The 71,431-nt window shown below is 49.7% G+C and overlaps 1 protein-coding gene, 4 long non-coding RNA genes and 1 pseudogene across 9 annotated transcripts; 2 read left to right on the forward strand and 4 right to left on the reverse strand.

Moving 5' to 3' along the window:
• Nucleotides 1-7,277: 7,277 nt before the first annotated feature.
• Nucleotides 7,278-10,050, reverse strand: LOC127334220 (uncharacterized). Of its 5 annotated transcripts, none has more exons than XR_011752231.1 (4): nt 9,473-10,050; nt 9,359-9,395; nt 8,267-8,968; nt 7,278-8,114 (listed from the first exon to the last, which is right to left on the reverse strand). It is a non-coding gene; the product is annotated as an uncharacterized lncRNA (long non-coding RNA). The 5 variants fall into 5 exon arrangements; XR_011752230.1 differs by having other exon boundaries at nt 7,279-8,114; nt 8,267-8,920; XR_007872014.2 differs by having other exon boundaries at nt 7,279-8,114; nt 8,267-8,403; nt 8,824-8,920; nt 9,359-10,050.
• An 80-nt stretch (nt 10,051-10,130) lies between these two features.
• Nucleotides 10,131-12,684, reverse strand: LOC127330332 (uncharacterized). Its single transcript, XR_007869234.2, has 4 exons — nt 12,573-12,684; nt 12,391-12,439; nt 11,967-12,043; nt 10,131-11,771 (listed from the first exon to the last, which is right to left on the reverse strand). It is a non-coding gene; the product is annotated as an uncharacterized lncRNA (long non-coding RNA).
• A 168-nt stretch (nt 12,685-12,852) lies between these two features.
• LOC139835250 (uncharacterized) lies at nt 12,853-13,348 on the reverse strand. Its single transcript, XR_011751032.1, has 3 exons — nt 13,236-13,348; nt 13,060-13,132; nt 12,853-12,957 (listed from the first exon to the last, which is right to left on the reverse strand). It is a non-coding gene; the product is annotated as an uncharacterized lncRNA (long non-coding RNA).
• A 1,271-nt stretch (nt 13,349-14,619) lies between these two features.
• On the reverse strand, nt 14,620-15,477 carry LOC127330333 (uncharacterized). The gene is made up of 3 exons (XR_007869235.2): nt 15,203-15,477; nt 14,984-15,109; nt 14,620-14,687 (listed from the first exon to the last, which is right to left on the reverse strand). It is a non-coding gene; the product is annotated as an uncharacterized lncRNA (long non-coding RNA).
• A 23,531-nt stretch (nt 15,478-39,008) lies between these two features.
• On the forward strand, nt 39,009-44,097 carry LOC127328992 (7-deoxyloganetin glucosyltransferase-like). Its single transcript, XM_051355543.1, has 2 exons — nt 39,009-39,513; nt 43,130-44,097. Exons 1-2 carry the CDS (start codon nt 39,009-39,011, stop codon nt 44,095-44,097), a joined length of 1,473 nt encoding a protein of 490 aa, XP_051211503.1.
• Nucleotides 44,098-69,381: 25,284 nt separating this feature from the next.
• LOC127328994 (UDP-glycosyltransferase 85A5-like) lies at nt 69,382-70,343 on the forward strand (annotated as a pseudogene).
• The last annotated feature ends 1,088 nt before the right edge of the window (nt 70,344-71,431 follow it).

Below are 71,431 nucleotides of genomic sequence, written 5' to 3' on the forward strand. Positions count from 1 at the left end.
AGACAAAGATTACTTGAAAGCCTTAACAGCGGAGTTGTCAATTCAGCTGCACCTGGAAACAGACTTGCTCGCAAGAGTTTATCAGTAGTAACAGTTTTATAGCAGTAGCAGTAGTGAAATAACAGTAGCAGAGTAACAGAGACAGCAGTAGTTATTATAGTAAACAACAGGATTAAAATACTGTAGGCACGGGGACGGATAACTGGCGTTGCATGGATGAGAGAAACTCATGTAACAATCATAGCAGGGCATTTGCAGATAATAATAAAACGGTGTCCAAGTACAAAGCAATCAATAGGCATGTGTTCCAATTATAGTCGTACGTGCTCGCAATGAGAAACTTGCACAACATCTTTTGTCCTACCAGCCGGTGGCAGCCGGGCCTCAAGGGAATCTACTGGATATTAAGGTACTCCTTTTAATAGAGTACCGGAGCAAAGCATTAACACTCCGTGAACACATGTGATCCTCACATCACTACCATCCCCTCCGGTTGTCCCGATTTCTGTCACTTCGGGGCCATCGGTTCCGGACAGCGACATGTGTATACAACTTGCAGGTAAGATCATAAACAATTAATATCATGATGAAACAATAACATGTTCAGATCTGAGATCATGGCACTCGGGCCCTAGTGACAAGCATTAAGCATAACAAGTTGCAACAATATCATCAAAGTACCAATTACGGACACTAGGCACTATGCCCTAACAATCTTATGCTATTACATGACCAATCTCATCCAATCCCTACCATCCCCTTCGGCCTACAACGAGGGAATTACTCACACATGGATGGGGGAAACATTGCTGGTTGATGGAGAGGCGTCGGTGGTGATGATGGCGATGATCTCCTCCAATTCCCCGTCCCGGCGGAGTGCCAGAACGGAGACTTCTGGCTCCCGAGACGGAGTTTCGCGATGTGGCGGCGTTCTGGAGGCTTTCTGGCGACTTCCACTTCTCTCCGTGCGTTTTTAGGTCGAAGGCAATAAATAGTCCGAAGGAGGGCGTCGGGGGCTGACCGAGGCCGCCAGACCATAGGGCCGCGCGGGCCCCTCCTGGGCCGCGCCGGCCTATGGTGTGGGGCCCTCGGGCCCCCACCTGGCTTGCCCTTCTGGCTCCGCCAATATTCTGGGAAAATAGGACCTTCTGCATAAATTCCGAGGATTTTCCTGAAAGTTGGATTTCTGCACAAAAACGAGACACCAGAACAGTTCTGCTGAAAACAGCGTAGTCCGTGTTAGTTGCATCCAAAATACACAAATTAGAGGCAAAACAATAGCAAAAGTGTTCGGGAAAGTAGATACGTTTTGGACGTATCAAACATGTATATCAGATATACCTTCTTTCTTCTTCTTGACAAGGCCGCTCTTCAGATCAGCCAGATACTTGGAGCAATTACGCTTCCAGTGTCCCTTCTCCTTGCAGTAATAGCACTCAGCATCAGGCTTAGGGCCGTTCTTAGGTTTCATAGGAGGCGTGGCAGCTTTCTTGCCACCCTTCTTGAATTTTCCCTTAAACTTGCCCTGTTTCTTGAAACTGGTGGTCTTGTTGACCATCAACACTTGGTGCTCTTTCTTGATCTCAATCTCAGCAGACTTTAACATGGTGAAGAGTTCAGGTAACTCTTTGTTCATGTTCTGCATATTGTAGTTCATCACAAAGTTCTTGTAACTTGGTGGCAGTGATTGAAGGACACGATTAATCCGCAGTCTGTTAGGAATCACTATTCCCAAGTCACTGAGTTTCTTCGCATGCCCGGTCATGGCGAGCATGTGCTCACTAACGGAGCTGCCTTCTTCCATCATGCAGCTGAAGAAGTGTTTCGATGCTTCATAGCATTCCACGGCCGCATGAGTTTCAAATATAGCTTTCAGCTCATTGACCAACTCATGAGGATCGTGGTGCTCAAAACGTTTTTGAAGATCGGCTTCCAGACTGCACAGGATGGCACACTGAACTTGAGAGTACCGAGTTTTCCGAGTAGCGTAAACATTCTTTACTTCATCGGTTTCAGTTTCTGCAGGAGGGTCACCTAGCGGTGCATCAAGCACATATTGCAGATTTCCGCCAGCGAGGAAGATCCCCACATGACGGAACCAGTCGGTGAAGTTGCTACCGTTGCTCTTAAGCTTTTCTTTCTCTAGGAACTGGTTAAAATTGATTGGGGATGCCATATCTACAACATATATTTGCAATAGTTTAGACTAAGTTTATGACAAATTGAGTTCAAATTTTAATTCAACATAATTAAAAATCTAGGTGAACTCCCACTCAAAACAATATCCCTCGCATTGTCTTAGTGATCACACGAACCAAATCCACCACACCTAAGTCCGATCATCATGAGACAAGATGTAATTTCAATGGCGAACACTCAAAGTGTTCATCATATCAATCATATGATTCATGCTCTACCTTTCGGTATCACGTGTTCCGAGACCATGTCTGTACATGCTAGGCTCGTCAAGGCCACCTTAGTATCCGCATGTGCAAATCGCTTGCACCCGTTGTATGCACTTGTTGATTCTATCACACCCGATCATCACGAGATGCTTCGAAACGACAAGTCTTGGCAACGGTGCTACTAAGGATGAACACTTTATTATCTTGATATTTTAGTGAGGGATCATCTTATAATGCTACCGTCGCGATCTAAGCAAAATAAGATGCATAAAAAGATTAACATCACATGCAGTTCATATGTGATATGATATGGCCCTTTTGTCTTTGCGCCTTTGATCTTCATCTCCAAAGCACGGATATGATCTCCATCATCTTCGGGCATGATCTCCATTATCGTCGGCGTAGCGTCAAGGTCCATGGCGCCGTCTTCATGGTTGTTCACCTCATGTAGCAACTATTACAACTACTTTGAAATACTACTCAACATGAAATTTAAAGACAACCATAAGGCTCCTGCCGGTTGCCACAATACAATAATGATCATCTCATACATATGCATCATCACATTATGGCCATATCACATCACCAAACCCTGCAAAAACAAGTTAGACGTCTCTAATTTGGTTTGCATATTTTACGTGGTTTAGGGTTTTCGAGAGAGATCTAATCTACCTACGAACATGAACCACAACGGTGATACTAGTGTTGTCAATAGAAGAGTAAATTGAATCTTCACTATAGTAGGAGAGACAGACACCCGCAAAGCCTCTTATGCAATACAAGTTGCATGTCGAACGAGGAACAAGTCTCATGAACGCGGTCATGTAAAGTTAGTCCGAGCCGCTTCATCCCACTATGCCACAAAGATGCAAAGTACTCAAACTAAAGACAACAAGAGCATCAACGCCCACAAAACCATTGTGTTCTACTCGTGCAACCATCTATGCATAGACACGGCTCTGATACCACTATAGGGATTCGTTGCATAGAAAACAAAAAATTTCCTACCGCGAGAACACAATCCAAGCCAAGATGCAATCTAGAAGACGGAAGCAACGAGGAGATGATCGAGACTCACCCTTGAAGATTTCCAAAGCCTACAAGATGAGGCTCTTGTTGCTGCGGTAGACGATCACTTGCCGCTTGCAAAAGCGCGTAGAAGATCTTGATCACGGTGCCACGATCGGGCAGCACCTCCTTACTCGGTCACACGTTCGGTGTTGATGAAGACGACGTCCTTCTCCCCATTCCAGCGGGCAGCAGAAGTAGTAGCTCCTCCTTGAATCTGGCAGCACGATGGCATGGTGGCGGTGGCGGTGGCGGTGGAGATCTCCGGCGGAGCTTCGCTAAGCGTGCGGGGGAGGTGGAGGAGAGAGGGGGTGGCCGGCCTCCTTGGGTGCGGCCAAGGTGGGGTGGTTGTGGTCGCCGGCCCCCTCCCCTATGCCCTCATTATATAGGTGGATCCCCAAGTGTTGGACTACAAGTCTTCGAATAAGACCCCAACACAAGAACCTTCCATGTAGTAGGGAAACCTACCCAAGGTGGGACTCCCACCTCAAGTGGGATTCCCCCCTTCCATGTGGGGGGGGGTGGCCGGCCCCCTTAGGTGGAGTCCACCTTGGACTCCCCTACTAGGGTTGGCCGGCCATGGGGAGGTGGAGTCCCTCCGGGACTCCTCCTTCCTTAGTGATTCCTTCCGGACTTTTCTAGAACCTTCTAGAACCTTCCGTAAAATCATCGGATCATTTTCAAACTTATAAAATGACTTCCTATATATGAATCTTATTCTCCGGACCATTCCGGAACTCCTCGTGATGTCCGGGATCCCATCCGAGACTTCGAACAATACTTCGAACTCCATTCCATATTCAAGTTCTACCATTTCAACATCAAACCTTAAGTGTGTCACCCTATGGTTCACGAACTATGTGGACATGGGTGAGAACTCTCTCCGACCAATAACCAATAGCGGGATCTGGAGATCCATAATGGCTCCCACATATTCAACGATGACTTTAGTGATCGAATGAACCATTCACACACGATACCGATTCCCTTTGTCACGCGATATTTTACTTGTCCGAGGTTTGATCATCGGTATCACTCTATACCTTGTTCAACCTCGTCTCCTGACAAGTACTCTTTACTCATACCGTGGTATGTGGTCTCTTATGAACTTATTCATATGCTTGCAAGACATTAGACGACATTCCACCGAGAGGGCCCAGAGTATATCTATCCGTCATCGGGATGGACAAATCCCACTGTTGATCCATATGCCTCAACTCATACTTTCCGGATACTTAATCCCACCTTTATAACCACCCATTTACGTAGTGGCGTTTGATGTAATCAAAGTACCTTTCCGGTATAAGTGATTTACATGATCTCATGGTCATAAGGACTAGGTAACTATGTATCGAAAGCTTATAACAAATAACTTAATGACATGATCTTATGCTACGCTTAATTGGGTGTGTCCATTACATCATTCATACAATGATATAACCTTGTTATTAATAACATCCAATGTTCATGATTATGAAACTAATCATCCATTAATCAACAAGCTAGTTAAGAGGCATACTAGGGACTCTTTGTTGTTTACATATCACACATGTATCAAAGTTTCGGTTAATACAATTATAGCATGGTATATAAACATTTATCATAAACATAAAGATATATAATAACCACTTTTATTATTGCCTCTTGGGCATATCTCCAACACCACCATCCCACCATTATCATCACCAGGTGTTCACCAGAGTGCAGTGACGCACGGCATCACACCGGCGACCGAGCCAGGCCAAGCTAGGGTTAGCCGCAGGGGCGCCAGCAGGTGCGGGAGGCGGCGCCGTGAAGGAGATCCAGTGGAGGCACCAGACAGGGTTGGCGACGGCTGGAGCAGCAGCGGAGGCGGCCGCAACATCACAGGCGAGCGGAAGGGAACACGAGAGGCAGAGTCGGAGGGGAACGGTTGCTCCTCCATCATTGGTGTCCGTGCTCAGCGGAGAAGAGGAGGCCGCGCGAGGGAGGGGGCAGGGGGAGGGCGGTTGCGTGGAGGCAGGCGGCGGCGTGGATGGGGCAGGGGAAGGAGAGCGGATGGAGGGGAGCCTAGGTCAAGGAAGCCATGTACGGGCAAGAGATATAAGGACGGGCCAACAGAGGACCAATAATTGGGACAATTTTTGTGGCGCACCAAGCAAGGTACGCCACAGAATGTCTTATTTCTGTGGCGCACCAAGCAAGGTGCTCCACAGAATATCTTAATTCTGTGGCGCACGTGGTCATGTGCGTCACAAAATAGTGAAACCAATGATTGGGGCTAGCGGGGTGTGGGGCCCACCTTATTTATGTGGTGCATGCGTGGCGGGTGCGCCACACAAATATGCTATTTCAGTGGCGTCACAGAATAGCATCCCACCTATACCTAGTTTCCTACTAGTCACTTCTCCAACAAGATCTGAACGGAAAGGCAAAAAGAAATTGGGCACACCAAATTATATATAAGTGTTGGTGTAACACTATGGTCTAGCTTGACCTAAGATGTATAGCCGGAAAAGAGCACAAGTTTTACTTAGTTAGTTGCAGGAGAATGGTAATCCACACTACAATCACTATTACATTGTGTGTATTGTAACATTTCTTTATTTAGTTGTTAATACGTCGTCCAGGGATTGACCTACGGTTCTCTATAGTGAACATAACATTTGGGTCTGCCTAGTAACATTTAATCCTATTGAATACCCATGCTCCTAAGCCCTCAACCATCGCCAGTGTTTTCTACCACTAGATGACCCGGTGCGCCCCGGCGCACAGGCAAATGCAAGACACTACTATAACCATATGTTTTATGTTGCTGATGTTTCTTTAGTTGTCCAAGAATTTGGTAGGTCTTTGAGAGCCCTTAAACCTATATAGGCAATCTTTTTTGAAGAAAATAAAAACATAAGTTTTAGTCGGCTGATGTCTGTTTAGTTTTCCAAGAATTCATGTATTTGAGGGCTCTTAAGCCTATATAGGCAATCCTTTTAAAAGAAAATAAAAACTTTTAAGCAATTGTCTAACACATGTACAACACAGGAGCAACATTTGTTGCATCCAACCATTTGTTCATAGCAAAGAGAAATAAATGTGTATAAATATCATATTTTTTAGGGTGCCATCAACACATACATTAAGTACAATTGAAGTAGTGTCATTTCCTTCAATAAGAATCAAAGAACAAATGGGCACAGGCCAGACCAAGTGGTCTTGATCATACTTGCATACCAAGATCACTATACATCATCATGCCATGTCTATTAAAATATAGAGACTCTTAGTATATACTATGTTAAATGAACATAGGAGTAATTTATATTTTCCAATGAATGTTGATAACTTGTGAAACATGCTGCTATGTGTCTGCTTTGAATTGCCTGCATATTTACATATGTGCATTCTTTGGTGGCACCGTGTTTCCTTTGATTTATCTAATGCATCAAGAATTCCGGTAACCTCACTGAAAGTCCAGCACATCTAAGAAAGGATCACCTAAGAGAATTCGCCCCGGCGCCGAGGCAAAAGCGAAACAGGTCAGTAATCATAAATTTTAATAGTCTGATGTTTATTTAATTGTCTAAGAATTTAGTCGGCCTCTGCAAGCCCTTAGTGCCGTATAACCATCATTTTTTAAGGAAAAGTCAACATTTCAAGTAATAATATATAAAGATAATATAAAAATAATACATGTATAATGCAACAATTATTTTTTGTGCATCCAACCATTTGTTCATAGCAATTAGAAATAAATTGTATAATAAAGCATCCTGATTTTTTTCTAGGTCAACACACTAAATAAGTACATATGTAGTGCTATTTATTTCAATGAAAATACACGAGGATCATCACTAAGAAGCAGAGAACAAATTGTACAATCGATTCTCTAGGTTAGTCCATGATGCTTCTTTTCCATCTCATCTTTCTTGGAAGAATCATTCAGCCGAATTACAACAAAAAAATAGACCGATGAATTTTTCTTATGCATAATCACATATTAAAAAAAATGGGGAAGCCCCATCCTCTACACCAATGACCCTTTATTAAATACATATTTAACTTGTAGATTATTGAAAAGTCTTATTATCACCTACTACCCTAATATCAATTCTTTGAACCGCCAAATGGCAAGAAAATGCTGGCAATATCTAATAGTCTGATTGTACTACTACACAACAATTACATTACTCATCAAGTAATTACTGTACACAACATGGATCACTGAAACCATGTGTTGAATCCCTTATAGATTGTAACTCTGCAAAACTCTTTGACAACAAAACTCAGTTATTTGCCCCAATTTCAGGGCATAAACAGGTACTGACATATTTTTGATAGGTTACTAACAAATCTTTATACTATCAGGAGACCACTTAATCACCTCTGCCTCAATGATGCAGTCAACCACCATATCCAACAGAAGTTCAGAACACCACCCAAAAAATATACGATCTAGCCTAGCACACAACTTATAGCAGAGTGGACAATGGATATGCTCAAGTTCTGTTGTAACATACTTGATGGCGTAATGATGAAATTTAGTATCATCAAGGTCTATTGCCTTCCCTTCAGAGCCTCCTAAAGAAGCTAGTCAACCAAACTGAAATGCGAATGTTCTTTTTGTCAAGACATAACAAGTGCTCTACAAAGTATTTTGATTGATTCCTACACAAAGTAAAAAAATAATAATAATAAAAGAGTACACATTTCTGGTGATGAAAGCTTCAGTTCTGCTAAAGAGATAGAAAACAGGTAATGCCTTAGCGAAAGTATCGAAGTGTAGACTTTAGACGGTAGTGCAGATTTGCTATAAGTACCTGAAACAGAACATGTGCAACCTCTTCAAATCCTTGTTCGAAATGTACATAACCAGATCAGCTAAATCTTCTACAACACAGATTCATTGTAATGCAGTGGATTATCATCAATAGCACAAAATGATACCTTCAAAGCCCTACACGGTAGGAAATTAGAAGTATCATTCTAATTTCAGACATTAGCAAAAGAAGCTTTCTTAGATGGGTAATTTGCTGATACGCCAGAACAGCATTGAATCCAGAAAGAGTTCCATAAAAAGTGGTGGATTATATTAGGACATGCATGAAAGGATGTTGTTACACAAATTTGTATAATAGGACAAAATAAAGAGCAGTTGCGGAGCAAATTAAAATAGGAGGACAGTAATAGCGGAAAGTTAATACAATTGTAAGAAGAATCCTATATCACCTTATAAGTAGCTCATGGGTGCACAAAAGAATTAGTTTTTGACTTCAGAACTAACTCACATAGACATGGGTACTACAAATTCAAGAACACATATCTCTGTAAGAGGGGAGGGGCACAAAGAAAGCAGACAATGACAATCAAGCCATACCTATCCTCTTGAATCTGGAGATGCTTAATCAGTAGTTGTAGAGCTAATGAGCTGGAACAGTAGTTTTCTTTTCATTAATTCTCGCTGCCTTCAGATCCTATATACAGAGAGCAGTTGCAGAATTGCATGTGAAATGCATTAAATCCTATGATCCAATGAGTTGGTTATAGTAATAACACAAACCATTTTTGAGATCAAATACTCAAACCAGAGATGACTCGAACCAGAACACGTATACTGCTTTATTTTTGTTATCAAATACTGCAACTTTATTTAAACACTGACACCCTCATGAACACATATTACTGCTACATCAGGAGAAATACAGGGCTGAACTAAATTATGTTATATATAAAAGCTAAAAAGCATTCTTCTGCAATTCCATTTCCAAAACAAATGATTAGTCATACCTAATATTACATCTTTTTTACTTTGGTACGACCACACTTTATATATCAGCAGTATAAAACACAACACTATCTGAAGGACAGCAGTATAAAACACGGGAGTATAAAACATGGATGATTAATATTACCTTGGTGTCTTGATACTTCTTCTCTTCTTCCTCAGACCTGCACACATCATGTTCAAAAATCACATCAGGTAGCTAGCAGAGAGAATAGGAGCAATGTTTGGGGAAAAGATTCACCTGGCACCGCGGCCAGGGCCAGCCGCTCTCCGCGCCGTAGAGCGTGTGCACGAAATTTGCGTCTCGTGCGCCGCGAATGGTGGCGGCGCTCACGGCGGCTGCAGTGGGCGGCGTCGGGCCGCCCCCGGGCCGCATTGGCGGCGGGTGGCTGGCGCTGACCATCTGCTCTCCTTCTGCTGCGGCGCCCATGCCGGGCCACCTCGCCAAGGTGTCTCGCTTCTCCAAGATGACCGGCCGCAGCTTCCTGCCGCGCCACTGCAGGGGCAACCTGTTGTACGTGTCCGACACGCCGCCGCCGGTGTGCTAGGTCGAGAAGGAGAGGCGCGACGACGCGGCGGCTCTCCGTCCGGCGGCACCAGTTCCGAGGCTGCGACCAAGCTGCAGCCTACTGCCGAGGGATCGGCGGAGGCTGGCCACGACGGCGACTTCTCCCCGGCCGCGGCCGGACATTTCTTCTCTATGGCGGACGACTGCCGTTTCTTCTCCACGGCGGACAGCGGCCCTTTTTTCTCCTTGAACGGCAGGTTTCTTCTCCTCGGCGGCGGCCGGCCGTCTCTTCTCCACAGCAGACCATTCTTCTCCTCGAACGGTTCTTCCTCGGTACGGCCGGCCGTTTCTTCTCCGTGGCGGACGATGGCTGTTTCTTCTCCACGGCGGATGACGACCGTTTCTTCTCCTCGAACGACAACTTTCTTCTCCGTGGCAGATGATAGCCGTTTCTTCTCCATGACGGACGACGGTGTGAGGAGAAGCGGGGCTTCATGTTCCTGGTGGTGTGGCCGCGGATCGCCAATTTTGTCCCTTTCTACAGCAATTATGTACTTGAGCGCTCAAACAGTGCGAAACAGACTACACCGTCGGACCAGCCCGCACCAGACCGGCCAATCATCTCCTATCTAAACGGTCTAAACCAGACCAATCCAAAGTAAACTGTGGCATACGGTTTGGTTTAAGGAACCAGCAGAACCCAGATCAAACCGGGAATGCACAGGCTGAGATATTGAGCACTTCAAAAGACATCCCAGCTCAACAAAAAAGCTAGAGCCTACATGTTTCCTCAACATGTCGATTACCATAGTGGCCCATATTCACCGATGACAGCTAAATGACTATTTGAAGATCAGGTAACTAATATCAAATCTTAAGTTACATTAAAATGACGAATCCTGCTGCCAAACAAAGCATGCTGGACAAAGAACATCAGGTAACTAATATCAAATCTGAAGTTCCTTTAAAATTAACCACTGCTTATTATCTGCAAAATGAAATAACAGCAGGGAAGATAAAGTGGGTTTTATCACCTCAACTTTACGCCCATGAGTACATAAGAGGAACTGTTCCCTAAATTAGTTTATTTAAGTGAATAGATACATGAAAAATAACACAAGATTGTATGCCCTTTTCAATGTGTGAACCATAATGCTGACTTGTTTAATCAACCACAAATAAATCATACACCATGCTATAAAAAACAATGAACCCTACAGAAGAACAATTTGGGTAAAACATTTATGTTAATCTCTAGCAAATTGTTACATGCATGATCGAGCAAGGTATCTGGTTCCCTTTTGAGCAGTTTATGCAACCGTCTGGCACTGGTGCTTTACTTAGCAAGGACCAAGCAACATCATCGAACAAAAAATGGAAAAACATGGTGACAATATTCAGTAAGAAATACAAAATCTAGAAACACTTCAATATCAAAAAGCAAATCGGTAGCAAATAACTGGATGCAATGAAATTGATACACCATTCTTCTATCGGATCGGAACACAACGAAAACAAAGAACCTTATAACTGCATTACCATTGATGCAATAAAAGTACAGACCGCAGACCATTTTCTACTGCTGTCTAGCTTCTTCAACGATTGATAGCTAGAAGGTGTAAACCTTGTAATGAACTTTTTTATCATAGAATATTAGATTAGATGTTAAGTGTGAACACATGATGGGCTAATGACTATAGAAATAGTCATCGATCATTATCTTAATCCAGTCACTGCAAGGCATGATCTCGGGAAAATAAAAAAATATCCGCAACTTTCTCAAGTAATCTCCTATTTTCTTATAATGATTGCATTAATTTAGACAACAACAAAGAATGAAATTTACACCAGTTGACTCAAAATAGGAAAACAAAGGCATTACCTAGAGGATCGAGATACCAATTGTTATCTTACATGTATCTTCAAAATAGGAAAACAAAGGCATTACCAGGTGTCTCGCTTCTCCAAGATGACAGGCCGCAGCTTCCTCAAAATAGGAAAACAAAGGCCTTTCACCAATCCGGAATAGGAGCTTCAAAAAACAGGGCAAAAAATAAGGAATGCTATGCACGGGCTCATAGCCTTCTCCCCAATCCTTGCTTCTCACAAAGAGACAGTAAGGAAGAAACGAGCAACAGCTAGTAGCACAACAGAACCAACAACACAAGAAAACTGCACAGTACCAGCAAATCGACGAGAGACGGAAAGAGAGGAAGTAGGAGCTCACCTGCCTAACGGAGACGAGAATGCTCCGAGGAGGAGGGGCGTTGGCAGGCATCTCTCACCATTTTATGAGCCCATCATCTACACAAAAATTGCCAGAAAAGTAATGAAAGAAAGGACCAGACCTAGAAAATAAAAGAGGCACCAATAAGTCAACATATAATAATTTGTTTTTCTAAACAAAAAATGCAGTCCTAAAAATTTTCGGGCCAGCCAAAAGACAGTGCAATGCCTATCAATATTACAAAGCCATAAAAAATGGTCAACATGGCAAGACTGTCCAGCGCTCAAGCAGGCCTAGAATGGCACACTCAGGAATAGTATAAAGATAAGAAATGAGAGGTTATAAAAACTTATATAATGCTAACGTAACTATAAAGATAATGCCTGCATTCTGTAGGTAGACAAGAGCAACAAGTTTGAGGTACCTTCTCCCCCTCCTGCTTCGTGACACTCATTCTTTGCAAAGAGCTGGTCCTAAAAAAGATCAGTTGATAACAGAGCCTCATTAGCAAAAAAAAAAAAACACGACATTCGATGAATCAGTGCCATATGTAACAGAAAAAGACCAGTTTGAATGGATTTAGACAAAGGAAGATTCAAATCCTACCAAAAAAGGAGCGAGACCAGGACAGGAGTGATGCCTTGTCTTATCACATGATTCATCAGACACCAGTCACCGACAACAGAACTCCATGGCCCTGGATCAAATTGATATTTAGTTAGTGCACTGGATCATGAGAAAGGAATCGCAAAGATTCAGTGAGTATAGCTAATGAAATGAAATTTAGTTCAAACAAATGGAACTATTATAGAACAATCATATTTTTCCTATTAGCTAGCTACAAATAGAATCCATCATTATTATTTAGCTATTATACCAATATTACCTGTTGTTTTGAGGTACAGTCTTGAAGGAGATATCAACAAGTTGTCACCTAATTCTGTCAACATGAGCTGAAGTTGCCCTCCATTCAGGAGTTATCATGTCTCAGCTGCGGAGTGCAGAAATTTTATTTTAATGCTAACACAACATCGTTATGGAAAATGGGGCACGCATGGAAGTGCACGTATGAAATGCAGAACTCGGTACGAACCTTCTCTGTGGACCTCATAGCTGATGAATGCACGATGTTAGTGTATATCAAGGGCCTAAGCAGAAAACCAAGCCTGTTTCCAACCCACCCACATGGCCACATCAGCAAAAACCTGAAAAATTGAAAATGGGGCACGCATGGAAGTGCACTTATGAAATGCAGAACTCGGTACGAACCTTCTCTGTGGACCTCATAGCTGATGAATGCACGATGTTAGTCTATATCAAGGGCCTAAGCAGAAAACCAAGCCTGTCCGAACCCACCCACATGGCCACATCAGCAAAAACCTGAAAAATTGAATATTATCAGACAAGGTACTTATCTTGTGACAGATCAAAATGTCATCTTGTAGCAGATTGGATCATATAATATACAGTAAGGGCGACAAACAAACATACTGTCCCATTACAGCCATTTCAATGTGTGTAATTAAACTTGCCAAGCTCAAGCTTTAGCTACACAAAATTGAAAATATTGGTCCCACCTTTCTCGCATTTATTAATGCCAGAAGGCACCTCCAATTCTTCTGTTACCACATTATCAATGGTCTTTCCAGCCTTTTTATTCTTCACTCTATCAGACTTCCAGTGACCATCATGACCCGCTTCTACCTAGAGTAAAAGGGAGAGGTTCACCCATTAAATCAAACAGTTCCATTCCCAAATCAACTAAATAATGCTATTAGCAAAGAAAGTATGGAGCAAATTCTTTTGCAATGTAACATCTCGAATAACCAACCCTCTTTAAGTAAGCTAGGCGGAAGAAAATGCCAACCCATTTTGGGCTGAATCATGTCAGCTTAACCTCCTTGGTAAGCAGGGATCAGAGGACCACCATCAAAGATGAATTCCGCGATCTGCAGATCGATCTTCACCTTGCACAACAACTTTGAGTGCTGCACATAGTTGAATCCATCTAAATGGAATATATCCAAGAACTTGCAATGGTTGAATATAATTCCATGCAAAGGAACATCTTGCTTTGGAGATCCTCCTCGCTACCTTGAGAGCAATGATCTTTACCAAAAATGATGCCACCTCGCAGCAACATAGCAAGACCAATTGAGAAATATTGAACCGGACGAAGTAAGAAATATTAGCAGGAAGGAGCTAACTGAAATCGAGGGATGGGTGATGATCTCACAAGAAGGTTGAGCCTGTCGATAGGGGGCGACATGCCTGGAAGGAAAGAAGCGGGATACCAAATAACACACCCTTGGTGGACACCGACGATGCTTGTGCAACAAGGCTTTAAGTCACCATCCAGCCTTGCCTCTCTTCTCAAATCCCATCCAGCCGCCGTCGTACCTAAAACCATGTGCACCATTTTCAATAGCCTTGTGATACATATACTGAGAGTTTCAGCCACGCTAAATACTGCCACCGCACATGGATATAAAAAGTAGATGGATATAAAAAGTAGCTAATTCAATATTCCCCGAAACTATTTTTAGACAACAATCACAAACAATGTGTGTGATTAACAACTAAATGGTACAATATAATGTTAATCTACTAATAGCAGTAGAGAATGCAACCTGCATGCCCTTGTCAAGCACTGAGCATTGGCTCATGTCTCAAGATCCATCAACGCACTAATGATGATGTCAGTTCTCAGCTCAAAACATCCTACGCAGCAAGGCAAATGCCGTAGAACCAAAAGATATTAGCAAAGAAGAAATAAAAATTACAAACCGAATGCATATCTACAGAAGTTATATTTTTTCGTAGAATAAATGGAGCTAGTTTCCTAGGACAAAGTTATTCTTCATGTACTTTTTATTTTCAATCTTCAAAATATGAACTTGTAAAACCAAAGTTATTCCAAACTGTAGCACCTTTAACTGTTTATTCGACTTTTTTAGATTCATCAATTTAGATATTTCCTTCTAGCAAGTAATGCATCATTGACCCCAAACTTGTACCTCTCATTTTGCATCTGCCACGTCGAAGCAGCCAAAGAACATAGAGAAGCAACAGGATTGCATACAGTGACATTCCTCCAAATCAGCTTCCAATGATTCTTTTGTTTGATCAAATCCATGTCAAAGCTGCAAAAGGAGCAGCAAATTATCATGAACAAGAGATGGGCAAATCAATTCAGAATCCAAAGATATACTTAGATCTAGAGCAGACAATCTCACCGTGCCTGCTCTGGCCATGTCCATGTCTGCCAATCCACTCCGGTTGGGGAAGGGGAGACCAGCATGACGGCGAGCGAGGGCATTGTCGAGGGAGTGCGGCCAGCACAGGTCGGCCTGCCCCCACCACCTCCTCCACCTGGCCGTGGCTGCTCCTCCACCTCCGTCCCATCGCCGCCCCTCACTGTCCTCCATCTCTAGTGCTGGGTAGGCCAAGGGAGAGAGGATTGACAGCAGACGCGAAGAGCTGAGGGCATGGCCAAGGGAGTGCGGCCGGCACCAGTTGAAAGTGCATGGAGCCCCCATGTGTGGTTTTGGTAATTAATGACAATCCCTATGGACTAATGTTTGCATTGAGTTATATTTGTAGGAGTTGTCCATAGGCAATGCTTGAACCATATGTTGGCTTCAAGGTTGTAATAAGAAGAAATTGATGAAGGATATCAAGTGTCAAGTATGTCTTGAAGATGAAGATGAAGTGAGCCCTCAAGTTATCTCAAGACATCAACATGATGAAGAATGAAGAAATGATGTGCAAGTTCAAGATGAGCCAACTCGAAGAGATCATATGCTTGAAGCTTGCCATCCATATGGTGTTCATGGATTTGAGAAGATGCGCCGAAGAAGAAGCTCTCCCATGGTGGATTATGGGGGAGCAATCTACAAGACTTCGTCAAGCAAGCACAATCAAGAAAGGCGTTCCATCTTGTTGCGGTCAAGACCATCATCATCAAGCTCAAGTGGAATGCGCAAGGTTAAGGTTTGCTCTTGATAGGGTTTCTTTCTCACCGGTCTCATGGTGTAGTTGGAGACCGGTTCTTAGTTTAGTTGCCGTACTATCAAGAGGGCTCTCGGGTGAGTAACTCGATCGTATCTTTCGGAGAGAGCTCAAACCTTTGCATCCTTGCATCATCTTTCTTGGTTGTTATTTGGATCTTATCCATGTGATGTTTTAGAGCTTGTGCTTATTCTCATGACAAGCTCTAGTTCTTCGAAAACGGATTTCGCATAGACCACTTGTTGCGTTTTCGAGTTAGGTGATTTTCTCGGTTTCTCATGTTGAGGTGTTGCACCTCTAAAAATAATAGAAAATCACCCCCAGCTAGTTTCCATATTTTCACTTTTTGTTGGGTAGCTCTGGTCGTCCTCTTTCGAGGAACACCACTAACATAATTTGCAAAATAAAAAAGAGCACCCATATTTTTAGTTCAATATAAACACTAATATCATATAACACTACTCTTATATTTAAGACCTTAGAAAAACTGTAATAGCATATAACATGTTCAACAAAGTACACATAACATAGTATGACTAGTAGCATATAACATGTTCAACTATTAGAGTCGTCCTCTGAAAATACAGGGTCACGGTAATCGTAAGAAGAGTCAGAGTTAGGGTCTTGGTACTTGTACTACACCATGATATCGTCGTTGCCATGATCCAGATATACGTGCACCTCGGTCCCCTTCCATTCCATAGGCTTCTGCAAGGTCTCTCCAACGAGGGAATTGTTGGGTAGCTCTTGTCGTCCTCTTTCCAACAAAATTGGTTTCGTCTTAATCCGAGTTTCCAAACTCTAGATATTGTCTTTTGAAGTTTGTCTTCAATTTGATTTAAAGAAAAAAGGAAAAGGAGAGGAGGGGCAGCCGCCGGAGGCACGGGCGGTACCACCGGCCTCACCATGGCCGGAGCCTCCGGGCTCGGTACCGCCCGCGGTACCGCTAAGGCGCCGAGTGCCCCCGTAAAGCTCCAGGGCTATGGGGAGGATCGGCGGTACCCCGGCCGGTACCATGGCCGGAGGCTCCGGCCTCCCCCTCCCTGCCCGCAGCTCGCCTCCCCCGCCGCCTCCTGCCTTCTCTGGCCGGTAGTACCGGCCACCAAGGGCCGGTACTACCGGTCCCCTTCTTCCCCGCGCGCAGCACTTCAACGGGCAGAAATTGGGGCATCCTTTTAAGCCCCCTCTCTCTCTCGTTTTATCACTGCTTGCTCCTTCTTCTTCCTCCTCTCTCTCAAGCCTCTCACCTCCATTGTTGATTGACTTTTTGTGAGCTTGAGATCTCTCTCCCCTTCCCATGATTCTTGCATCTATTTGAGAGAAAGATTGAGGGGATCTAGATCCACACTTTGACCAAACCAAATCATCTCTTTGTGAGTGAATCTTTGGGATCTAGATCTTGGGGAACTTTGTGTTCTTCTTTTGTTCTTCCTCTCTTATTCCCCCAATAGCTTTTGTAGCTTTGTTGGAATTTGAGAGAGAAGGACTTGAGCATCTTTGTGGTGTTCTTGCCATTGCATTTGGTGCATCGGTTTGAGTTCTCCACGGTGATTTGTGGTGGTGAAAGCAAGAAGGTTGTTACTCTTGGGTTCTTGGAACCCTAGACGGATTCTAGACCTTTGTGGTGATTTGTTGGGAGCCTCCGATTAAGTTGTGGATGTGTGCCCCAACCTTTGTGTAAGGCCCGGTTTCCGCCTCGAAGGAAATCCCTTAGTGGAACCGTGACCTAGGCCTTTGTGGCGAGGGTCACCGGAGATTTAGGTGAGGCGCCTTCGTGGCGTTCGGTGTGTGGTGTGAGTACCGCATCTTGGGGTGAGGCCTTTGTGGCGTTGGTGTGCATCGAGCAACCACACCTCAAGGTGAGCCTCTTGTGGCGTTCGGGAGCACTAAGCAACCGCACCTCTCCACCGGAGATTAGCACTCGCAAGAGTGTGAACTCCGGGATAAATCATCGTCTCCCGCGTGCCTCGGTTATCTCTATACCCGAGCTCTTTACTTATGCACTTTACCTTGTGATAGCCATCGTGCTTGAAGTTATATATATCTTGCTATCACATAATTGCTTGTATTGCTTAGCATAAGTTGTTGTTGCACATAGGTGAACCATTGCTTAGAATAAGTTGTTGGTGCACATAGGTGAACAATAGTATATAGGCTTTGGGCTTGACAAAGTAAACGCTAGTTTTATTCCGCATTTGTTAAGCCCATCTCGTAAAAGTTTTAAATCGCCTATTCACCCCCCCCCCCTCTAGGCGACATCCGTGTCCTTTCAGTCGGCCTACCCCCAGCGCAACCCCAAGAGCCGCTCGTCGCTGCTCCTCCACCTCCGTCCCAGCGCCGCCCCTCGCTGCTCCTCCACGCCCGGATGTGTAGGTCGCGGGAGAAGGGCGCGAAGACGACGATTTGGGGCCGCGGAGGAGGAGACGCGAGGGGGTGAGGCAACACGCCACAACCTGCAATGGTTAGGTCGATTTATGCACTCACCGCGCCTCCCCGTCTCCATCGACGCCGCAGTTCGCCTCCAGCAGTGGGCCGCCGCGGATGCCTCCCACCAGTTCTTCACTTGAGGCGGCCGCCCCGCGCCGATCCGTCTCTGGCCGCGACCGTCGCCTCCGGTCGTCGCCGCCGTGGATCCGCCCAGCGCCGGCCCGTCTCGGCCGCGCCCCGGCGCCACCGGTCGCCGCCGCCACCGCCGCCTCCGGTCGTCGCGGATCCGCCCTGCGTCGGCCCGTCTCTGGCCGCACTCGGCGCCTCCGGTCGCTGCCGCCATCCTTCTTGATCTCGCCGCACGCCGGTGCAGCGGAGTGACGGACGGCGCTTCTTCCGAGGAGGAGAGGCGGCGGCACGGGTTGGGAGAGGAGGTGGGGATTGGGGGACGGGAGAGGAGGTGGGGATTGGGGGAGGAGAGACTGGCCCGTCTAGGTTTTCACTGCCCCAAACGAGAAGGGTGACATGAACGAGCCTGTGTGGCTGCCTATGACCGGCGGCCCCCGCACATATAAGGTCCCGTTTGTCATGGACTCGACGGGACAAGCAAAAAGTGATTAAAAAATTACAACATCCGATGGCCGTGGTGAAAAGCGGGATTGGAATTTACTGTAGCTAGCGAAACGGACGGATCAGATCGATTTGCCCCTCTCAGACCCCCTGGATGGCTGGGTAGTCTTTCAACATTTATAGAAAGAATTGGATGTTAGACAGAAGCCATCCGGATCGTTTAATCAGCAAGTAAAACCTGATTTTTTGTTGCCGATTCGAACACCCGCTCCATTGACGCGTTATGGCCCCATCCCTGACTACGGTCCACAACACAACGACCAATATTCTACCGTCTAGGAAAAAAGATGCAGGGAACACCCGAACACCCCGAGCCGACCGTGGTCTCTATCCTTCCGGGCCAAACCGCCAAACCCTAATTATATATAAGCGTTGGTGTAACACTATGGTCTAGCTTGAGCTAAGATGTATAGCCGGAAAAGAACACAGGTTTTACTTAGTTAGTCGCAGGAGAATGGTAATCCACACTACAATCACTATTACATTGTCTGTATTGTAACATTTCTTTCTTTCGTTGTTATTACGTCATCGAGGGATTGACCTAGGGTCCTCTGGAGTGAACATAACATTTGCGTCTGCCCACAATGGCCCGTCAATTGCCACAGCTGTCCCGGCCCGCGCGAGCAAGCTTCATTGAATGGACAGACTTCCAGCTAAAGGAAATTCAGTAAAATCACAGCCCCGTTGAAACTGTGCATGCATCCAAGATAGACAAAAAGTATGGATGAAGTATGCGAAAAGTGCTTTTGACTCCCGAGCTCCAGTGCTCTCGTTATTTAAAAAAATTAAAAAATATTTATTAGCGATCAAAAAATCCGAAAAATAATTCTGTAGATTGTTAGTGATACATCTCACAATCATGAAAAATCTCAACCCAAAATTCTTTTTCCTTTGAGTCAGACAAAAATAACAAATCTGACATATTTTTATAGATTTGAAAATGACTACTCAGATCTGTATTTTTATCTTTTTTGTGTAGCTTAAAATATAAAGTATTTAAAATTGATATTTTACACGTTTATGGGATACATTATTGGCTATATGCAGATATTTTTTTTCAGAATTTTTTGAAACTCAAAAATAAGATTTTTAATTTATTTTATAAGCGAGATCACTGGTGCCCATGCATGTGCACCAAATCTCTATCGTGAAGTATGAGTCATATACTTGGTAGAAAGTTACGTGGTTCTAGACACCTCCCATTTCTAGGTCCTAAGCTATATCGTGTTTAAGAACATGTTGAAGACAAAAAGTAGTATGAATATGTGATTCCGATACTAGAATCACCGGCATGGATTGCTGATGTTTTATATATTGCCTGCTCCAGTATAAATAGATGTATTTATGTTAAAACTAACATGTGGCCCTAGCAATTGCACAGGCAATATCTTTGATATTTATGATATACATTTAAATACATTACTATTAAACATACCATGTTTTGTTGGAAACCAAAAATGTTTAACCACTAAATAACTCATGAAATCACAAAATATAAAATTTTATTTTAATACTTACTATAGTAGTGTTCCAGACCCACGCTACTATTGCCGGAAATACTAGTGGCATGCCTGTCCCACACAACTAGTAATAGAAATACCGGTTATGTGCCACTATCGAGGAACACCACTAACATAATTTGCAAAATAAAAAAGAGCACCCATATTTTTAGTTCAATATAAACACTAATATCATATAACACTACTCTTATATTTAAGACCTTAGAAAAACTGTAATAGCATATAACATGTTCAACAAAGTACACATAACATAGTATGACTAGTAGCATATAACATGTTCAACTATTAGAGTCGTCCTCTGAAAATACAGGGTCACGGTAATCGTAAGAAGAGTCAGAGTTAGGGTCTTGGTACTTGTACTACACCATGATATCGTCGTTGCCATGATCAAGATATACGTGCACCTCGGTCCCCTTCCATTCCATAGGCTTCTGCAAGGTCTCTCCAACGAGGGAATTGTTGGGTAGCTCTTGTCGTCCTCTTTCCAACAAAATTGGTTTCGTCTTAATCCGAGTTTCCAAACTCTAGATATTGTCTTTTGAAGTTTGTCTTCAATTTGATTTAAAGAAAAAAGGAAAAGGAGAGGAGGGGCAGCCGCCGGAGGCACGGGCGGTACCACCGGCCTCACCATGGCCGGAGCCTCCGGGCTCGGTACCGCCCGCGGTACCGCTAAGGCGCCGAGTGCCCCAGTAAAGCTCCAGGGCTATGGGGAGGTTCGGCGGTACCCCGGCCGGTACCATGGCCGGAGGCTCCGGCCTCCCCCTCCCTGCCCGCAGCTCGCCTCCCCCGCCGCCTCCTGCCTTCTCTGGCCGGTAGTACCGGCCACCAAGGGACGGTACTACCGGTCCCCTTCTTCCCCGCGCGCAGCACTCCAACGGGCAGAAATTGGGGCATCCTTTTAAGCCCCCTCTCTCTCTCGTTTTATCACTGCTTGCTCCTTCTTCTTCCTCCTCTCTCTCAAGCCTCTCACCTCCATTGTTGATTGACTTTTTGTGAGCTTGAGATCTCTCTCCCCTTCCCATGATTCTTGCATCTATTTGAGAGAAAGATTGAGGGGATCTAGATCCACACTTTGACCAAACCAAATCATCTCTTTGTGAGTGAATCTTTGGGATCTAGATCTTGGGGAACTTTGTGTTCTTCTTTTGTTCTTCCTCTCTTATTCCCCCAATAGCTTTTGTAGCTTTGTTGGAATTTGAGAGAGAAGGACTTGAGCATCTTTGTGGTGTTCTTGCCATTGCATTTGGTGCATCGGTTTGAGTTCTCCACGGTGATTTGTGGTGGTGAAAGCAAGAAGGTTGTTACTCTTGGGTTCTTGGAACCCTAGACGGATTCTAGACCTTTGTGGTGATTTGTTGGGAGCCTCCGATTAAGTTGTGGATGTGTGCCCCAACCTTTGTGTAAGGCCCGGTTTCCGCCTCGAAGGAAATCCCTTAGTGGAACCGTGACCTAGGCCTTTGTGGCGAGGGTCACCGGAGATTTAGGTGAGGCGCCTTCGTGGCGTTCGGTGTGTGGTGTGAGTACCGCATCTTGGGGTGAGGCCTTTGTGGCGTTGGTGTGCATCGAGCAACCACACCTCAAGGTGAGCCTCTTGTGGCGTTCGGGAGCACTAAGCAACCGCACCTCTCCACCGGAGATTAGCACTCGCAAGAGTGTGAACTCCGGGATAAATCATCGTCTCCCGCGTGCCTCGGTTATCTCTATACCCGAGCTCTTTACTTATGCACTTTACCTTGTGATAGCCATCGTGCTTGAAGTTATATATATCTTGCTATCACATAATTGCTTGTATTGCTTAGCATAAGTTGTTGTTGCACATAGGTGAACCATTGCTTAGAATAAGTTGTTGGTGCACATAGGTGAACAATAGTATATAGGCTTTGGGCTTGACAAAGTAAACGCTAGTTTTATTCCGCATTTGTTAAGCCCATCTCGTAAAAGTTTTAAATCGCCTATTCACCCCCCCCCCCCCTCTAGGCGACATCCGTGTCCTTTCACCAGTCGGCCTACCCCCAGCGCAACCCCAAGAGCCGCTCGTCGCTGCTCCTCCACCTCCGTCCCAGCGCCGCCCCTCGCTGCTCCTCCACGCCCGGATGTGTAGGTCGTGGGAGAAGGGCGCGAAGACGACGATTTGGGGCCGCGGAGGAGGAGACGCGAGGGGGTGAGGCAACACGCCACAACCTGCAATGGTTAGGTCGATTTATGCACTCACCGCGCCTCCCCATCTCCATCGACGCCAGCCGCCTCCAGAAGGCCGCCGCGGATGCCTCCCACCGCTTCTTCACTTGAGGCGGCCGCCCCGCGCCGATCCGTCTCTCGGCCGCGACCGTCGCCTCCGGTCGTCGCCGCCGTGGATCCGCCCGCCGCCGCCCGTCTCGGCCGCGCCCGGCGCCACCGGTCGCCGCCGCCACCGCCGCCTCCGGTCGTCGCGGATCCGCCTGCGTCGGCCCGTCTCGGCCGCACTCGGCGCTCCGGTCGCTGCCGCCATCCTTCTTGATCTCGCCGCACGCCGGTGCAGCGGAGTGACGGACGGCGCTTCTTCCGAGGAGGAGAGGCGACGGCACGGGTTGGGAGAGGAGGTGGGGATTGGGGGACGGGAGAGGAGGTGGGGATTGGGGGAGGAGAGACTGGCCCGTCTAGGTTTTCACTGCCCCAAACGAGAAGGGTGACATGAACGAGCCTGTGTGGCTGCCTATGACCGGCGGCCCCCGCACATATAAGGTCCCGTTTGTCATGGACTCGACGGGACAAGCAAAAAGTGATTAAAAAATTACAACATCCGACGGCCGTGGTGAAAAGCGGGATTGGAATTTACTGTAGCTAGCGAAACGGACGGATCAGATCGATTTGCCCCTCTCAGACCCCCTGGATGGCTGGGTAGTCTTTCAACATTTATAGAAAGAATTGGATGTTAGACAGAAGCCATCCGGATCGTTTAATCAGCAAGTAAAACCTGATTTTTTGTTGCCGATTCGAACACCCGCTCCATTGACGCGTTATGGCCCCATCCCTGACTACGGTCCACAACACAACGACCAATATTCTACCGTCTAGGAAAAAAGATGCAGGGAACACCCGAACACCCCGAGCCGACCGTGGTCTCTATCCTTCCGGGCCAAACCGCCAAACCCTAATTATATATAAGCGTTGGTGTAACACTATGGTCTAGCTTGAGCTAAGATGTATAGCCGGAAAAGAACACAGGTTTTACTTAGTTAGTCGCAGGAGAATGGTAATCCACACTACAATCACTATTACATTGTCTGTATTGTAACATTTCTTTCTTTCGTTGTTATTACGTCATCGAGGGATTGACCTAGGGTCCTCTGGAGTGAACATAACATTTGCGTCTGCCCACAATGGCCCGTCAATTGCCACAGCTGTCCCGGCCCGCGCGAGCAAGCTTCATTGAATGGACAGACTTCCAGCTAAAGGAAATTCAGTAAAATCACAGCCCCGTTGAAACTGTGCATGCATCCAAGATAGACAAAAAGTATGGATGAAGTATGCGAAAAGTGCTTTTGACTCCCGAGCTCCAGTGCTCTCGTTATTTAAAAAAATTAAAAAATATTTATTAGCGATCAAAAAATCCGAAAAATAATTCTGTAGATTGTTAGTGATACATCTCACAATCATGAAAAATCTCAACCCAAAATTCTTTTTCCTTTGAGTCAGACAAAAATAACAAATCTGACATATTTTTATAGATTTGAAAATGACTACTCAGATCTGTATTTTTATCTTTTTTGTGTAGCTTAAAATATAAAGTATTTAAAATTGATATTTTACACGTTTATGGGATACATTATTGGCTATATGCAGATTTTTTTTTCAGAATTTTTTGAAACTCAAAAATAAGATTTTTAATTTATTTTATAAGCGAGATCACTGGTGCCCATGCATGTGCACCAAATCTCTATCGTGAAGTATGAGTCATATACTTGGTAGAAAGTTACGTGGTTCTAGACACCTCCCATTTCTAGGTCCTAAGCTATATCGTGTTTAAGAACATGTTGAAGACAAAAAGTAGTATGAATATGTGATTCCGATACTAGAATCACCGGCATGGATTGCTGATGTTTTATATATTGCCTGCTCCAGTATAAATAGATGTATTTATGTTAAAACTAACATGTGGCCCTAGCAATTGCACAGACAATATCTTTGATATTTATGATATACATTTAAATACATTACTATTAAACATACCATGTTTTGTTGGAAACCAAAAATGTTTAACCACTAAATAACTCATGAAATCACAAAATATAAAATTTTATTTTAATACTTACTATAGTAGTGTTCCAGACCCACGCTACTATTGCCGGAAATACTAGTGGCATGCCTGTCCCACACAACTAGTAATAGAAATACCGGTTATGTGCCACTATCGAGGAACACCACTAACATAATTTGCAAAATAAAAAAGAGCACCCATATTTTTAGTTCAATATAAACACTAATATCATATAACACTACTCTTATATTTAAGACCTTAGAAAAACTGTAATAGCATATAACATGTTCAACAAAGTACACATAACATAGTATGACTAGTAGCATATAACATGTTCAACTATTAGAGTCGTCCTCTGAAAATACAGGGTCACGGTAATCGTAAGAAGAGTCAGAGTTAGGGTCTTGGTACTTGTACTACACCATGATATCGTCGTTGCCATGATCAAGATATACGTGCACCTCGGTCCCCTTCCATTCCATAGGCTTCTGCAAGGTCTCTCCAACGAGGGAATTGTTGGGTAGCTCTTGTCGTCCTCTTTCCAACAAAATTGGTTTCGTCTTAATCCGAGTTTCCAAACTCTAGATATTGTCTTTTGAAGTTTGTCTTCAATTTGATTTAAAGAAAAAAGGAAAAGGAGAGGAGGGGCAGCCGCCGGAGGCACGGGCGGTACCACCGGCCTCACCATGGCCGGAGCCTCCGGGCTCGGTACCGCCCGCGGTACCGCTAAGGCGCCGAGTGCCCCAGTAAAGCTCCAGGGCTATGGGGAGGTTCGGCGGTACCCCGGCCGGTACCATGGCCGGAGGCTCCGGCCTCCCCCTCCCTGCCCGCAGCTCGCCTCCCCCGCCGCCTCCTGCCTTCTCTGGCCGGTAGTACCGGCCACCAAGGGCCGGTACTACCGGTCCCCTTCTTCCCCGCGCGCAGCACTCCAACGGGCAGAAATTGGGGCATCCTTTTAAGCCCCCTCTCTCTCTCGTTTTATCACTGCTTGCTCCTTCTTCTTCCTCCTCTCTCTCAAGCCTCTCACCTCCATTGTTGATTGACTTTTTGTGAGCTTGAGATCTCTCTCCCCTTCCCATGATTCTTGCATCTATTTGAGAGAAAGATTGAGGGGATCTAGATCCACACTTTGACCAAACCAAATCATCTCTTTGTGAGTGAATCTTTGGGATCTAGATCTTGGGGAACTTTGTGTTCTTCTTTTGTTCTTCCTCTCTTATTCCCCCAATAGCTTTTGTAGCTTTGTTGGAATTTGAGAGAGAAGGACTTGAGCATCTGTGTGGTGTTCTTGCCATTGCATTTGGTGCATCGGTTTGAGTTCTCCACGGTGATTTGTGGTGGTGAAAGCAAGAAGGTTGTTACTCTTGGGTTCTTGGAACCCTAGACGGATTCTAGACCTTTGTGGTGATTTGTTGGGAGCCTCCGATTAAGTTGTGGATGTGTGCCCCAACCTTTGTGTAAGGCCCGGTTTCCGCCTCGAAGAAAATCCCTTAGTGGAACCGTGACCTAGGCCTTTGTGGCGAGGGTCACCGGAGATTTAGGTGAGGCGCCTTCGTGGCGTTCGGTGTGTGGTGTGAGTACCGCATCTTGGGGTGAGGCCTTTGTGGCGTTGGTGTGCATCGAGCAACCACACCTCAAGGTGAGCCTCTTGTGGCGTTCGGGAGCACTAAGCAACCGCACCTCTCCACCGGAGATTAGCACTCGCAAGAGTGTGAACTCCGGGATAAATCATCGTCTCCCGCGTGCCTCGGTTATCTCTATACCCGAGCTCTTTACTTATGCACTTTACCTTGTGATAGCCATCGTGCTTGAAGTTATATATATCTTGCTATCACATAATTGCTTGTATTGCTTAGCATAAGTTGTTGTTGCACATAGGTGAACCATTGCTTAGAATAAGTTGTTGGTGCACATAGGTGAACAATAGTATATAGGCTTTGGGCTTGACAAAGTAAACGCTAGTTTTATTCCGCATTTGTTAAGCCCATCTCGTAAAAGTTTTAAATCGCCTATTCACCCCTCCCCCCTCTAGGCGACATCCGTGTCCTTTCACCAGTCGGCCTACCCCCAGCGCAACCCCAAGAGCCGCTCGTCGCTGCTCCTCCACCTCCGTCCCAGCGCCGCCCCTCGCTGCTCCTCCACGCCCGGATGTGTAGGTCGTGGGAGAAGGGCGCGAAGACGACGATTTGGGGCCGCGGAGGAGGAGACGCGAGGGGGTGAGGCAACACGCCACAACCTGCAATGGTTAGGTCGATTTATGCACTCACCGCGCCTCCCCGTCTCCATCGACGCCGCAGTTCGCCTCCAGCAGTGGGCCGCCGCGGATGCCTCCCACCAGTTCTTCACTTGAGGCGGCCGCCCCGCGCCGATCCGTCTCTGGCCGCGACCGTCGCCTCCGGTCGTCGCCGCCGCGGATCCGCCCAGCGCCGGCCCGTCTCTGGCCGCGCCCGGCGCCACCGGTCGCCGCCGCCACCGCCGCCTCCGGTCGTCGCGGATCCGCCCTGCGTCGGCCCCTCTCTGGCCGCACTCGGCGCCTCCGGTCGCTGCCGCCATCCTTCTTGATCTCGCCGCACGCCGGTGCAGCGGAGTGACGGACGGCGCTTCTTCCGAGGAGGAGAGGCGACGGCACGGGTTGGGAGAGGAGGTGGGGATTGGGGGACGGGAGAGGAGGTGGGGATTGGGGGAGGAGAGACTGGCCCGTCTAGGTTTTCACTGCCCCAAACGAGAAGGGTGACATGAATGAGCCTGTGTGGCTGCCTATGACCGGCGGCCCCCGCACATATAAGGTCCCGTTTGTCATGGACTCGACGGGACAAGCAAAAAGTGATTAAAAAATTACAACATCCGACGGCTGTGGTGAAAAGCGGGATTGGAATTTACTGTAGCTAGCGAAACGGACGGATCAGATCGATTTGCCCCTCTCAGACCCCCTGGATGGCTGGGTAGTCTTTCAACATTTATAGAAAGAATTGGATGTTAGACAGAAGCCATCCGGATCGTTTAATCAGCAAGTAAAACCTGATTTTTTGTTGCCGATTCGAACACCCGCTCCATTGACGCGTTATGGCCCCATCCCTGACTACGGTCCACAACACAACGACCAATATTCTACCGTCTAGGAAAAAAGATGCAGGGAACACCCGAACACCCCGAGCCGACCGTGGTCTCTATCCTTCCGGGCCAAACCGCCAAACCCTAATTATATATAAGCGTTGGTGTAACACTATGGTCTAGCTTGAGCTAAGATGTATAGCCGGAAAAGAACACAGGTTTTACTTAGTTAGTCGCAGGAGAATGGTAATCCACACTACAATCACTATTACATTGTCTGTATTGTAACATTTCTTTCTTTCGTTGTTATTACGTCATCGAGGGATTGACCTAGGGTCCTCTGGAGTGAACATAACATTTGCGTCTGCCCACAATGGCCCGTCAATTGCCACAGCTGTCCCGGCCCGCGCGAGCAAGCTTCATTGAATGGACAGACTTCCAGCTAAAGGAAATTCAGTAAAATCACAGCCCCGTTGAAACTGTGCATGCATCCAAGATAGACAAAAAGTATGGATGAAGTATGCGAAAAGTGCTTTTGACTCCCGAGCTCCAGTGCTCTCGTTATTTAAAAAAATTAAAAAATATTTATTAGCGATCAAAAAATCCGAAAAATAATTCTGTAGATTGTTAGTGATACATCTCACAATCATGAAAAATCTCAACCCAAAATTCTTTTTCCTTTGAGTCAGACAAAAATAACAAATCTGACATATTTTTATAGATTTGAAAATGACTACTCAGATCTGTATTTTTATCTTTTTTGTGTAGCTTAAAATATAAAGTATTTAAAATTGATATTTTACACGTTTATGGGATACATTATTGGCTATATGCAGATATTTTTTTTCAGAATTTTTTGAAACTCAAAAATAAGATTTTTAATTTATTTTATAAGCGAGATCACTGGTGCCCATGTGCACCAAATCTCTATCGTGAAGTATGAGTCATATACTTGGTAGAAAGTTACGTGGTTCTAGACACCTCCCATTTCTAGGTCCTAAGCTATATCGTGTTTAAGAACATGTTGAAGACAAAAAATAGTATGAATATGTGATTCCGATACTAGAATCACCGGCATGGATTGCTGATGTTTTATATATTGCCTGCTCCAGTATAAATAGATGTATTTATGTTAAAACTAACATGTGGCCCTAGCAATTGCACAGGCAATATCTTTGATATTTATGATATACATTTAAATACATTACTATTAAACATACCATGTTTTGTTGGAAACCAAAAATGTTTAACCACTAAATAACTCATGAAATCACAAAATATAAAATTTTATTTTAATACTTACTATAGTAGTGTTCCAGACCCACGCTACTATTGCCGGAAATACTAGTGGCATGCCTGTCCCACACAACTAGTAATAGAAATACCGGTTATGTGCCACTATCGAGGAACACCACTAACATAATTTGCAAAATAAAAAAGAGCACCCATATTTTTAGTTCAATATAAACACTAATATCATATAACACTACTCTTATATTTAAGACCTTAGAAAAACTGTAATAGCATATAACATGTTCAACAAAGTACACATAACATAGTATGACTAGTAGCATATAACATGTTCAACTATTAGAGTCGTCCTCTGAAAATACAGGGTCACGGTAATCGTAAGAAGAGTCAGAGTTAGGGTCTTGGTACTTGTACTACACCATGATATCGTCGTTGCCATGATCAAGATATACGTGCACCTCGGTCCCCTTCCATTCCATAGGCTTCTGCAAGGTCTCTCCAACGAGGGAATTGTTGGGTAGCTCTTGTCGTCCTCTTTCCAACAAAATTGGTTTCGTCTTAATCCGAGTTTCCAAACTCTAGATATTGTCTTTTGAAGTTTGTCTTCAATTTGATTTAAAGAAAAAAGGAAAAGGAGAGGAGGGGCAGCCGCCGGAGGCACGGGCGGTACCACCGGCCTCACCATGGCCGGAGCCTCCGGGCTCGGTACCGCCCGCGGTACCGCTAAGGCGCCGAGTGCCCCAAAGAAAGCTCCGTGGCTATGGGGAGGTTCGGCGGTACCGGCCGGTACCATGGCCGGAGGCTCCGGCCTCCCCTCCTCGCCCGCAGCTCGCCTCCCCCGCCGCCTCCTGCCTTCTCTGGCCGGTAGTACCGGCCACCAAGGGCCGGTACTACCGGTCCCCTTCTTCCCCGCGCGCAGCACTCCAACGGGCAGAAATTGGGGCATCCTTTTAAGCCCCCTCTCTCTCTCGTTTTATCACTGCTTGCTCCTTCTTCTTCCTCCTCTCTCTCAAGCCTCTCACCTCCATTGTTGATTGACTTTTTGTGAGCTTGAGATCTCTCTCCCCTTCCCATGATTCTTGCATCTATTTGAGAGAAAGATTGAGGGGATCTAGATCCACACTTTGACCAAACCAAATCATCTCTTTGTGAGTGAATCTTTGGGATCTAGATCTTGGGAACTTTGTGTTCTTCTTTTGTTCTTCCTCTCTTATTCCCCCAATAGCTTTTGTAGCTTTGTTGGAATTTGAGAGAGAAGGACTTGAGCATCTTTGTGGTGTTCTTGCCATTGCATTTGGTGCATCGGTTTGAGTTCTCCACGGTGATTTTTGGTGGTGAAAGCAAGAAGGTTGTTACTCTTGGATTCTTGGAACCCTAGACGGATTCTAGACCTTTGTGGTGATTTGTTGGGAGCCTCCGATTAAGTTGTGGATGTGTGCCCCAACCTTTGTGTAAGGCCCGGTTTCCGCCTCGAAGGAAATCCCTTAGTGGAACCGTGACCTAGGCCTTTGTGGCGAGGGTCACCGGAGATTTAGGTGAGGCGCCTTCATGGCGTTCGGTGTGTGGTGTGAGTACCGCATCTTGGGGTGAGGCCTTTGTGGCGTTGGTGTGCATCGAGCAACCACACCTCAAGGTGAGCCTCTTGTGGCGTTCGGGAGCACTAAGCAACCGCACCTCTCCACCGGAGATTATCTTTTTTTTGTAGCTTAAAATATAAAGTATTTAAAATTGATATTTTACACGTTTATGGGATACATTATTGGCTATATGTAGATATTTTTTTTCAGAATTTTTTGAAACTCAAAAATAAGATTTTTAATTTATTTTATAAGCGAGATCACTGGTGCCCATGTGCACCAAATCTCTATCGTGAAGTATGAGTCATATACTTGGTAGAAAGTTACGTGGTTCTAGACACCTCCCATTTCTAGGTCCTAAGCTATATCGTGTTTAAGAACATGTTGAAGACAAAAAGTAGTATGAATATGTGATTCCGATACTAGAATCACCGGCATGGATTGCTGATGTTTTATATATTGCCTGCTCCAGTATAAATAGATGTATTTATGTTAAAACTAACATGTGGCCCTAGCAATTGCACAGGCAATATCTTTGATATTTATGATATACATTTAAATACATTACTATTAAACATACCATGTTTTGTTGGAAACCAAAAATGTTTAACCACTAAATAACTCATGAAATCACAAAATATAAAATTTTATTTTAATACTTACTATAGTAGTGTTCCAGACCCACGCTACTATTGCCGGAAATACTAGTGGCATGCCTGTCCCACACAACTAGTAATAGAAATACCGGTTATGTGCCACTATCGAGGAACACCACTAACATAATTTGCAAAATAAAAAAGAGCACCCATATTTTTAGTTCAATATAAACACTAATATCATATAACACTACTCTTATATTTAAGACCTTAGAAAAACTGTAATAGCATATAACATGTTCAACAAAGTACACATAACATAGTATGACTAGTAGCATATAACATGTTCAACTATTAGAGTCGTCCTCTGAAAATACAGGGTCACGGTAATCGTAAGAAGAGTCAGAGTTAGGGTCTTGGTACTTGTACTACACCATGATATCGTCGTTGCCATGATCAAGATATACGTGCACCTCGGTCCCCTTCCATTCCATAGGCTTCTGCAAGGTCTCTCCAACGAGGGAAACCAAAATAGGTTTTGTCTGCCTTGTTGGTGACTAAAACACTGAAGTCTATGACCTTTGTCATCATTCCATATCGTCAATGCCTTACCCAGCAGGGGATGGTCAAAGAAAAACTACAGGAAACAAAGAATTAGACATTTCTTTGGCACCTCTATGAATAATTCAGATACACCATGTTGAATAAACAATATTGTTCTGGTTAAATGGTCATCAAGAAGATCTAAGAAATACTTATTATTCTGCTACCTGGCGCATGTGTTGACAACTTAACCGTGATGATCAAAAATAAAGAAAACACATTATCAAATAAAAATGAAGTACGATCATTGCATAATTTAAACACTCACGTATGATCATTGCATAATGGAAACACTCTAGTACTTCATTGCATAATCTAGACACTCTAGTAGTTCATTTCATAATTTAGACACTCTAGTAGTTCATTGTAGTATTTAGAAACTCTACAATGATCAGTTGCATATTAAATATAAAACATTCTAAATTGAATTCTAATATAATAGCTTAACCATCTATAGATAACTCTAGTACACGCGAACGAGTTTATCCCATTCTATGTTGCTGCTATCAAATCCTCGGGTCCTCCTCCTGGTACACCTCATGTCGCACATCTCGGCGCACTAATGGGCCCACTTTGTGGGACACTAACATATCACGGTTGTGCTCCAATAGACCAGGGTTACCTTTGAGCCAACACATAGGGGTCGAAGATACCGAATCCCCTCCTTGGCAATCGATTGCTCAAGCGATCAGTTTTGGTCGGCGCGGAGCGCTCGCCCGGAAGCGCGAGTCAATTCCCTTTTTTGTCTCGTAGTGTTTAATTACGTTCACATGCGTGTGTTCACACTAACAGCTCATGTGTTTAATTACGTTCACATGCAGATGTGTGTTCACACTAACAGCTCATGTTTCCCACTTGCATGTTGCATACAACCAAGAGCGTTCACACTACATGCATGCATGAACTATCTCATGGGTTTGCATTTAATGAGTCAACTTTTCAGCACGAGGCTAGGTCTCACAAGTTTCTGCATGCATGCACGCTCTTTTTTTCAGCACGAGGTAGACTCTCAATTCTCTTTATTTGCAATTCCCTTTTGACAATTCTCTTTTTTTGCAATTCTCTTTATGTTGTTATTTTGTACGGTAATTCATGTTTTTTCGATTAATTTTTATAATTCCCTTTTTCGGGCTAGTGGTTTTTAAGGGGGGAAATAACGGGTGGGAAGATCCACTTGCAACTCAAATAAACTACCACTTGCTACTCAAATTAAGTACTATTTTTTAAGTTGTAAGCTAACAAAAGTTGTTAAAATATTCTAAATTAAATTTACCGTTGATTAATAACGGGGCACCGGGTTGATAACTCGTAAACAAAAAAAAGAGTCCCTACATATTTTAAATTAAATTCAATTTTTAGGGTTGATATTTATTTATATTTATCATTGATAAATAGCGGGTCACCGGGTTGATAGCTTGTAAATTAAAAGAGACTCGCTAAAATATTCTAAATGAAATATTTTTTAGAGTTATTATTTATTTATATTTATCGTTGATAAATAACGAGGCGCTAGGTTGATAGCTTGTAAAATAAAAAAATATTCGCTAAAATATTCTAAATGAAATATTTTTTATGGTTGGTAGTTATTTATAATTACCATTGATAAATAACGGGGCACCGGGTTGATAACTTATAAACTAAAAAGAGTCGCCAAATATTCGAAATAAAATTAGATTTTTAGGGTTGGTAGTTATTTATATTTACTGTTGATAAATAACAGGACACCGGGTTGATAGCTTCTAAACTAAAAAAGATTCGCTGAAATGTTTCAAATAAAAATAACTTTGAGGTTGATAATTTTTTACATTTACCGTTGATCACTCAAGTACGGAGGGTTGATTATTCAAACAAACAGGATTGATAACTTTTAGCCCGAAAAAAATTTCTCGAAACATATCAACATGGGTGCTAGTTTTGAAGATCTCGTCGAGACGGATTTATTGGTGAAAGAAAATCTTAATTTTGAGTTATCTTTTGAAAGTTAAAACATCTTGAATTTTCAAATTTAGAAATGATTTCGCTGACATCAGCAGATTCGTCTATTTGTGCATGCATGCAGAACTTTTCCCTCAATAGCCGTTGATAATTTTATACATTTACCGTTGATCAGTCAAGTACGGAGGGGTTGATTATTCAGATAGAGAGGGTTGATAACTTTTAGCTCGAAAAAAAGTTTCTCGAAACATATCAACATGGGTGCTAGTTTTGAAGATCTCGTCGAGACGGATTTATTGGTGAAAGCGAATCTTAATTTGGAGTTATCGTTTGAAAGTTAAAATGTTTTGAATTTACAAATTTGAAAAAGATTCCGCTGACATCATCAGATTCGTCTATTTGTGCATGCATGCAGAATTTTCCCTCAATAGCCTGCACCAGGTTGATAATTTTATACATTTACCGTTGATCACTCAAGTACGGAGGGGTTGATTATTCAGATAGAGAGGGTTGATAACTTTTAGCCCGAAAAAAGTTTCTCGAAACATATCAACATGGGTGCTAGTTTTGAAGATCTCGTCGAGACGGATTTATTGGTGAAAACAGATCTTAAATCAGAGTTGTCGTTTGTGAGATAAAACATTTTGAATTTTCAAATATGGATTTAGAGTTGCTAACACGGCTTTCCCTAATTGGACTGCCGGAAACTGATCGCTCTCTTTAAACCTGGCGATCGAGCGCCAGCTAGGGCCGCCCCAAAGATACACGCCTTGGCCCGGCTGCGCTCCTTCTCCTCAGCATTTGGCCATCCTTATATTCTCTAGCACGGGGAATCTCAGATGAGCCGAACTCCTGGAGCTCCACGGTACGGTGGCCCCATGTCCAATATTGGGGGAGCTCGCTTGAGGAGCTAACAAATAAGTAAAGAACCATTTATTGGAATTGACGAAAAAATCACCATCATGTTTACTAAATATTAAGCATATTGAGTGCAAAAAATTTGACCATTGGCACTCATTTTGAATATCTGCAAATTACATATTGGGCTACCACTACCATCCAAAGCCGGAATCTAAATCCACTAACAGTTCACTACAATCCTACTAACAATCTGCTACAATATAAATATCCACTAACAACTAACTAGAATCTTACTGGCAATCCACTAGCAATTCGCTAGAATCTAATTTCACTAACAATCTTGCTCAACCCACTAGCAATTTTACAATCCAAACCCACTAGTACTTACAGTCCACTAGAAATTGTACAATCCAAATCCATTATCAATTTTAAAATCTGAATCCATTAACAATTTTACTAATAATTCACGGTGGAGGCGAACGACGACAGCGAGTAGCTACGAGGGCCGAGAGGAGGATGCCGAATGTGAACCTTTTGGGGGGGGGGGGGGGGGGGGGGCCAAGGGGTGGCCTTCTACGGCGAGGGCGAGATGCGGCAAAGTGGGAGAGAAAGATCAAGTGAGATATATCTCTGATGGTAGGTTTCACCCGAATTCCGGTGGCCGGTGGAATTTTTATGCGGGGGTGGCGGCTAGCCTACTATTGGTTTTGCGACTACAGTGCACACCACTAGCAGTAGCCAGTAGAGATATTAGTTGCCTTCACCTAATATATATATACCAAACCACTACTAACTTATGCCCGGTCAGCTACTAGGCCCCACTCGCTGGTGGTATTCTAAGGATACACCGCTCCTAGTTGCTTCTTGATGGCATGGTGTTGTTCTGGGGGCTACCGATATTTTAGGCAAACTAGATAATGACCCGCGCGTTGCAGCGGTAATTTTTGCAAAAGAAGAGGTACCTTGGTATAGTAATCTTACTCTCTTTGGAAAAAAAAATATTTTCATACATGTCTAAATATAACTATTTTGGAGAGGAACATCATTCTTCCTCTCCATATTTTTGTTCAAATTCAGTTTACACCAGTACTAAGATTCCTATTAACCAAAATATCAATTGAAAACTTATATACGGCCATATTTCAGTAACTCACCCAAAGCTTACTGGGAATAAAACCAAGTGCAGGCCACTGTAAATCTAAGCCTGTGTCCGTTTAGGCTGACGGAGTTCCGTCCTTGGAACAACAACAGGAAAGCTATGCTTCACCTATGGAAGCAGTGCCACACTCCTTGTCATCGTTAAAAGAAATCATAAGCCGTTGAACATTCGAGTAGTTCTATAACAGCTAGCATATGTATATCTTCTATAAGATATTCAGAAATACTTCCACCAGGTTTGGATTCGATGCAGGCAGACTGTTATACTCGAAAAAACCATGGAAACTTAACAATTAATCATGCTAAATAGGAAAATAAATAAACTTTCTTATTTTACCACGACGTCAAGGTTATGAGAAATTATTGCAACACACCAATCTTGGTATACATAACTTTAACAGTCCAGACATAGCTGCGGAGCGATCGGCAGATTCTTCTCTGAAATAAGCGTACTAAGAAAGAACCATTGTTTGTATACCAAAGCTGATTGTATTAATTCAGCACCCCAATATGAACTTCACATGATGAGTTGGAGCCCAAATTGAAGTCCCCATGGACTACATATATGAATTTGGTAAGTACTTAAAGGAATACTCCAAGCGTATCTCTGCTTATTGTTTCATAGGATACCCTCCACAAAAATAGGATACACAAAATGATCTAGACTGATAAACAATGTAAATGAGAAAATAACTATATTGCAAGAGGAGTTTGAGTGACATACCAAGAAAAAGAAATTACGTGCAGAATTATTGCACTGATTAGTGCTATTATACAGGCAAACGGAACAATCAGATGGACCAGTGCTCTTATATAAGGAACATAACTGGTGTAAAAAAACTGACTATCAGGAGACCCGCTGCAGGGACTTCTAGTGACACCATGCGTGCCATGTTGGAGGAAGATATGATGTTGTGGTTGCGGTTAGTGAGGCTCGAAATAAGATAATATCCGGACGCGGCAAATGCAACTTGTTTCTCAAATAGATCAGATCCATAAATAACCAGGATACACAGCAGAAAGAAACGCATGATTGAAAACCAAAACATCAAAGGCCAAGTCGTCAATGGCTTCAGATCTTCATCGTCTCCCTGTGCACATTGTTGGGCCCACACAGAGCTCGTGGATGCTGGCACGGTATCCAGCTCACCACCGCTGATAATTTCTTCAGGTCGCCGTCGAGCTGCCGGCTGCCCCTCGTACGTGTTGCCGACAAAGAGGCCGGGCAGGAATTGCCAAAGAAGAAGATAATCGACCCTTAGATGTGTGCATGCCAGATGTGCTAGAGAAGTCTAAGGAATAAGAGGGCTTGGGGAAGGGTGCAGGCTTGTTGGAGATTGACCGAAAGTAGTATTGTAATTTATATAGCAGAAAAGAGGCAGAAGTTTCTAGAGAAGGCATAGGAGAGAAGCTTGGAAACTGAAACGGGAGGGGAAGAGAGCTGGGGAGGCGAAGTGTTTGGAAACTGAACCGAGAAGCGGAAGAGACTGGTGCGAAAAAAAAATCGAGCGCGAACCCAAGGAAGGAACGCCCACTGCTCGGGGATTTTCGGCGTGGCTCCAAAAAAAAATCAGAAAAACTAAAAGAGACTGCTAATGCGGCAGTTGCGCATCACGAATTTTTGTGGTGATTATCACTAATAAAAAATAGAACGAAATAGGTTGTTATTTGCTGATGTGGCATGTTGCTGATGTGGATAGGCTGCATGTTTAAAGAAATAAGTTAGTGGGGATGAACTATTTAGTTATATAGGATACCAGTGATGTGTCACTAGCTAGCCGTGCCACTAATATCGATCGCCTATAACCATTGGTGCATCGAACACATGTAAGAGTACGTCTAGCAAGCCCCTCAAAACACCCGTACCCCGTATTATTCCGGCGGGATAGGGGGTGAGGGCGAAATGTGCCGTCTAGCAGGCCTCGTATTCGGGCCGGTCCGTATCGGCAGAATACGGGGCCCGTCAAACCCACCCCGCCGCCCCCTACAAATAGAGGGTGAAGGTGCGAGTGGGGGTCCAACCCCTCACTCGCAACCCTAACCCCGTCGTGCGCCGCCACCACTCCGGCACCGGCGGCAGCCACGAGCGCACAGCGTAGGAGCAGCCTCTCGCCCGCCGCCGGGTCGAAGCGGTCCCGCAAGCCGGCCACGGTGGAGGAGGCGTGGCGCCGCCACTGCAAATTCTCCGCCGCCAGGAGTCGGCGTGTGGCGTGCAAGTACGTCGGGTCCGAGTGGATGCCGCCAATGCCCCGGGACATCACGGAGGGCAGCCGCTACCACAAGGTCAACCCTCCGTTGAAGCCGATGAGCGGCGGCGAATTCGAGAAGTGGCGGAGCACGTGGGAGCAGGAGCACGCGTGGAAGGCCGCGTGGGAGGGGAGCTCCAGCGGACGAGCGCCGCGAGCCGGCAACGAGGAAGAGGAGGCGGAGGAGGGGGAGGACCCCCTCTTCTTGGAGGCGGTGGCCGCGTCCAAGAAGGACGCCGCCGACAAGGCGCAGGCGGACGCGGAGGAGGTGGCGCAGGCCATCGCCACCGTCGAGGAGCTGAAGGCTCGGGAGGCCGCTGCCACCACTCCGATCATCATCCTCGACGACTAGGCGCATCCCTAGCATTGTAGAATTCATGATCCAGTAGGATCGCGCAATTTTGTATATCCTCTATCTATGATCTACGTGAAGAACTATCTATGAATTCTCCCGGATTTTTCATTTTCAAAATACGAGGTGAAATAAGGGGTCTACCAAATGGAATGGTTCGTGCGTGCCATTTTTTCTGATACAGGTCCTGTATTCGCTCGATACGGGGCGAGCGAATACAGGTCTGTTAGACATGCTCTAATAGTGAAACTAAGAACTGTGGTGTGACAACATACATACACGACAGATATGTCGAAGACAACAAGTGCATGCATGTAGAGAAAGCATCTCTAGTAATTGGTTTAAAATCGCCACAAGGATCAGTTGGACATCGGCCGGCCCGCGCCTACTGACTGTAAATTACCAAGTGATTAGTGGAGTCCACCATACGGCTGCTTGGCGTCTCTATTGGAAGAAAGGAAGTGCACACTCGCGAGAAGACAAATATTCCAACCTAGACGCAAAAACCTATATTCAAAAAACTTAACTCCCTATAAAGAGTGGCTACCTTCTAGCTAAGTATTCAGAATTGCTGAAAAACTAGGCATATGGAGCCCGGCAAGAAACCGCACGTTGTATGCATGCCGGCGGCGGCGCAGGGCCACATAACGCCGATGCTCAAGCTGGCCAAGATACTCCACACCCGGGGCTTCCACGTCACCTTCGTCAACACCGAGTTCAACCAGCGTCGGCTGCTCGCCACGCGCGGGCCGGCAGCGCTAGACGGCCTCCCGGACTTCCGCTTCGCCGCCATGTCGGATGGGCTGCCGCCATCCGATGCTGATGTCCACCAGAACATCCCCCAATTTTGCTACGCCGTTATGAACACCTGCTTGCCCCACTTCACGGCACTTCTTGCCAAGCTCAATGACGCCAGCTCTGGAGCACCGCCTGTCACATGCATCGTCGCTGACGGCGTCATGTCGTTCGCCTATGAGGCTGCAAAGGAGATCGGCGTGCCGTGCGCCGCGCTGTGGACGTCTAGCGCCTGTGGGTTCATGGGGTACCGCCACTCTCGCCAGCTCATTGAGCAGGGCTTGGTTCCTTTCAAAGGTTTGCTCCTATGTTCTTCCTCCATCCCAGAAAAGTTGTCTGAGATTTGTTGAAATTTCAATATATCTAGACGGTAAATAGTACCTAGATACATCTTAATTTTAACAAATTCCCCAAAACTTTTATGTCAAAATTATCTACACAGTAAATAGTAATTAAATAGTATGTAGATAATTAAATATTAACAATGTTAAATATAAATACACTGAAAAGAAAATCATACCAATTCAGGACATTGCACTGAAATTTTTTCGTGCGATCAGTATACAGAAGGATAAGTACCAATCCCACAGCTAGTCCCTTTTCATTAGTTCGGACTATTGATTTAATTGGCTAGTGGAACAATCTTTCATGCTATCAGAGCCAAAAGAGGTCTCAAGTTCAAGATCCTGCTTGCGTAGTATTAAAAACAAAACAAAAAATTATGCGGCCTACACCGAACCCACGCAAATGACTAAAATAGCCTAGACATGAGGGAGAGTTAAATATAGAGTCTCTATCCATCAGTTTAAACTTTTGGTTTAACTAGGAAAATTGCCCGTGCGTTGCTACGGAACTACTCTATCCGTTCCATATTATTTGTTGTGGATTTAAGCATATCTATTCACATAATGTGGAACAGAGAGTTTAATTAAAATTGCTAATTTTAGCTGGGACATAATTTAAAATCAAGAAAGTTAACATTGATACATTAGTGCTATAGGTACACAAATTTTTAATCCTAGAAAGTAATCAATCTATTATGGTATGTACTAACACAATAAATTAGCACAATGTTTCAAGCGATAATATTTAAGCAAACATAATTTTTGGTTGTCAAGATAAAATGAGCAATGGCCAATGAAAATTTAATAGAAGTGTACTAAGAGTATGCCTCTATGACACTTAATCTTTGTAAAAAAAAGAGAAATCCTCTATTTGTACATTTTACAAAATATCATCTCGCCACAAAAAATATTAATTGCACTAACAACCCTGAGAATAATAAAGGCTAATAACTAAGATGAGCTACTCTTATTACACTTCTGTTAAGAACAAAAGAACAAAAAATCTTGATTGTCCTCACGACTGTGTGTATACCTCTATGGCTCTAATTATATGTCACCTCTTAGACTTGCATGAGAACAATGAGGAGAGAAAAGTAACCTGTTTTTAACTGACGGTGTTGTACAAGAAGCGCAAAGTCTTCCCTATTTATTGCTTCCGAGAATCCGAGGATGAAGTTCAGGCCTTCTTTTTATAGATGGGTCAAGCTGACTGAAGATTGCATTTGGACTGAAGTCACTTAACATATGATGCAAGATTGACTGTTGGGAAGGAGAAGATCTGGTCAGGCTAGATAGGTTCCCGTTTCACATAGACATGCATTAAATCTTACTTTCAGATCACATGAAAACACAACGCAAATACCAATTATCTGAAGTCAGGCCCTAATAAAAAAATTCCTTCTTATTTGGATCAGTCCCATTCATAACCATCCCGTTTTCATGTCACTGATCGGTAATGAGGCAGTATCAGGCGGCTCTGTTCGTATGTTGTAGTCCCTGAAAGTGGTCTGTGGATCAGGGGAACTGCAGCACGTGTGCAACCAAATAGGAGCAAGATCAACACATGTAGCCGCCATCCCCGGCCCCTGCTCACTGCATCACATCTTGCCGCAATCCCGTGCCCTGCTTCCTGACCGACGCACCGACGCCTCGGTGAACCCCTCACTCGGACAGCTCGCCTAGACGGAAAGCTCCTCGCCCGCGAGACCCCTCGCCTTGCGCTTCCGGTAGCAATAGCAGCAAGGCAGGATTGCAGGAAGCTCCATGGAAAGCGGCAATGTGGCTGAAGCGAACCAACAAACGAAGACGAAAATGCTCCAACCCATCATCCGTGATGACACTTCTCCTCTATGAGATAATATACGAAGGTTGTTACGGTTTCTCTTATTCATGCCGAACATGATTAATCCTAAGATGACATGTGAGCTCTTGGCTTCGCCGCCTTGTAATACCTTAAATTGTACTCTTCCATTCAAAAAAAGTTGCTCAACTTTTTCTAGATACAGTATTTATTTTGTTTTGCTTAAAAGGTTTGTAGGCAAGTGATTTGGATCATTATCTAAAAGTCGTGGATGTCAAGGTAAAAAGAAGGAAAAGAAATCACCTGCCTATCTAATAGTTGGTGTATCCGCTTATAAACTCATGAGTGGTATGCACAGATAACCGATGAAAAAAAGCAGTAAAGATTAAAAAACAACGTAAAGCTTATAAGCAAATCAAAACAAATATAAAGCATGAACTAAACAAAGCTAGATTAGGACAAATAATAACTAATCATGAGCATGGCCCATGATTTGATAATCTAGTAATCTACATGTCCACGTGTGTATATGTGATGTGCTACTCTTAGCTCTGCAATGCTGGAAATCTGTCCATTGCCTGCTCCTATTCAGCGTAGGTCAGCATGCTAAAATCTGTCTTCATTTGGTTTCCTTAACTTAACTGCCATTAAGTAATAAATTAAACAATCTGAAAATATCAGTAACCTGGCCGGACAACATCCCGTCTTTAAATTCATGACGATGTCGTACTTACACATGTACAGTTTGTGATATCAGAAGACTTCCAACGATTCTGTTCCGGACACGCTCTGCTAGATTTTTCATTGTGTCCAAACCTTCAGAAACAATGTTCAACCAGGCTGATTGGAGAATCTAATTAGTTGTTGCGCTGATGCCTTTGCTGCCATGCACGAGCGAGATCAGGAGCATCTGGTCGATTTCTTCACTGCGTCGGCTCCTCCCTCCCTTGGCGCCCCGTCCGGAACTGATCTGTTGATTCACCCCACCGCCGCTGCTATGACCCGCCACCGGGCTATTGACGTGAGGTGCAGAGACGCACACCCTGCAAGGCACTCGGTGCAAAGACGCGGGCGAGCAACGTCTTCCTGGTCCCAGGCGAACCGACGAGTAGAATTTTTGCCCGAGCGTGGTGTGTTTGTCGGGATTCTTGAGGAAATCGACGACTGCATGCAGCTCTAGTTTGACCTGGTCGACGACGGAGACATCCTATAAGCTGACCCCACTCTAGGGCGCGCTGGGATCGGTGGCGAAGCGATGAGAATCGTTCTCGTCGTTTCTGCCGTGCGGAGGATTGTTCTCCTCGTTTATATATAGTCAAATTTCCGTGGGGAGGACATTGATTTGATTTAGTATATAGGAATCGAGTTTGGTTTGAACTGCAACCTATTCCACAATACCTCCCTCTAGGTGTTGGATTCCTAAAGACGCACGACCCGCGAAGGAGTTGTGGCACCGCAAGAGCCGGGGCAGCCCAGTCGAGGACGGACGAGAGTAGGGCATATGTTGGACACCCGGTTTCTTTTGAACTGTTTAAGTTCGGATCAGACTCAGATCTGTTAGAGGAACGCGTGGAACGAGAACCAAAACGGACGAAAACGTAAAACATGTTGGACGAAAACGCATTATGACGGACCAAACCACGGAAACGCTTTGTCAAATAAATCTCACAAAACCTTCGTGGAACGGAGAGAGTACTTGCGTGCAAGTCCTATGTTAATTCAGCCTCGTTTGAAGTTGCAACATGTTTTTTACAAGCGTGTTTTACAGATGCGGCGCAGGTCACGGACAAGGGACACCTCGACACCGTGGTGCACGGCTTCCGTGGCATGTGTGAGGGCATGCGGCTGCGGGACTTCCCCAGCTTCATACGCACCACGGACCGTGAAGACGCCCTGCTGAACTTCGTCATGACCATGGCCGAGCGGCTATCGCTTCCCAACGCGGTCGTGCTCAACACCTTCGATGAGATCGAGGGCCCAGTCCTCGACGCCATGCGCGACATCCTCCCGCCCATGTATACCATCGGCCCGCTCCACCACTACGCTAGCCTGGTAGTTCCGGTGGGTACCACGGTCGATGGCCTTGGGTCCAACCTTTGGAAGGAGGAGGACGACGGCCTCTTTGAGTGGCTCGACGGACAAGACGCAAACTCTGTCGTTTATGTCAACTATGGCAGCATCACCGTCATGACGAATGAGGAGCTCCTCGAGTTCGCGTGGGGGCTCGCCGGCAGCGGCTACCCGTTCGTGTGGAACATCCGGCCAGACCTTGTTAAGGGCAACACAGCCGTGCTACCGCCAGAATTTATGTCTTCCGTCAGCGGCCGCTCCATGATGACAACTTGGTGTGCCCAAGAAAAGGTAATTGCTCATGAGGCGGTAGGCGTCTTCTTGACGCACTCCGGGTGGAACTCGACCCTCGAGAGTATCTGCGCCGGCGTGCCAATGTTGAGTTGGCCCTTCTTCTCGGAGCAGCAAACCAACTGTCGTTACAAGTGCACCGAATGGGGAATTGGGATGGAGATTGGTGGCGAGGTGAAGAGGGTAGAGCTGGCGGAGATGATACATGAGGTGATGGAGGGGGAGAAGGGGCATGAGATGAGGAAGCGTTCGGCGGAGTGGAAGGAAAAGGCCGTGCGGGCGACATTAGCAAGTGGACCTGCCGAGGCAAATTTGGATGCAGTGATTAATGATGTACTCTTGGCAAGATTTAACTCTCCCAATGACGAAAAATAAAGGAATGTTGGGACTTGGCACACATGTTGCAGCAGGTGGGTCGCAGGGAAAAAATGACTTTTTTGCTGCGTGGTTTCATCATGTTTCAGTATTTGTCAATCTGGTGAAACACTCTAGCATGAATCTCGAAGCACTAAATCAACGGGTGAAACATATATGGTACATACAACGCAAAGTAGAGACGTCAAGGTCTGTGGATCAGCCATAAAGGGGTTGACATCCAAAATAAGCCAAATAAACTAAGATCACATAAAGAAAATCCTCAAGATACAGTATGTTCAAGTAGCTCGGTACTTGCTCTAGTCTCCATTATTAAAGTTTTGAGTTTTCGAAGTTCTTTTTGAAATATTTCGAGTTTTTAATTAATATAATGGAATTATGCATAAGGATTATTTTAAATTAATTGTTGCTTATTATAAATTAATCATTGTTACTTATTTTAAAAATTATTTAGAATTCAAAAAATAAAATCATGTATTATCAAAACCTAAGGGTTAATACAATTCATAGCATACTATTATCAAGGAGTTGTGAGTGCAGTCTTGGAAGCGTGTATGGAACGAATGAAGAAGTTAAGCGTGCTAAGGGTGGAGTAGTGAGAGGGCTTTAGCACCGGATGCTTTGCACCGGTGCTAAAGCCCCTTATCAACCGGTACTACAACCCCGTTTTCCACTAGTGTTAGCATTCGAACAGACAGTTTGTAACTGCATGACTCCACTCAACTCGGGCGCAAGTGGCCAACCCCTCCATAGATTGAGGGCTAGGCTTCAAATCAATACTCCTCCGACCACAATGTGGCTTCCTTTTTCTTTTATGTTTGGGCCATGTGATCAGCTGGTATTCAATTTTTGTAATTTTTGTGTCGTGTGCACCTTTGGAAAAACATATTTGGGGTTTAAACTCTTGTAGGATGGAAGTTCGTGAAGTGTTGAATATTTGGACTGAGTCTCTTAATGATTGCTACCTAGGGCTATGTGGGTGTCGATAGATCTGATAATTTGAAGTAACTTGTTGGAAGAGTTCAGGTTATAATCAGCGGGTGGAAGGGGAAAATTCTATTTGTGGGTAATAAAGAAACACTGATCAAGCTGGTTGCCAAAGCCATACATGAAGGTGTTTGCGATGACAATATTCAATATACCGAGTAGCATATGCAAGAGTAGTACAGATGCTATTTCAGAACTATGGTGGGGTGGTGATTATGACTATGGTGAGATGCACCGGTTAGCGTGGTGGAAAATGTGTATACCGAAAGATAGAGGAGGTATGAGTTTCCAAGATTTGCATACTTTGAATACTACACTGTTAGCGAAGCAGAGTTGGAGGCTTATGGAGGAACCATATTCACTTTGTGCAAGAGTTATTCGAGAAAAATATTATCCGGATGAAAATCTTTTAAAGGAAAAACTAAAAGGTGAAAGTTATTTTATGTGGCAAAGTACTGTTGGAGATATGCCCAAGAGGCAATAATAAATTAGTTATTGTTATATCTTAGTGTTCATGATAAATGTTTACATCTCATGCTATAATTGTATTAACCGAAACATTGATACATGTGTGTCATGTAAACAACAAGGAGTCCCTAGTAAGCCTCTTGTATAACTAGCTTGTTGATTAATAGATGATCATGGTTTTGTGATCATGAACATTGGATGTTGTTAATAACAAGGTTATGTCATTGGGTGAATGATATAATGAACATACACCCAAATAAGCGTAGCATAAGATCAAGTCATTAAGTTCAACTTGCTATTAGCTTTCGATACATAGTTACCTAAGTCCTTCGACCATGAGATCATGTAAATCACTTACACCGGAAGGATGCTTTGATTACATCAAACACCATTGCGTAAATGAGTGGTTATAAAGATGGGATTAAGTATTCGGAAAGTGTAAGGTTGAGGCATATGGATCAACAGTGGGATTTGTCCATCCCGATGACGGATAGATATACTCTGGGCCCTCTCGGTGGAACGTCATCTGATTAGCTTGCAAGCATGTGATTAGATCACAAGAGATAGCGTACCACGGTAACGAGTAAAGAGTACTTGTCGGTAACGAGGTTGAACTAGGTACGGAGATACCGATGATCGAACCTCGGATAAGTAAAGTATCGCGTGACAAAGGGAATCGGTATCGTGTGTAAATGGTTCAATCGATCACTAAGTTATCGTTGAATATGTGGGAGCCATTATGGATCTCCAGATCCCGCTATTGGTTATTGATCGGAGAGGAGTCTCGACCATGTCTGCATAGTTCACGAACCGTAGGGTGACGTGCTTAAGGTTCGATGTCGCATAAGTAGATTCGGAATATGAGATGGAGGCCGAAGTTTGTTCGGAGTCTCGGATGGGATTCAGGGCAGCACGAGGAGGTCCGGATTGGTCCGGAGAATAAGATTCATATAAGGGAAGTTGATTTCTAGGTTTCGGAGAAGTTCGGGATTTTTTCGGCTGAAGACTGGGAAGGTTCTAGAAGGTTCCGGGGGTCCCACCAGTGGGCCCACAACCCTAGGAGGCCTAGCATGGGCCGAGGGGATGCTCCCTATCCTAATGGGCCAGGGGCACATGCCCCCCAAAGCCCAGCCGGTCAACCCCTAGGGTTTCCCCAAAAACCCTAGGGGGATCAACTGGGGGGGGGGGGGGAGTTTTCCCCCTTCCCCCTTTTGGGCCGCCGGCCATGAGCTTCGAGGAGGGGCCAAGGAACGCCTGGCCGCACCCCCCCTATATAAAGAGGGGAGGGGGAAGGGGGCGCAGCCCTCCTTCATCCCTTGTGCTCTGGCCGCCTCTCTCTCCCACCGATAAACTGCTCCGGCTTAGGCGAAGCCCTACAGCTTTTCTCCTCCACCACCACCACCACGCCGTCGTGCTGCTGCGATTCCGAGGGGATCTAACACACCTCCGCTGCCCGCTGGAACGGGGAGAGGACGGGCTTCATCGACACCGTACGCACGACCGAGTACGGAAGTGCTGTCGGACTGCAGCACAGGATGATCGACTACATCAACAACGAGATCTAATCTCGTAGTCTTTGGAAATCTTCGAGGGTTAGTCTCACATGCATCTCGTTGCTTCGATCTTCATAGATTAGATCTTGGCTTTTCCTAGATTGGATCTTGGTTTTGTTCTTGTTCACGGTAGAAAATTTTTGTTTTCTATGCAACGAACCCATCAAGTACTCTACAAAGAATGAAGACTTTTAACCGTGGACCTATATGGAGAGTTAGCCAAGGAGACCAAATTAATGTTTGGGAATACCCTTGGATTCCTACAATCCCAACAAGAAAGGTATACATTCCAAAAGTTTCTATCGTGCTGAATAAATTTTCATATTTAATTAGCCTAATCATGGGTCACGGTATGAAGGGCTTATGAGAGAGTTGTTCAGGAACGCAAAGTAGAGACTTCAAGTTTGGTTGCTTAATGATTTCTTCCTAGGGAGGGTGGACATTACACAACTGAACTAAAGTTCGTGGCCAGGGCTTATGCGATATACCTTGCACCTCGAGCACATAGGACTATAGACCAGCTGCCAAACTGCTTTCATTAAGGGCAGATGTCTCCATGAAATTGCTTACGAGTTCAGAGTTAAGAAGCTTAAGGGCTTACTTATCAATCTCGATTTTGAGAAAGAATAATACATGGTAGGTAAAATGGAACTTTTTTCAAGATATGTTGCAGAGCAAAGCCTTCTCGGCCATGGTGGTCAGCCTGATGCAGCTAGTCATGGGAGGCTAGACTGCCATAAATGTCAACGGAGAAGTTGGGCCTCCTTCCGCAATGCGAGGTGAGTGCGTCAGGGAGACCCACTTTACCCCATCCTCTTCGGCTTCATGGTCGACGGTTGGCAGTGATGTTGTCAAAGGCCAATGCGGCCGGCCATATGAAGGGGGTGATCTTCCATCTTATTTCAGGGGAGTGGCTCACCTGCAGTATGCAGATGATTCTGATGAGGCGGCCGATTTTAGGAATCGTGAAGCTCAAGATTCTTCTACTCTTCTTTGAGTGCACGTCGGGATTGAAAATTAATTTTGATAGGAGAGAAGTGCATGGTGGTGACATGGGTCATGCCAAGGGAGAAGCGCAGTGTGGCACACATGATAAATTGCAAGTAGGAGAGAAGCGCATGCTGGCCGACATGAAGAGGAGGGCGGGACGTTGAGCTTTCACTAGCCAGTGAAGCTCGCCAACTGTCGCGTCTATCTCTAGCCTGCGAGAGTTCTAGCATAAGATAATCATTGAGTCCGGCGGGGCTGTTCAATAGCTCCCGCCTGATCCACCGATCCATTGTCTTCACTCTTTCTTGTTCTCTTGTTAGAATCATTGCTCAGGGCCTCATCAGTGTGTACCTCACCAATACCCAGAGAATAAGTGCTCGGATGAACAACAAAGGCCAATGGGTTGGTCAGTTTTCTCTCAGGCAGCATTGGCACCTTAGACCGGTATACCTTCTTATGTTTCCTTCCCACTAGAGTTTTTTCCTCTTCTTGGATGTCATCCTTCCCTTTCGTTGACCTTACCGGTTTTGGAAATGGTGGTGCGAGCTCGAGACTGTCTTTTCTTCACCGGGCAAGACACCTCCGGTGATTCATTGTGTTTCTTAGGTTGCCTCACAGATCCACCCTTATTTGCTGATTGGCAATTCCTTCTAGCACATAGGACTATAGACCGCTGCCAAACAGCTTTCATTAAGGGCCGATGTCTCCCTGAAATTGTTTACGAGTTCATGTTAAGAAACTTGGGGCCTTACTTCTCAATCTCGATTTGGAGAAAGAATAAGACATGGTACGTAAAATGGGACTTTTTTCGAGAAATGTTGTAGCGCAAAGCCTTCTCAGCCATGGTGGTCCACAGCCTGATGCAGCTAGTCATGGGAGGCTACACTACCATAAATGTCAACGGAGAAGTTGGGCCCTCCTTCCGCATGCAAGGTGAGTGCATCAGGGAGACCCACTTTACCCCATGCTCTCCAACTTCATGGTCGACGGTTGGCAGTGATGTTGTCAAAGGCCAATGCGGTCGGCCATATTAAGGGGGTGATCTTCCATCTTGTTTCAGGAGGAATGACTCACCTGCAGTATGCAGATGATTCTGATGAAGCCATCGATTTAGGAATTGTGAACCTCAAGATTCTTCTACTCTTTTTTGAGTGCACGTGGGGATTGAAGATTAATTTTGATAGAGAGAAGTGCATGGTGGTGACATGGGTCATGCCAAGGGAAAAGCGCAGTGTGGCACATATGCTAAATTGCAAGTTAGGAGAGAAGTGTATCCTGGCCGACATGAATAGGAGGGCGGGACGTTGAGCTTTCACTAGCCAGTGAAGCTCGCCAACTGTCGTGTCTATCCCTAGCCCGCAAGAGTTCCGTTCTCTTGCTAGAATCATTGCTCAGGGCCTCATCACTGTGTAGCTTCACCAATACCCGGAGAAGAAGTGCTCGGATGAACAACCAAGGCCAACGGGTTGGTCAGTTCTCTCCCGATCAGCACTGGCACCTTAGGCCGGTATACCTGCTTATGTTTCCTTCTCACTAGAGTTTTTTCCTCTTCTTGGATGTCATCCTTCCCTTTTCGTTGACCTTACCGGTTTTGGCAATGGTGGTGCAAGCTCGAGTGTCGGGGGGAAGACCCCGGATAGGGCAATGGACGCGGAGCAGCCGGCTGGCCACTGGCCGGCTCGCGGCAAAGGCCGGCTGAGGAGCAGCCGGCTGGCGCCGTGGCCGGCTGGTCCGGAAGCCGGCTGGCTCTAGGTCCTAGTCGGCCTGGCTGCGGCCACCAATGCTGTAGCTGGGCCGGCTTCTACAAGCCATATCCGACTGGGGTTTATACCTCAGACCGACTCGAGGCTGGCGAGTCTTGCACAGGAAGGAACCGGGTTGGTGATCCGGGTTCCCAAAGTCCACGCTGACTCTGTCTTCCGGAAAGCACGGGGCACTGTGGAGGAATAGTGCCCCGCGCCGGACAGGCCGTCAGAGCTTACGACGATCCGTACCGGCTACAGTGGCAGACGGAGATAGGGACACCTCCTCCATACCGCTGACCGTGGCAGCCGGATGGGACAGGCCACGATGCCTCAACCACTCCTGACGTCACCGCCTCGGGAAGGAGCGGAAGCCGAAGCCGGCCAAGCCGGCCAGTAGACTATAGGGTCTTATGTGTAAAGTGCCGGTGCCTATATAAGCCGCACTACCCCCTCTCGTGCGGGGGATCGATCATTTATTGCTTTCACCTACCTACAGAGCTGCCCTGTGAGAGAGACCATCGTCTCCCTTAACCTCTCAGGGCCAACCGGACACAGCTCAAGGAGCAACCTTGTATTGTGTGATCACCATATACACTCTAGCAGGAGTAGAGGTTTTACCTCCACCGGAGGGCCTCGAACCTGGGTACGTCGCCGTGTCGCTCGTGCCCATACCCGCTTCCGGATACCGCCGTGAGATCCCTCAGGAGCCCCTTCGATTAGCCATCCTATGGCATATGCCGTGACGATACCGCGACATTTGGCGCCCACCGTGGGGCCTTCAGCATCCTCGGCCGGTGTCTTCATCCGGACGGGCCTCACCATCACCACCGGCGAGCGAGTCGCTTCAGGCTTGATCTGGAGATTCGGCTCCTCAATCGCGTCGCCGACAACGCTGGCTGCTTCGCTGACCGCCCCTTCCCAGCCGGCGGCAGCGTCATCTCCTTCGGCGGCTTCGACGTCTACGTCGCCACCGTCGCACCACCGCGCTACCCGCGGCAGGTGCTGCGCTGCGCTAGCCCTCCTCCGCGAGCCGGCAGCAGCGCTCCCGCCAGCCCCGCCGTCGTGCAAGTCATGATGGCTGGCGAGGAGCTCCCCGAGAAGAACCCGCGCACCCGCGGCCCCGGCTTGGAGCGCAACATCGACCCCAACGCCTCCGGCTCGGGCCCGAAAGCGCCACCACCACCGTCCCGGCTGGATGCAGTCCGGGCAAAACTGAGCACCCCGCTCACGCCTGGCGGAGACGCCACCGCCATCGAGGCGGACCTGGAGGCGCACCGCCAGCTCCTCCTCAAGCAAACCGAAGAACTGGCTGCTGCTAAGCGCCAGATGGAGATCACCCAGCGCGAGTACAACCGCGCCCACGGCCTCACCTGTGCGGCGACGAGCCAAGCCGAGCCGGCCATGTCCGCCGCAGGGGCCGCGACCTTGGCGCTGAGATCGCCCGCGACGGCGCTCCTTCGCCGGCTCCATCCATGGAGCTCCCCGTCTACAACACCCCCGACAAGAACATGCGCGCGGCAGAAGCCGCCGCAGAAGAATTGAACCGCCTCGAAGGCGAAGAGTTACGCCCGCTGCATCAGTGCGGGTGATCGAGCTGCTCAACGCAGCCAACAGCAGATCGCCGACCCCAGGTATGTCAACGCCCCCAGAGCTTCTCACGCTCGTGGAGCTGCAGGCAACGACAGGGAAGGCGCCAGGGACACGGCCGAGTCCGCCTCCCCAGAACCAAGCCGGCGCCATGACTCCCGGGCCACGCACAGCTCGGGCCGGCCAAGCCACCAGCCGAGCGGCAGTGGCCGCAGCCGGCCCCCTCCAAGCCGAAACCAGGAGCAAGACTCCGGGCCCCGCCGTCATCACCGGCCGGCTCCAGAAGCAAGCGGCGCGCGCCAGCCGGCACACTCCCGGCTGGGCCCGCGCATCGAGCCCGCCGACGCCCGAGATCGTCTCGACCGGCTGGTCGAATCCCGCATTGCGGAAGAAGAAGCTCCAGCCGGCCCAAAGTGCTTCGGGCCCCGCATCGCCAACGAGCCCACGCTCGAAGGTTTCACGCTCCCCCGCGACACTCCCAAGTACGACGGCACCGCCAAGCCGGAGGACTGGCTGCAGGACTACTCCACCGCAGTCGGCATCGCCAAAGGCAACAAGCGCTGGGCCGTGCGCTACTCCCCCCTGATGCTGGTCGGCTCCGCCCGCACATGGCTCAACAACCTGCCAGCCGGCAGCATAAACGGCTGGCTCGACTTCGAAGCGGCCTTCATCAGCAACTTCACCGGCACCTATCGCCGGCCGGGTCGCCCCCAGCAGCTCGAGATGTGCAAGCAGGGCCCCGACGAGACGGATCGCGCGTACCTGACGCGTTGGTGCGAGATGCGCAACTCTTGCGAGGGCGTGCACGAGATCCAGGCCATCAGCTTCTTCATGGGAGGCTGTCGGCCCAACACCATGCTGTGGCACAAGTTGCGCCGCAGTGACCCCAAGTCGATGGCCGCCTTGATGGCCATTGCCGACAAGTACGCGCTGGCTGAGGAAGCCGGCAAGGCGCCGGCTGACATTCCGCCGGCTCCCACCAGAAGAGACAACCACAAGCCGGCCGAGGGCGCCTCGCACGGCAGCCGGCGGGACAACTACCGCGGCAAGCGTCACAGCGACCAGCCGGACCGCCGGTACGGCTCCGCCCATGTAGCCGCCGTGGCAGACAACGCGGCAGGCGGCAGCCGCCGCCAGAAGCAAACAGACCGGCAGTGGAAGCCGAAGTACACCTTCGAGCAGATGCTCGACTCGCCGTGCAAGTACCACAGCGGCAAGAACCCCTCCAACCACCTCACCCGCGACTGCCACTTCATGAAGCGGCTGACAAGCGGTGAGCCTCTACCGCCTCCACCCCCGCCCCCACCAGCCGGCGGGCCGGGTGGCCAAGCCGGCGCAGAGAACGCCAACCTCGAGCACCACGAGGCTAACCAAGTGCACCATGGTGGCCGATATCTGGCCGAAGACGCCACCTACATCATCTTCACCTCCGAGCCCGAGGACAGGACGAGCCAAGAGCGCCGTTCCCTCGAGGTCAACGCGGTCATACCGCCGGTCCCCCAGTACCTAAACTGGTCAGAGCAGGCCATCACTTTCGATCGCCGCGACACACCGGCTGTCCTGCCGAAGCCGGGCAGCTACGCCATGGTCCTCGACCCCACCATCGGCACAACCCGGCGCAGCGTGCGCTTTTCGCGCGTCCTCATCGACGGCGGCAGCAGCATCAACATCCTCTACCGCGACACCGCCCGCAAGCTGGGCATCCAGGAGGCCGAGCTGCGCCCCACCCCCACCGTTTTCCACGGCATCGTGCCAGGCCATTGCTGCCAGCCGATCGGCCGGATCACGCTGGAGGTGATGTTCGGGAAGCCGGACCACTTCCGCACCGAGAGAATCGAGTTCGAGGTGGTGGACCTCGTGAGTCCCTACCACGCGCTCCTGGGCAGGCCGGCCCTGACCAAGTTCATGGCGGTGCCCCATTACGGGTACCTGAAGATGAAGCTGCCTGGCCCCAAGGGGGTCATCACCGTAGCCGGCGACTATCGCCGCTCCATGGACTGCGCCACGCAGAGCTCCAAGATGGCCCAGACGCTGGTCATTGCCACCGAGAAGCAGCTCATCCACGATGCCGTTGCCCTCGCCAAAGCCGCGCAGACAGACATGCCGGCTGCAGGCAACCCGGCTGGGACGACTCACTTCCAGCCGGCCGACCACACCAAGAAGATCCTGCTGGACCCGGCGCAGCCGGACAAGTTCGTCACCATCGGTGCCGGCTTGAACAAGAAATAGGAAAGCGAGCTCACCAACTTCCTCCGTGAGAATCGGGACATCTTCGCATGGACTCCAAGAGACATGCCAGGTGTGCCGAGGGAGTTGGCTGAGCACCACCTCCACGTCCGGCCTGAGGCCAAGCCGGTGAAGCAGCCTCTCAGGCGCTTCGCCGAAGAACGAAGGAAGGCCATCGGTGAAGAAATCGCCCGGCTCCTAGCTGCCGGCTTCATCATGGAAGTGCTGCACCCGGACTGGTTGGCGAACCCGGTCCTGGTGTTGAAGAAGAACGGCTCCTGGCGCATGTGTATCGACTACACCAGCCTGAACAAGGCGTGCCCGAAGGACCCCTTCCCCCTGCCGCGCATAGATCAAGTCATAGACTCGACTGCCGGCTGTGAACTGTTGTCTTTCCTAGATGCCTATTCAGGCTACCACCAGATTCCTTTGAATCCGGCTGATCAAATAAAGACTTCGTTCATTACCCCGTACGGGGCTTACTGCTACACGACTATGCCATTCGGCTTGAAAAACGCAGGCGCCACCTACCAAAGGTGCATGCAAAAGTGTTTGCAGGATCAAATCGGCAGAAATGTTCACGCATATGTGGATGATGTCGTTGTAAAAACCAAGGAGATGCCTACCCTCCTTGATGACCTGAGAGAAACCTTCACCAATCTGAGAAGATTCCGGATGAAGCTCAACCCGGCCAAGTGCACATTCGGCGTGCCGTCTGGCCAGCTCCTTGGCTACCTCGTCTCTCAGCGAGGGATCGAAGCCAACCCGGACAAGATCAGTGCCCTGGAGAAGATGGAACTGCCGCAGTGCCTCAAGGACGTCCAGAAGTTTGCTGGCTGCCTGGCCTCCTTGAGCCGCTTCGTCAGCCGGCTGGGGGAGAAGGCACTGCCCCTGTATCAACTAATGAAGAAGGCGGACAAGTTCGTCTGGACACCGCAGGCGGAGGAAGCTTTCCGTGACTTGAAGCGCGTGCTCTCAACCGCGCCAATCCTTGCAACGCCGGCTTCAATGGAGCCGATGCTGTTGTACATCGCAGCCACCAACCGGGTGGTTAGCGTTGTCCTGGTGGTGGAGCGCAAAGAAGCCGAAAACAGAGAGAAGCTGGTCCAGCGCCCAGTCTATTACCTCAGCGAAGTGCTCTCCCAGTCGAAGCAAAACTACCCCCACTATCAGAAGGTCACCTACGGCGTCTACATGGCAGCCAAGAAGCTCAAGCACTACTTCCAAGAACATCCTATTAGGGTGGTTGCCACAGCGCCTCTGGCGGAAATCATCGGCAGCAAGGATGCCAACGGCCGGGTTGCCAAGTGGGCCCTGGAGCTAGCCGCCCACACCATCCTCTACGAGCCACGCACAGCCATCAAGTCGCAGATCCTCGCCGACTTCTTCGTCGACTGGGCCGAGATGCAGTACCTGCCGCCTGTGCCGGATTCCACACACTGGAAGATGCACTTCGACGGCTCGAAGATGCGCAACGGCCTGGGAGCCGGCATCGTCATCACCTCTCCCAAGGGAGACCGGCTGGACTACGTCCTGCAGATCCATTTCGCCGCATCCAACAATGTGGCGGAGTATGAAGCGCTCATTCATGGGCTGAAGCTGGCCAAGGAGATTGGCGTGCGTCGCATACTCTGCTTCGGCGACTCCGACTTGGTCATACAGCAAGCGTCTGGCGACTGGGACGCGAAGGACGCCAACATGGCCTCATACCGCTTCCATGTCCAGCAGCTTTCCGGCTTCTTCGACGGCTGCGAATTCCACCATGTGCCACGAGCAAACAACGAGGCGGCTGATGCCTTGTCCAAGATTGGCTCAACCCGGCAAGCCATTCCGCCGGGTGTCGCCTTGGCGGTTCTCAAGAAGCCGTCCATCATACCGTCACCGGACTCGGATTCAATATTCGTGCCGGCTGACCCGGGGGCTGCTCAGCCAAACCCGGGGGCTTCATCGCCCAAGTCGGGGGCTAACAAGCCGAACCCGCCGGCTAGCATGCCGAACCCGGGGACTTTTCAGTCCAACCCGGGGGCTTCATCGCCAAACTCGGGGGCTAGCAAGCCGAACCCGCCGGCTAGCAAGCCGGACCCGGCGACCATGCAGTCGAATCCGGAAGCTCCCACGCAGGAGGCCCTGTTGGTCAGCATATTCGAGATAAGATGCGTACCATCATGGGCACAAGAATTCCTCTCCTACCTCACCGACGGTGTGCTGCCTGATGATAGAGTCCAGGCCAGGCAGATTGAGAGAAGGGCCAAGGCCTATACCATCATCAACCACCAGCTGTACAAACGCAGCGTAAGTGGGGTGTTCCAGCAAGGCCGAGCCGGCTGAAGGGATTGAACTCCTACGGGAAATCCATCAAGGAGAGTGCGGACATCACGCCTCATCCAGAGCCATAGTGGCCAAAGCCTTCCGGCACGGTTTTTACTGGCCGACTGCGCTCAGAGACGCAGAAGAATTGGTGAAGAAGTGCAACGGCTGTCAGCGCTTCGCAAAGCAAAGACACCAGCCGGCTTCCGCCTTGAAAACCATCCCCATCACATGGCCATTCGCCGTATGGGGCTTGGATATGGTGGGCCCATTCAGAACGGCGCGAGGCGGCATGACACATCTCTTGGTGATGATTGATAAATTCACCAAGTGGATCGAAGCCAAGCCAATCAAGAAACTGGACGGGTCCACAGCCGTCACATTCCTCAAGGAAATCATCGTGAGATACGGCTACCCGCACACCATCATCACCGACAACGGCACCAACTTCTCCCAAGGCATCTTCTCTCGCTATTGCGAGGAAATGGGGATCCGGATGGCTCTATCTTCTGTGGCACACCCAGAGTCCAACGGACAGGTGGAAAAGGCTAACGGCTTAGTCCTAGCCGGCATCCGGCCCCGGCTGGTGGAGCCGCTCGAGCGAGCAGCCGGCTGCTGGATTGAAGAACTGCCCAATGTGCTGTGGAGCCTGCGCACAACGACGAACCGCTCAGTCGGCTTCACACCATTTTTCCTCGTATACGGGGCCGAAGCCGTCCTGCCGACTGATATCGAGCACGACGCGCCAAGGATCAAGCTCTACACAGAAGCCGAAGCCAAAGAAGCTCGCGAAGATGGAGTCGACCTGGTCGAAGAGGCCCGGCTGCTGGCTGAGTCTAGATCTACTATCTACCAGCAAAGCCTCCGACGCTATCACAGCCGGAAGGTCCAGCCCTTAGCATTCCGAGAAGGAGACCTAGTGCTCCGGCTGATCCAGAGGACAGCCGGACAGCATAAACTGTCATCCCCATGGGAGGGTCCCTTCATCGTGAGCAAGGCAGTAGGCAATGATTCCTACTATCTCATAGATGCCCAAGAGGCTAAGGAAAACAAGCCGGACAAGGCTGACGAGGAGACTAAACGTCCCTGGAATGTCAGGTTACTCCGCCCATTTTACACATGAGAGCAAGAATGTATGTATCCCTTGTATCCCTTTTGTGAGTTATGAAAAAGCTTGCGCCAAGAGCGCCGTTTCCGACAAGTTTTTCACGCACTTTACCTTGTTCCGCCAATTGGCTTGAACCCTCTCACGCGGTCGGCTCAGTAACGTGATCCGGTTTCCGACAGCCGGCTTCCGATCCAGCTACAGACCGCAACCCGGCTGTCCGGCTGGCGGGAGTAAGGCCTAGGGAGCCGGCACGCGAAAAACGACTAAGGGAAAGAGTAAAAGCGAGTTGACTTGCAACCTTTCATAAAGTGCCGGATTGCCGAATTCAGCTCGTTCGACTGAAATACTGTCGGCCTCACCCAGCGGCCCGCTCTTGATCCGGCGACGGATCACAAGTTGGACGTATGACCGGCAAGGGCACAGCCAAAGAGTGGGGCGGATGGGAAAAAGCGAACGAGTCGAAAGAACGCAAATCGGCACGCAAATGATTAACAAACACACTAAAGTGTGACTTAATAAAAGGGCGATAATATTGTCTTACATCTGCACCCGGCATCCCGGGGATTTAATAAACTGTCTTGCAAAAGAACAACTGAAAAGCAGGAAATCTAAGCCGGAGGGGCATCAGTGGAGCCGGCGGCCGGGTCGTCCTCAGGCACATCTTCCGCCTCCTCATCCATGTATTCTTCATCATCGGATGGAGGAGGGTTCGGATCCGCGACGAAGAGGGTCTTGTCGACGAACTCGGCGATGGTGCTGGCTCGAGCGAGGCGGGCGGCCTTGAGATCGGCTGGAAGCTTGGTCTCCACGCCGGCTCGCCGGGATTCAAGCTGCCCCAGGTCCACCTCGTTGTACCAGGAGAGGACGAAAGACAGCGCCATGTCGGCACCGGCGCGCGTGGCCGACTCCTTCCAGTCGAGGAAGCGGTCCGGCGCCCGCTCCATCGCGGAGATGAGGCCGGAGATATCTTGCGGCGCCGCCTCTCCAGGCCACAGCATGGGCACCAGCTCTTCAGCCGCCTTCCGCAGCTCCCAGCCGAGCTGGGTGACGGGCTCGATGCGGGCAGCCATGGACGCCAAGTGGTCCTCCATGGAGAAGTACTCCGAGCTGCCCTCGCCGCCTCCCCGCCTCCCCGGAGTCGCGCGCGGCGCCAACGGCTGCCAAGGCTGCGTCCTGCGTCTCCGGGAAGGCCGCTGCAAGAAGAAGAAACAAGTCAGAAGCCGAAATAAGCTGAAAAATGCAAATTTTCGAAGTCCTAAGCCAAAAGGAAAAGCCTGGCGGCAGCCGGCAAGAACCGACTGTCACCAGCCCGAAGATAAAGATAGCAAAGAAATCAGAAGTTTCCGCTGCCGGCTGCCAACGAAACCGGCAGTCGACAGCCGAAAGCCGGCAAAGGGAAGGAACATAAAGATGTGCTTACCCGCCAAGCCGCGATCAAGCGCGCTAATGCCTTCAGTCCAGCGTTTGGCGGTAGCCGTCAGCTCTGTGGACTTGGCGGTGACCTCCTCCTGCAGCGCAAGCCGCTGCTTCTCCACCTCCGTCAGCCGCCGGCTCAGGTCATCCACCTTCTCCTTCTCCGCCGCCCTGAGGGCGTTAAGCTCGGCGAGATGGTTCTTCTCCAGCTGGCGCAGCCGCGTCAGCTCCTGCTCAGCCAGCTTGAGCTTGCCGGCGGAGGATCGGCCCGCCTCCTCGCTCTCGGCGCACTGGGCGCGAGCGGCTCGGAGATCCGACTCCAGCTGCGGAACCTTGGCGGCTTCAGCTGCGAGGCGGCCAGAGAGAAATATCAGCCAACCAAGATTAAAGAGAAAATAAGACATCAAGTCGAAAGTAGCGTGGAACTCACCCTTGACGACCTCCAGCTCACGAGCCAAGGCGGCCCGCTCGATCTTGGCCTTGTGGTAGCTGGTCACCACCTGGTTGTACAAGAAGGTGCGCCGCTCCTCAACCGTCTGAAAGGATCAGTTGTTTAGACGAAACCTGGACCGGCTTCAGGCAGCCGGCCCACGTCTCCGAGGGCTACCAGGACAAGAAAATCGCAAAAGAAAAGAAAACACACCTTCTCAGCATCCTCCAGCGTCGCCAGCTGGGCTAGGGTCTCGGCGGCCTTGGTCTTGAGGCTGGCGCGATAGCCGGAGAAGAGCATCTTCATGGGCGCCGTGCCAGGCTGCCCCTCCCGGCTGATCACCTGGCAGGAGTTCGCCTGGTTCCATGCCTTCTCCATGGTTCCTGCCGAGCCGAAGCTGGAGTCGGAGGCGGACGGCACAGCCACCAACCGGGCACCCTTGGCCACATGAAGGCCCTCAGACGGGCCCGCTGCGCCCTCCGTCCTCACCAGCGCGCGCGAGTCGGCGCCCTCCGTGCGCGCCGGCTCGTCCCTCTCCGGCTGTTGCCTGGCCGGCTCGTCCCTTGTCGGCTGCTGCCTGATCGGCTCGTCCCTCGTCGGCTGCGGCGGCGGCGTCGCTCCGGGCGCATCGGATGGCCCAGCCGGCCCTGTTGTCTCCGGCGCCTGGGGCGCCCCCTCCGGACTCTCGTCCAACTCCACCACGGTGGGCCTGCTGCCGGCTCCGGCCGCACGCGGCGCGCCCCTGCCAGCGCCAGTCCTAGGAGCAGCCCCACCGGCTCCGGCCCCGGCTGAAGGCGGCATGCCCAGACCAGCCCCAGCAGCTGGGCCCAGAGGACGAGTCCGGCCCGGGAACATGTCGTCCAGTGTCGCCTGGCGAGTCGGCTCAACCCGCGTGCCACGATCTGGCGCGGAGGCCAGCGGCACGGCGAAGGAAGAAGCCCCTGTCGCAGGCGGCGGCGGCGTAGGTGCGCGCGAGGAAGGCTGCGGCGTCTGCTCCCTCCTCTGGCGCGGAAGCGGCGATGTAACGCGCGGAGCTTGCCGGGAGCCGCCGCCCTGGGCAAACTTGATAGGGGCCCTAGCCGGACAAACAGAAAGGTAATAAGCATAAAAGTAAGGAAAGAAAAGGAATCAAACAAGAAAACGAGAGAGAACTCACCCGGCCTGCTCCGGGACCTTCCTCGGCTGCTGCCGGCGCTGCTTCTTCGCCCTCGACTCCGCGGCGGCGGTGGAGCCGGCTCTCTTCGTGCCCTTGAGCGCCGAAGTCGCCGTGGTGCTTGGCGGCCTCGTGCGCAGAGGCACGGCGGGGATCGGCCCCGTGCCGGACGTCGCCGGCTCCTCCTCCTCCTCCTGGTGCTCTGGTGAAGGGGGCGGATTGTGCTCCCCCTGGCCGCCTAGATCAGGCGCCTGCGGCAGGTCGTCGTCGCCGGCATGCTCGCCGGCTTGGTCAGCCGGATCGGCGAGATCCGGCGTCCACCTCTTCGTCGCCAGGTCGCCGTCTTCGGCGTTCTGGCGCTCAAAAACCTAGAAAGACAGAAAAACATGAGCATATGACAAGCCGGAAGTCGGCAGAACAAAAGAGAAGTCGGCCTCGCAGCCGCAAGCCGGAAAATGGCAAAGACACGAAGCTTACCCGCGCCGGTGGATGGTTCCTGTCGCAGGGCTCCAGCCCGTAGCTCCAGTCCTCCGCCAGGTTCGCCTTGGTGATGTGGTTCACCCGGCTGGCCACCTGGGCCTTGGTGAGCGGCGCCTTGGACGTCCGGTTCGGATCGAACCGGCCGGACATGTGCCCGATCTTGTGGGTGCGCATCTGGAGCGGCAGCACCCGGCACTCGGCGATGGTGCAGAGAAGATCTTCGGCCGTCAGCCCGCCGGCAGTGGCTGTCGCCAGGAGATCCCAGAGCAGGTTCACCTCGGCGTTCTGGTCCGTCGAGCGGGCGTTGTGGCTCCAGTTGATCCGGCCGACTGGAGGAGCCGGATTGAACTCCGGCAGGTTGATCCGGTCGACGAGCTCCCCCTCGTTGCGCACGTAGAAGAACGACATTTGCCAGTTCTTCACCGAGTCGACGGTAGGGATCTTGGGGAAGGGCGTACCAGGCCGGGTGTAGATCGAGGCGGCGCCGCAGGCTCGCAGGCGGCCGTCGTTGGTCTGCGCCTTCAGGAAGAAGAGCCGGCTCCAGAAGTCGATGTCGGGCCACAGGCCGGCGTACGCCTCCATGAACGCTACGTAGCAGCTCAGGAGGACGCACGCGTTGGCCGGCAGGTGGTGCGGCTGAAGGCCGAAGTGGTCGAGGAATTGCCTGAAGAATGGCGAAGCCGGCAGGCCCAGCCCGCGATCAAGATGCGCGCCGAAGACGACGCGCTCGCCGTCCCTCGGCTCGGGCTCCTTCTCCTCGCCGGGCGCCCGCGTGATGACCGACTGCGGGATCCGCCGGAGGCGCACCAGGCGTTCGATGTCATCCTCGCGCATGTAGGAGCCCCTCCACGATCCGCTCGGAGACGCCATTGACGAGGACGAGGAAGAAGACGACCAGGAGAGGCTGAACGGCGAGGAGGAACCTTGCGACCGCGGCGGCGACAGCAGCGGCTGAGGACGCTCCGTCGAGACGCGCGGCCCCGTGGCGCCGGATTGGCGGAGTGGCGGCGGCGGATCGGTAGGGATTCGCCCGCCGGAGTTCGCCAGCGGAAGATATTCGCCGGAGCAGCGGCGAGCTCAAATGCGCAGCGGAGAGCGATGGAAGCAGGAGCGCGAGGAAGAAGAAGTGGCAGGTGGCCGCCTCGAGGCGCTCCCCCGCGGCATTTATAGCCACCCGACGCGGGCGGTTGGCCTCCAAGTGGCGGTCGTGGGCCGTAACTCCTCCCACGTCGCCGGATTTACTGCGCCGTAACTGCGCATAACTCCCCCCACGTCCACAACGGTTATCGGAAACGGCCACACCACGTCGCCCACTACCGCACCGGATCCGGAGGAGCATTGATGTGACCAGACGAACCGACCGCCGGGCCAGGCGTCAGACCAGTCAAGTCGGGCGCAGGACCCGAGGCGGCGGAGACTCCGGCGCGCCGCAAGCCGGAGCCGGACCAAAAGTTTCACTCAAGCCAAAATTCATCAGCAAGGCGGAGGCGCCATCAAACCTTGCGAGAAAGCAAAAACTGTACAAGTGTAAAAAGTAGCCGGCTAAGAAGCAGCCGGCAGGCACGAGCCGGATGAGGGGCGCAGCCGGCTGAATGGAAATTCTCAGTCGGCCCCTCCAAGTGCCGTCAAATATATTCAAGAAGCCAGGAAAACCTGCCTAGGTCCTTCTGAGCGCAGGACCTTGCCAGCTTCGGGGACTAATGTCGGGGGGAAGACCCCGGATAGGGCAATGGACGCGGAGCAGCCGGCTGGCCACTGGCCGGCTCGCGGCAAAGGCCGGCTGAGGAGCAGCCGGCTGGCGCCGTGGCCGGCTGGTCCGGAAGCCGGCTGGCTCTAGGTCCTAGTCGGCCTGGCTGCGGCCACCAATGCTGTAGCTGGGCCGGCTTCTACAAGCCATATCCGACTGGGGTTTATACCTCAGACCTACTCGAGGCTGGCGAGTCTTGCACAGGAAGGAACCGGGTTGGTGATCCGGGTTCCCAAAGTCCACGCTGACTCTGTCTTCCGGAAAGCACGGGGCACTGTGGAGGAATAGTGCCCCGCGCCGGACAGGCCGTCAGAGCTTACGACGATCCGTACCGGCTACAGTGGCAGACGGAGACAGGGACACCTCCTCCATACCGCTGACCGTGGCAGCCGGATGGGACAGGCCACGATGCCTCAACCACTCCTGACGTCACCGCCTCGGGAAGGAGCGGAAGCCGAAGCCGGCCAAGCCGGCCAGTAGACTATAGGGTCTTATGTGTAAAGTGCCGGTGCCTATATAAGCCGCACTACCCCCTCTCGTGCGGGGGATCGATCATTTATTGCTTTCACCTACCTACAGAGCTGCCCTGTGAGAGAGACCATCGTCTCCCTTAACCTCTCAGGGCCAGCCGGACACAGCTCAAGGAGCAACCTTGTATTGTGTGATCACCATATACACTCTAGCAGGAGTAGAGGTTTTACCTCCACCGGAGGGCCTCGAACCTGGGTACGTCGCCGTGTCGCTCGTGCCCATACCCGCTTCCGGATACCGCCGTGAGATCCCTCAGGAGCCCCTTCGATTAGCCATCCTATGGCATATGCCGTGACGATACCGCGACATCGAGACTGCCTTTTCTTCACCGGGCAAGACACCTCTGGTGATGCCCCAACCTTATTTGCTGATTGGCCATTCCTATCATTATATAGCTGAGAAGAAGCATGACCCTGACCAGCAAATGCAGACCCTATCAAACATTTAGCCACCTGGCCCTTCTTCTTCCTCTCGTCTGGGACACATAAAATGTCCGCCGAGTACAGGAGTTTTCCCTCTACATCTCTTCCCCCCGGATGCTTCCATTCAGTCGATGAGTGGCCAAACAAACCACAAGAGAAACTGTACAACGGCAGATTTTCATACTGAACTTGAAAACAGTCCGTCGGAACGAGCCTGCGAGAAAACTGTGACCCCGCATCAGCAGTTTTGTCAATGTCCACTGCCACCTGGACTACTAAACCGACAAACACGCATCCCGGTCTGAAGGTAGAAGAACTGCTAAACCCAGGGGCATGTGTCGGGTGTGTGAAAAGTCGATTACCTCCTTGTCAACAGAGTGGTGATAGGAACAGAAAAGGCACATAAGAACGAGAGGAGTAAGAAGTACTATGGTATATTGTAGAAGAGTTATTGGAGATTGCATAGCACCAATAGGGCCGGCTGCTCATGTTTATATAGGCGGACACATGTACAATTACAGGTACAACCCTGAGAAAACACGGGGACCTATACCTATACAATATGTTACTCAACACCCCCCCCCCCCCCGCAGTCGAAGGGTCGGCACCGACACATAGACTGGAGCGAAACTCAGGAAAATTCGTGGATGGCAATCCCTTCGTCATGATATCGGCAAACTGCTGTGACGTCGGTACGTGAAGAACTCGAACGCGACCGAGGGCAACTTGCTCACGAACAAAGTGGATGTCCAACTCGATGTGCTTGGTGCGCCGATGATAAACGGGGTTGGCGGAGAGGTAGACAGCCGACACGTTGTCACAGAAGACCACCGTAGCCTTGTCAACAGGACAAGAGAGCTCGGACAGAAGCTGACGAAGCCATGTGCACTCAGCCACAGCATTAGCCACGGCGCGGTACTCGGCCTCGGCACTGGAGCGAGACACGGTGGGCTGCCTCTTGGAGGACCAAGAGACGAGCGACGAGCCGAGGTAGACGCAGTAGCCGCTGGTGGAGCAGCGCGCATCCGGGCAACCTGCCCAGTCCGCGTCCGAGTAGGCGACAAGGTCAGTCGACGTCGAGGGCGAAGCATGCAACGACAAGCCGTAGCCCATGGTACCACATACGTAGCAGAGAATCCGCTTCACCGCGGCCCAATGAGCATCCCGAGGAGCATGCATGTGCAAGCACACCTGCTGCACGGCGTACTGGAGCTCCGGTCACGTCAGCGTCAAGTACTGAAGAGCACCGATGATGGAGTGGTAGAACGGCGCATCGGACGCCAGCGACCCATCACTGGCGGAGAGCTTGGCCTTCGTGTCGACAGGAGTAAGTGCAGGGTTGCAGTTAAGCATCCCTGCACGCTTGAGAAGCTCGTGGGCATACTTCCGCTGATGGAGGAAGAACCCGTCCGCACGCCGGACAACCTCGAAGCCGAGGAAGTAGTGCAGCGGGCCAAGATCCTTCAACGCGAACTCAGCGCGAAGACGGTCGGTGATCTGTCGAAAAAGACCAGCGGTGGAGGCCATCAGGATGATGTCGTCAATGTACAGCAGCAGGTATGCCATGTCGTTGCCGGTCCGGTAGATGAACAGCGACACATCGGAGCGCGTGGAGCGGAAGCCAAGCTGATGCAGGAAGCCGGCGATGCGCTGGTACCAGGTGCGGGGCGCCTGCTTCAGTCCATACAGGGACCGAGAGAGCAAGCACACATCATCGGGGCGCTCGGTGTCGACGAAGCCGATGGGCTGCTGACAGTACACCTGTTCCTGCAGATGGCCATGAAGGAAGGCGTTGGAGACGTCCATTTGATGCACCAGCCACGCACGAGACGCGGCGAGGTGCAACACTGTGCGGATCGTGCCCGGTTTGACAACCGGGGCAAACGTATCCGTGAAGTCGACGCCAGCGCGCTGCCGAAAACCGCACACAACCCAACACGCCTTGTAGCGCTCGAGAGTACCGTCGGAGCCGAGCTTGTGCTTGAAGACCCATTTACCGGTGATGACGTTGGCGCGAGGGGGCCGGGGTACGAGCTCCCAGGTCCTATTACGCTGCAGCGCGTCGTACTCCTCCTGCATGGCGGCGCACCAATGCGGGTCGCGCAAGGCAGCGCGAGCCGAGGTGGGCACCGGCGAAGGAGCGGTCGCAGGGCCGGTCGCGGAGCCGGCCGGACCGGGCAGCAGGCCGGGTCGGCCGGCCGGGGCGGGCTGACCGGGCGGCAGGCCTGGTCGGCCGGCCGGGGGCCGGTCTGGCCGGGCGTAGAACCGGCGGAGCGCCGGGCGGCCGGCCGGGGCCCGCCGGCCGGGGGCCGGTCTGACCGGGCGGAGGTTCGGGCGGCGAACCGGCGGCGCACCGGGCGGCAGGCCGGGTTGGCTGGCCGGGGGCGGTCGGACCAGGTGCTGGGCCGGGTCGGCTGGTGAAAGGGGCGCCGCCGTCGTGCGGCAAGATGCTGTTGCTGCTGGCCCAGAAGGCAGACACGGTAGACGGAGACGCTGCGCAGACCTACTGGTCGGCGGGGTAGCGTGTAGACGGCCGCCGCACGCCTGCGCGGGCGCGGGTGAGCATGGACTCAGGAGCCGACGGGTGGCGAGGCGGGCGACGAGGCAGACGACGAAGAGGCGGCCGAAGGGGACGCCGCGGGTGATGGTGCCTCGGGTGGCGCGGGCGACGGGGGCACCGGGGGCGCCTCGGGCGTCGCGGGTGCGGGCACCGGGGCGCCGCGGGCGACGGGGGCGCCGTGGGCGCCGCGGGCGACGGGGACGCCGAGGGACCAGGCGGGGTCGGCGCAGAGGGGGCCACCGCGGTCAGTCGTCGGCACGCGGCCGCAAGAGGGCCAGGGGCGCCGGGGGCATCGTCGGAGGTGTCGCCATGAGTCCCTGCTGAAACGGAACAACCAACTCGTCAAAGTACACATGCCGGGAAGTGAGGACACGATGGGAGACCGGGTCGTAACAACGGTAGCCCTTGGTGTTGGCAGGGTAGCCGAGAAACACACAAGGGAGAGAGCGCGGCGCAAGCTTATGCGCGACGGTGGCAGCAGTGTTAGGATAACACCGGCAGCCGAAGATGCGAAGGTCATCATAGGCGGGCGGCACACCGTAGAGAAGATGATGCGGCGTGTAGGACAAACGCATACGACACGGGCGGATGTTGACAAGGAGAGTCGCCGTGGCAAGGACATCCGGCCAGAATCACGGGGGCATGGAGGCGTGGAACAGAAGGGTGCGGACGCAGTCGTTGAGGGTACGAAGCATCCGTTCGGCATGGCCGTTCTGTGAAGAAGTGTATGGAGACGTGAGGCGGAAGATGGCGTCGTGGGTGGCGAGAAGTGAGCGAATGGTGATGTTGTCGAACTCCTTGCCGTTGTCGGTTTGTAAGGCGTGAATGGGGCGACCAAACTGAGTGGAGACGAAGGCGAAGAAGGCGGTGAGGGTGATGGCAACATCTGACTTACGGCGAAGTGGAAAAGTCCATACAAAATGCGAGTAATCATCAAGAATCACAAGATAATAGTTATAACCAGAGTTACTCGAAACCGGCGAGGACCAAACATCACTATGAATAAGTTGAAAAGGAAAAGACGCGACTGTGGAGGATGAACTAAATGGAAGGCGAACATGTTTGCCTAGACGACATGCTTCACAAGAGTGGGCATCCATTTTATTACAAGTAAAGGATAAGCCTTGCATTATTTGACGCAGAATGGCGGAGCTAGGATGGCCAAGACGGGCGTGCCAAAGGTCGACACCGGCGGAGAGGGCGAGTGGGCGGCCGGTGGTGGTGGAGGCCGCGCCAACGGGGTAGAGATCGCCGGGGCTGTCACATCGGTGGAGGAGCATCCGGGTACGACCATCCTTGACAGAGAAACCAAAAGCGTCAAATTCCACAGTCACAGGGTTATCACGACAGAAAGACTTAACAGAAACAAGATTTTTGATCAAGTCAGGAGAAACAAGAACGTTATGGAGAGAGAGAGGAGTGGAAGTGGAAGGAAAAGAGACAGAACCAGTGTGAGTAATGGGAAGAGCATGACCGTTGCCAACGATGATGCGAGAGGAAGTGGAAGTGGGTGTAGAAAATGAGAGGTTACTGGGGTGCGCAGCCATATGCGCGGAAGCGCCTGTGTCCATGAACCAGTCGCCACTGCCACCATACGCCCCAGCGGAGGGGGCGCTCTGGAGGGTGGTCAGGAGCGCGGGATCCCACGGGGTCGCACCCGGGGAGGCGGCGTAGGCCGGGGCAGGCCGGGGCGCCGCGTAGAACGCATGGTGGGAGGCTGGACGCGGCCCCATAATGCCCGGGTAGGGGTCGCGCGGCACGGGCATGGAGTAGGCGTGAACGACCCCGGTCCACGGGTTGTGACCGGCAGTCCATGGCGGAGGGGCGGTGTACTGCGGGGGACGAGGCGCGGGGGCGGTGGCATTGGTGCCACCGTTGCCACCGCCATTGCCACCGCCACGGCGACGACGGCCGCGGCGGCTACCGCCAGAAGGAGCCAGCTGCCCGGTCCAGGGGCCGGTCTGGCCGGCCTGGGCGCCGGTGTGGCCAGTCCAGGGGCCGGTCTGGCCGGCCTGGTGACCGGACTGGCCGGTCCACGGTCCGGTCTGACCGGACGGCAGGCCGGCGGCGAGGAAACCCGGCAGCGGACCCATGGGACGAGGCGCAGGGGCGCGGGAGTCTGGGCACCATGGGAGAAGCCAGCGGCGAAGGCGGTGTGGGCCGCCCGAGCCCGGAGATGCTTGAGGCGGCCCTCCTCGAGGCGCAGGTAGGCCATGGCCTGCTCGAAGGTGGGCGTGGTGAGGAGCGTGAGGTTGGAGGCAGCGTTGCTGAGATCCTCGCCGAGACCCACCGACGGGGTGGAGAGCATGATCTTGTCATCGATCGGGAACTCCAAGTCACGGAGCTCGTCGGAGAGACTCTTCAGCTTGAGGGCGTAGTCGTCGAGAGACAAGTCGTTCTGGTGGGTGCCGAAGAACTCCTGCTGGAGGAAGGTGACCCGCTGGATTTTGTTGTCGGTGAAGAGGCCGGTGATCTTAGCCCAGACCGTGTGGGCGGAGTCGCCGTTGCGGACGACGGTGCGAAAGATGTCGTTGGAGACGGTCTGGTAGAACCAGCGGATGATGGTGGCGTCGATGGCGAGCCACTCGGGATCGTGCGGCATGGCGAGGAGGTCGATGGTGCCGTCGACGTGATCGAGGAGATCATACTCGCGGAAGAGCAGCCCGAAGTACATCTTCCACGGGAAGAAGTTGGCAGCGGTGGTTGAGAGCTTCAACGGCACGCGCTCGGCGATGGGGATGTCGCGGATGACGGCGACGGAGGGGCCGGCGAAGGGGTTGCTGCTGCCGGAGCCGGAGGAGTTGAAACCGGAGCCGGAGGAGTCGAAGCGCTCCATGGCGGAAGTGGTGGTAGGGGCGGAAGCGGCTAGGGTTAGGGTTGGAGTGGGGAGAGGCGGCAGTGGGAGATGGGGAGCCGGCGGCGCCCGGGGGAGAGGAGGCGGCGGCTAGGGTTGGTGGCCGGCGGCGCACTAGGGAGGAGGGGGCAGCGGCTAGGGAGGAGGGGGCGGCGGCTAGGGTTGGTGGCCGGCGGCGCCCTAGGGAGGAGGTGGCCGGCGGCGCCCCAAGGAGAGAGGAGGGCGGCGAATAGGGCAGGACCCGAAGGGTCTCTGATACCATGTAGAAGAGTTATTGGAAATTGCACAACACCAATAGGGCCGGCTGCTCATGTTTATATAGGCGGACACATGTACAATTACAGGTACAACCCTGAGAAAACACGGGGACCTATATCTATACAATATGTTACTCAACATATACTGTGAAGTAACAAGAGTTACAAAGATACTCGTATGCAACAAGTGCATGTAGCTAGAAAGCATCTATAATTATTGACTGAAAGTCACCACAAAGGATCAATCGTACATCGGCCGGCCGGCAACTACTGGCTACGGGAGTCCACTATACGGCAGCTTGGCCGTCCACCTTGGATGAAACGAAAGGCACACTCGTGACAAGACAAATCCAGCGTACTTTGGAAACATCTACCTGGAATCTTACTCCCTATAAATAGAATACTAGTGAGCCAGCAAGTGAACACATATTCAGACGGGATTGATGAAAAGAAGCAAGTTCTGAGAAATATGGAGGCCGGCAAGAAGCCGCACGTCGTTTGCATGCCGGCGGCGGCGCAGGGCCATATAACGCCGATGCTCAAGCTGGCCAAGATACTCCACACCCGGGGCTTCCACGTCACCTTCGTCAACACTGAGTTCAACCAGCGTCGACTGCTGGAGACGCGCGGGCCGGCGGCGCTAGACGGCCTCCCGGACTTCCGCTTCGACGCCATGTGGGACGGGCTGTCGTCACCGGATGCCGATGCCCACGGCCCACCAGAACCTCCCCGAACTTTGCTACGCCGTCATGAACACCTGCCTGCCCCAGTTCATGGCACTTCTTGCCAAGCTCAATGTCCCCGCCTCCGGAGTACCGCCTGTCACCTGCATCATCGCTGACAGCGTCATGTCGTTCGCCTATGATGCCGCGAAGGAGATCGGCGTGCCCTGCGCGCCACTGTGGACGGCTAGCGCCTGCCCTGAGCGGCTACCCGTTCGTGTGGAACATCCGGCCAGACCTCGTTAGGGGCGACACGGCCGTGCTGCCGCCGGAATTCATTTCCTCCGTCGGCGACCGCTCCATGTTGACAACTTGGTGTGCCCAGGAAAAGGTAATTGCTCATGAGGCAGTGGGGGTCTTCTTGACGCACTCCGGGTGGAACTCGACCCTCGAGAGTATATGTGTCGGCGTGCCAATGCTAAGCTGGCCCTTCTTCTCGGAGCAGCAAACCAACTGTCGTTACAAGTGCACCAAATGGGGAATTGGGATGGAGATTGGTGGTAAGGTGAAGAGGGTAGAGCTGGCGCAGATGATACAGGAGGCGATGGAGGGGGAGAAGGGGCATCAGATGAGGAACCGTTCGGCAGAGTGGAAAGAAATGGCTGTGCAGGCGACATTACCAGGTGGACCTGCCGAGGCAAATTTGGATGCAGTCATTAGTGATGTACTCTTGGCAAGATTCAACTCTCGCAATGATGAAAAATAAAGGAATGTTGGGACTCGCCACAAATGTTGCAGCAGGTGGAACGCAGGAAAAAAATGACTTTTTTGCTGCGTGGTTTCATCATGTTTCACTATTTGTCAATCTGGTGAAACTGTCTAGCATAAATCTCGAAGCACCGAATCAACTGGTGAAATATACACGACGTATACAACGCAAAGTAGAGACGTCAAGGGCGGTGAATCAGCCATAAAGCGGTCAATATTAGAAAATAGATTATAGGACAAAAAATGGTGGCCGTGTAATTTGAAAAATCCAAGCGGCATGTGTGAGAGCTCTCGAATGAGTAAGTTGATCGTATCATTCAGAGAGAGTTCAAACACTTGAATGCTTTGCATCATCTTTCTTGATTGTTTTTTGTTCTTATCCATTTGATACTTTAGATTTTGCATTCATTCTCGTGACAAGGTCTAACTCATTGAAAACAGACTTTGTGCGGAGAACTTGTTGTGTTTTTGTGCTGGAGGTTTTACGGGTTAGTATTTCATAAAGAGGTCAAACCTTTCATCTTCTAGATTTATCATCCCTTGATTTACTATTATGGTTCTCTACATGATTCTGCAAGCTTGTTGTTTCGAAACGAGCCAAAGATCATCAAAATTGTAGTTCGGGTGCTAAGGTTATTCCAGTCATGTATATTTTTGAGGGAAAATATAGAGGAGATCTAAATCTACTTTTCCACCAATCAAAATCGTTTTGAGGGGAACCTACTAGATCTAGACTTAGAGTCTTTTTTTGGATTTTCTTCCTTTGTTCTTCCTCTATTATCTTTTGTAGCTTTGGTGAAACTTGGTAGGAAGGACTTAAACACTTCTGTTCTTGCCATCGCACAAGGTGCATCGCGGTTTGAGTTCTCTACAGAGATTCGGTAAACTGAGAGTTCATGGGTTATTCTCTCTGGTGCTTGTTCCCGAAGCTTGTACCTATTCGGTTCTTGAAACCCTAGAAGGCTTGGTGGCCTTTTGTGGCGGTGTGGCTGATACGTCCCCGACGTATCCATAATTTCTGTCGTTCCATGCTTGTTTTATGACAATACTTACATGTTTTGCTTGCACTTTATGATGATTTCATGC

Source organism: Lolium perenne, chromosome 2 (assembly GCF_019359855.2).
Source record: "Lolium perenne isolate Kyuss_39 chromosome 2, Kyuss_2.0, whole genome shotgun sequence".
In the NCBI taxonomy this organism is placed as follows: domain Eukaryota; kingdom Viridiplantae; phylum Streptophyta; class Magnoliopsida; order Poales; family Poaceae; genus Lolium; species Lolium perenne.

Bases quoted from the DNA above. Each gene is read 5' to 3' on its own strand.
- LOC127328992 (XM_051355543.1), top strand. From the start codon at position 39,009: ATGGAGCCCGGCAAGAAACCGCACGTTGTATGCATGCCGGCGGCGGCG. The intron at 39,514-43,129 runs GTTTGCTCCTAT...CGTGTTTTACAG, and splicing joins GGGCTTGGTTCCTTTCAAAG to ATGCGGCGCAGGTCACGGAC.